Source organism: Lygodium microphyllum, chromosome 19, assembly GCF_053477565.2.
Source record: "Lygodium microphyllum isolate KBCC chromosome 19, Lygodium_microphyllum_v1.1.10, whole genome shotgun sequence".
In the NCBI taxonomy this organism is placed as follows: Eukaryota; Viridiplantae; Streptophyta; class Polypodiopsida; order Schizaeales; family Lygodiaceae; genus Lygodium; species Lygodium microphyllum.
Genome location: NC_141153.1, coordinates 5,637,937 through 5,710,025, shown reverse-complemented (window position 1 = coordinate 5,710,025; position 72,089 = coordinate 5,637,937). Strand labels below are relative to the sequence as shown.

At 40.5% G+C, this 72,089-nt stretch overlaps 1 protein-coding gene and 2 pseudogenes across 1 annotated transcript; 1 reads left to right on the top strand and 2 right to left on the bottom strand.

The window, feature by feature from the left end:
• The first annotated feature begins 14,150 nt into the window (after positions 1 to 14,150).
• On the top strand, positions 14,151 to 45,626 carry LOC148019518 (protein PHLOEM UNLOADING MODULATOR-like). The gene is made up of 4 exons (XM_087701012.1): positions 14,151 to 14,659; positions 44,033 to 44,427; positions 44,545 to 44,744; positions 44,891 to 45,626. The coding sequence occupies exons 1-4, from the start codon at positions 14,322 to 14,324 to the stop codon at positions 45,281 to 45,283; spliced, it is 1,326 nt and encodes a 441-aa protein (XP_087557138.1). The 5' UTR covers positions 14,151 to 14,321; the 3' UTR covers positions 45,284 to 45,626.
• Positions 40,022 to 41,703, bottom strand: LOC148019520 (uncharacterized; annotated as a pseudogene).
• LOC148019519 (uncharacterized) lies at positions 41,801 to 42,745 on the bottom strand (annotated as a pseudogene).
• Positions 45,627 to 72,089: the final 26,463 nt, after the last annotated feature.

Genomic DNA, 72,089 nt, shown 5'->3' with positions numbered 1-72,089 from the left:
CAAATTGTGCCTCCTAGACATAGCTTGAATGCCACAAACCAGCAAACCAGTCAAGGCATTTGGCCAAGAAGTGCAGAATTAGGAGACAAGAAAGCGGCTAGTAATCTCCTTACAACGCTAGTGACCATCCTCGTAACTTTGAGCCTAGGAGATCTGCTTAGGCAACATCCAACGTTATGGTAGGAGCTAAAGTAATGGGTGGAAGAATCGATGGGGCAAGCTATTGTTGACTTGCAAACACCATCTTTTGGATAAAAATTCTACAAGTGTCCATGGGAGTTACTTATATTGCATTACACTTGCTACTAATGCACGATACCCTTGCATGGAGACCTCCAACTTGTTGGGGATTAAAGGATCCTTGTGTCTAGCTACCTACATTCACTATGTACTTAGTGCCCTCACACATGTACCCTGTAGGTTGTAGCCACCCCTTACTATCACCTTATTCTTTATTCCTACTATAACATTAGAATAAGTTGTTAGACTTCAAGCTTATCTTTCTATCTTTGGTATGATTGTACCCGACCCTTGAGTTGTCCAACTGTATTACATGATGCAGACATTAAATAAGTCGGTGCTTAGGACTTAGTTGTTTGTTGTGAATGGTCCTTGAGACCTTAGGTTGTAAACAGTCATTTCAGTTATGTGTTAATGATAATGGAAGATATGAGTGAGAGCTCTCAACTCCTCACTGTGTTAGCTGCGACCCTTCTTTGACTTTAAACATGGTATCAGAGCGGGATTCCAAGTACAGGCTTTCCATCCAGGCATTTATGTTCAACCGATCAACTTTGAACACCCAACCGCTAGCATTGTCCACATCTCACCACATGGTCATGCGCCCGCTGGGTCAATAGTAGCAGCAATGGCAGCTTGTAGTACAACTGGCCAAGATTTCAATCTAGGCGCAGCTGTTGTTGCCCTCAATATCGAACCGAGAATGATAGTGGGCTCGGTAAATTATAGCAGAGATTTGGGAATGAGCGCAAGCGAGGCTCACTTCTTGTCTTTATACAGAGTGAGGCTTACGTTCCCCAATGTAGTACTTGTAGTGTTAAGGTTGAGAGAGGCACAACAGCTTCAAGCCGAGCAAGGGTTGATTCGGAGCTCCGTTAGCTTTGCAACCTATTCTGGAGGAGAAGCCCGACTGCAAATTAGCGCAGCAAATCACCAAGATGCTACAACTACCAATCTAGGAGACGCATCACTCATCAACATCAGAAGCGATAGAGTGCTGGCATGGCGCTCGCGAATTACGATCAAGGAGGAGTTGGGGCAGCCGCTACCACTTGCTCCTCCAAACTAGAAAGTGGCTCTTATTGATGCACCAAAGCTATATGACATGTACTTTGGCTACAACAATTGAAGCTTGGCCATACACTAGAAGTCATATGTATTGGTTTGAATGTCTTGGAGCTGAAGATTACTAATCAAATGCACTCAGATTTGAAGCATTTTACTTGGCTGAAAACTATCAAACCCTGGATAGCTCCAGGTACTTGATGACTTGAGTTTTGTCTGTCAAATGCATTGAGCAATGAGAAGGGAATTGATGCAAATGTCTGGAGCTGAAGCAAATGGTTTGACACGGTCTTGAATGTCAATGAACAGTGAATGAACAATAAATGCTTTGTATGCCACTGCATCTCGAAACACAAGACACTCTTGGATGCTGTCAGGTTCATGTATTGACTCCCATGTATGGTGGCATATGTATGTGACACTGTGAGGAGTTTTGTGGACTGAAATACATTGTGATTGGCTGGTCTTGGTTGACTGAAAGGCTGACTGAAATTTGTAGGTAGAATATTCTGCACTTGTACTTGCAGTACATGATGTACTCAATGTCAGATTGACATGTTTGGAACCCCATATGCAAATATAGATCTCTAAGCTACTGTAAGTGTTCTTGGGGCATGTACCCTCTGTGTTGAGCTCAAAGAGGAGCTACTGTTTACTGTTATTTTTTAGCCTACAGATTGCTTGTATGTACATGAATAGGTTGCCCAAATACATGCTAGTTTTGCATTGAATGCAATCCGTACATGCAAGCTGCAATACCTAGGTGATTGCCAAGTGTTAGAAGGTGTATGTACCATTGTTTTTCAGGCTGAAATATTGACTGTCTAAGCATATAGAGTGCTGAAAACTATCATAAACAGTTGCATGCTGAAACTGAATTGTCAGGGAGATTTTGGCTTGCAGGTAATCAGGCAGAGCATATGACATGGCAAATGCTGATAGGACATACAATATTACCCAGATTATGGGGGAGAAATTCGGCATCCATAATTATGCCATATGGAAGTTCTGCATGGAGAACTTCTTAATTGGGAAAGGATATCGGGAGTTGGTGACTGGAGTAGAAGCCGAACCTAAGTTAAAGAGTCCTACAGCTGATCAAAGACGACTACACTGAGCTTGGATAGAAAGAGCTCGCAAGGTGTTGCACTGGTTGCCTCTATGTATATCAGACGCCATGGTAATGCAGATAATGAACTGCAGCTCTCCTAAGGATGCTTGGGACATCTTGGTCAAGTACTATGGCACGACCACAAGTGCTAGAAAGATCCAGTTAAAGAAGAAATTTAACAACATGGAGAGAGAGCATATCTATACAGGATTATGTCATGGAGATCAAGACCATTGCAGATCAGTTGGCATCTGTTGGATCACAGGTTGAAGACGAAGACATGGTTGCTGTGACTTTGAATGGCTTGGGGCATGAGTATAAGTCTTTTGATACTTCTATGTTTGTGCGGGCTAAAATGCATGGTTTCAATGAGCTGGTTGCATTGCTTATCCATGAGGAGGTTAAACTTGGCTTGGCTACACAATCAAGTAGTTCAAAAAACAAGGATGCAGTCTCTTATTCTAATCAACACGACCATGGCAGCCGTGGTAGAGGCTATGGTTCTAGTAGAGGAGGCCAGCAAAATGCATCCTATGGCAATAACAACCAGCAGGTATCGAATGCAAGAGGTGGTGGAAACTTTAGAGGCGGGGGAGATCTAACCCTAGAGGCAGAGGCTCCTAGCAGCAGTAGCGTCCATCTGACAATCCGAATAAGGATAAGGATTTTCATTACTGCTGGAAGTATGGTCATATTGCCAAGGACTGCTGGAAGAAGCAGGGCAATCAGAAGGGTAAACATCATGGACATTTCGCTACATCCAGTCAGGCAGATGATGCTTCAGGAGATAGATTGTTTGCCATGCAGTATGTGAAAGATAGGGTTGCTGAAAAATCCACTAATGATGCAGTATGATACATTGATTCAGGGGCATCGAACCACATGACCCCTCACGGTGATTGGTTCACTGACATGGTAGCTGAAATACATGGCTATGTATGCACAGGTGATGACACACAGCGTAGCATTGAGCATAAAGGCAAAGTGCCTCTTGTGGTTCATGATGGCAGAAAGAAAAATTTGCATGATATACTACATGTCCCATCGATAACGAAGAACTTGTTGTTTGTCCGTTAGATGACGAAGCAGAACTTGCACGTTAGGTTCAATAAGCATGGATGCTTTATTGAAGAGTTTGGAAATGGATGCAAGTTGATTGCTCGCGGTCACAGGAATGGCAGAATGTTTACTCTTGATGCCACTTTGCCAAAGCTGAATTCAACTATGTTTGCCCATGGTTCTGGTACTGTCAGAGATTTGGAAATTTGGCATACGAGAGTGGGACATGTGAATTTGTAGAGGCTGCAAATTATGCAGAAAAAATAGCTTGTTACAGGTTTACCCAAGTTCCAATACACAGACATTGGTCATGTATGCAATGCTTGCCAGTTTGGTAAGCAGTCGAGGTTGCCATTTGTCAGGCATGTAAGGCTAGAGTACATGTCCATTGCAGGTAGTGCACTCTGATGTCTGGGGGACAGCCCATAATGCATCTATGGGAGGCTTGAAGTACTATGTGACATTCATTGATGATTACAATCGCTATACTTGTGTGTATATTCTGCAGACAAAGGATGAGGTGTTTGCTATTTTTTAGCAGTTTAAAAAGTAGGTTGAAAAGGAATTTGACTGTTATATCTCTTACTTGAGATTAGACAGCAGTGAGGAGTATGTGTCAAATGAGTTTGACAATTTTTTGGCCGAAAATGGCATACGTAGGTAGCTTACCTATAGCTATACTCCACAGCAGAATGGAGTGGCTGAACATAAGAACAGGGTACTGATGGAAGCTGCTCGTGCCATGATGAACGAGAAGAAGATGATGCTCTATTATTGGGCCAAGGCTATTATGACAGCCATGTATATCTTGAATCGGACTCCCACTGTAGGTATTCATGAGATGACACCGTTTGAGAAGCTCTATGGCTATAAGCTAGATGTAAGTCACATGAAAGTCTTTGCATGTCTTGCTTATGTGCACATCCCAGATGAGAAAAGAAAAAAGCTAGATCCAAAAGTGCATAAGTGTGTTTTCATTGGATATTCGTAGGAGAAGAAGGCATACAAATGCTATGATCCCTCTACCACTGAGACTTTGATGAGCAAGGATGTTATCTTTGATGAGATGGCCTCTTGGTATGTATCACCGGCTGTAGTGCCATCGGATATGCCTTCTACTCATGTATCTATAGCTAATTCGCAACAGACTACTACTATGATAGGTCCTAGTGGTTAGACAATATCTCCTTGGATAGGTAGATTGAGGAGCTCTGGCTCACTATCCACTGACACCGATATGTTAATGAGGGGGAGATATGATATATTGGACAACAAAGGAAAAGAGAAAGCTATTGAGGATGCATCTAGTATGATGACACCTGGTAGGATGACTTCTGGATATGAGTCTGCTGACACTTTAGACAATGAGCTTGGTATTCTGATTGTCTATACGCCTGGCATAAGGCAGAGTAGGTACATTTCGCCTCATGAGAGAGGGGAATTGAATAGTGCATCATAGCCTAGACGCTCGCAGAGGGTCAGATATCCTGTTGATAGGTTGACATACGGTGGCTACTCTGCAAAGCACTATGCTTATATGACAAAAGTGATGGAGATCAAAGAACCAAGTACATATGCTGAAGTAGTAAAAGATGAGAACTGGTGTGCAGCTATGGATGAAGAAATGAATGCCTTGGCAAAAAATTAAACATGAGATCTTGTGCCATTGCCTGAAGGGAAAAAGACCATTGGCTGCAAATGGGTCTACAAAATCAAATGTAAGTCGGATGGCAGTATGGAAAGGTACAAAGCCATGCTGGTTGCTAAGGGGTATGCCCAACAGTATGGACTTGATTATGAGAAAACATTCAACCATGTTGCCAAGATGGCTACCATATGCACTCTGATTGCTTTGACTATTGCTAGAGGCTAGAAATTGCAGCAGATGGATGTGAAGAATGCATTTCTCAATGGTGACTTGGGAGAGGATGTCTATATGGATCAGCCGAAAGGGTATGTACACCCTGATTTTTAGCACTATGTACGCATGCTGAAAAAAGTATTGTACGGGCTGAAGTAGTCTCCGAGAGCTTGGCATGCAAGGATCAATAACTACTTGCAGAGCTTGGGATTTGCTATTGGCAGGGCTGGTCACGAAAAAGATTGACAGTGGCTTAGTAGTGCTGGTCATATATGTTGATGATTTGATAATCACTGGCGATGATGACTTGAGCATACAACATGTAATGAAGATGCTGAAAACTAAATTTGACATGAAATACTTAGGTGATTTGAAGTATTTCTTGGGCATTGAGGTGGTTACAGCTGAAAATGGTTTATGGTTGATGCAGAAGCACTATGCCATGGAAATGCTGAAGAAGTATTGCATGGCTGAATGCAAACCACTAGATATACCTCTTGATCAGAATGTAAAGCTAGACATGAGCACTGGGGATAAAGTTGAGGATGTGACTATGTATGGGCAGATGGTTGACAGTCTAATTTACTTGACCATCACTAGGCCTAACTTGAGCTATGTTGTAGGGCTGATAAGCCAATTTATGCAGAAGCCCAGAAAGTCACATTTGGATGCAATTAGACTCATTATGAGATATGTTAAGTCCATTGTAGATTATGGGATGTTCTATGTGAGAGATAAGCCCTTGAAACTGGTTGGATATACGGATGCAGATTGGGCAAGATGCTCATATGATCGTAGATCTACGAGTGGCTATGCTTTCAGGTTTGGAAGTGGAATGATCAGTTGGAGCAGCAAGAAGTAGCCTACGGTTACTTTATCGAGTACTAAGGCAGAGTACATGGGTGTTCCATTTGCAGCATGTGAGATTGCATGGCTGCTCAAGCATATGGCTATTTTGGACATACATGTAGATGCTCCAGTGACTCTACTATGTGACAATCTTAGTAGTGTACTCCTGGCCATGAATCTAGTATACCATGCCAGGACAAAACACATTGAGGTACACTACCACTTCATCAGAGAAATGGTTCTTGCAGGGAGAGTTGATCTCATGCATGTGAAGATTGATGAACAGGTTGCGGATATCTTTCCCAAGTCTTTGGGTAAATATAAGTTCAGTGTTTTCAAACAACTGCTTGGTGTACATATGCCGTCTTGAGCTTGAGGGGGAGTGTTAGACTTCAAGCTCATCTTTCTGTCTTTGGTATGACTGTGCCCGACCCTTGAGTTGTCCAACTGTACTACATGATGCGAACATTAAATAAGTCGATGCTTAGGACTTAGTTGTTTGGTGTGAATGGTCATTGAGACCTTAGGTTGTAAATAGTCATTTCAGTTATGTGTTAATGATAATCAAAGATCTGAGTGAGAGCTCTCAACTCCTCACTGTGTTAGCTCCAACCCTTCTCTGACTTTAAACATAAGTGAAGGTAGGTCACACATTGTGACTGTTGGAGTTCCCACATACTCTCTCTCTCTCTCTCTCTCTCTCTCTCTCTCTCTCTCTCTCTCTCTCTCTCTCTCTCTCTCTCTCTCTCTCTCTCTCTCTCTCTCTCTCTCTCTCTCTCTCCAACCACCATAGCTCTTGATTACTTCCACTTGTGCTCAACCCTTCCATCTTTCAACTAGTATCAAAGTGGCATTCAAGGAGATTCACCAATCTTCACTTCAACTTGAGAATAGAGCTTCATTCTCAACTTTCATGGCAACCACTCATGGAGATATGTATCAATTATATCTCTCATTGGATCAACTCCACACCTTCCAGTATTGATCAAGGCCTTCCCTAGTTATCATTGACATTATTAGTAGTCAAGAGAGGCATAAGGAAATAGCTTGCATTTTTCAATGCATTTTTAGGGCCATTCCTGTCATATCCCATGTGAGCTAGTTGGGTCTTGTTGCCCTTGCTGATCATTGCCCTTGATTTGGGGGTCTTTTGGCTTTCTTTACCTCCATCTTCAACATCATTTAAGGAGATTTGGATCAGCCATTGCTCCACAGTTTATGGAAAAATGCTATTCACTGTTTAGGGAAGCAAGTATTTGATTTTTTAATGATCTAGTGATGCTTATGGGGAAATTTTTGATGCATGGATGATGTATTAATGCTTGGGGAAGCTTTTTGGATCGACTAGTGCTTGCTTAGCTCAATATTTGGAAGGTTCTTTACTATAATACATTGTGGGCAGCAAGCATTCACAGTGGATGCTTGTGTTTGATGTATTTGATGCTTACATGTGACCTACAGGTGCTATATGGACTCGTGGATGCTTTCCACTAATGTACATGCTCGGATATGCTCTCATTGAGCTTTGAACTTTGACCTTGAGCTTGGATATTCACATATTGCAGCAGCTACTTGCTTTGGAGCTTTATCGGTTATGAGCTTGGTCACTTATGTTATGCTTATGCACTCGGATGTACATTTGATGCCTTTTGGGTTCTTGAATGCTATGACACTTATTTTACATTTGGTTTGTACACTCAACACTTCCTCATGGTAGATAAGTTTATCAAATTTGGATGCATGCTTTGGCATATGCACTAAATTCATTGTTGTAGATTTGTAGATCTTTTGTTGCTTTTCAAGACATCTTATGAATAGCTTGCTTATGTACATGCTACTCCTTTGTTTGGGAGTGCATCTATGTATTTAACATATTTGGGTCTCTGATAGCATTTGGTACAATAGTGATTTCTGCTATTTCTTACATTGCTAGTTGCATTGTATATCCCACTTGCTACCTGGATATCCCTAGTAGTGGGAGCTTTGTATTTCAATCTTTTGTCTACAATGATACACTTATTTACCGTAGTTATATGGATAGCCATACTAAAATTCAATTCAGTAGTTTCTTTGAGAGTAGACACTTGCTATAGGTACTCTAGTATATTTATTTTGTGGACAGCTATACATTGTTTTGCACCCACCTCTTGTATTCAATGTTGGACTAATTTTGGGGTTTGTTTACTATTATTAAAATAATCTATTCAATCTTTACTTTGCACTTATCATAGCATCTACTTTTGGGGATAAAGCCATTTTCAATATAGACAAGTGAGATGGCAACAACTTCAATTATCGAAATACCTAGATTTTGTAGCCTTTGATTCAAAAGAAGCAAATCCTGCCCTTGAAATGAAAAGGTATAAAGCCTAAGGACAAGCTTGAGCTAATTTTGATGAGTTATGCAAGTCCACCATTATCTTATCTTTGTAAAAGTATGTTCATTTCAATGTTAGAGGGTGGTGCTTGAAAGCTATGGGAGAAGATATGTGATCTTTATGATAACCAAGGCCATGCTTCGCAATTATATTGACTTAAGAAACTCATGGACCTTTGTATGAAGGAAGATAGTGCTAAGAATGAATTTTAGTTCGTTTCTAGCCAACTTACTTAATAGGGATTACCTTTGAGGAAAATATCAAGGCCATGTTCTTGCTTGTTACTCTCCATGAGTCTTGGGATACCTTTCGTCTTGCCATAAGTACTAATTCTCTTGAAGATGGGTTTAAGCTCAATGATGTAGAGGGTACCTTTCTTAATTAGAAAGTAAACAATAAGAATATTGATGTAGCATGTGCCTCTCATGCATTTACTGTTAGAAGCTATAATGATAGAAAATATGGTACTGACCATCATGGTAGAGATGCATAGTATGGCAGGTCAAAGTCTAGACCTCATGGGCAGGGTCACAATAAATCTCATGGCCCAAATCATCTCTTACATATCATTATTGTGGACACCAAGGTTGGATTCAGCCACGTTGCTGTAAAATGTGCTAAGATAGGCGACATAAAGGCAAGAGAAAAGCACGTGATAATGCTAAGACTTCAGATGGTTGTAGCATCATAAAGTATATTGTGAAGATTGAGGAGATAAATGCATTGCAATATAGTTTTGATGAGTACATTTTGGCAGGTTCTTCTTCTTATGGTTAGTTGAGTGACACTTTATCATCTTTCTCCTAGTGTTGGTTCCTTGATTTGAGGGCTTCCTTTCATGTGGCCCCAAATCGTGTTTGTTTTATACCTATCATCCTATGACAAGTTTTTGTGAGATTGGGAGATGATCATGTCTATGCTATTATTAGAATTGGGGAAGTTCGCTTGTAATTTGCTACTAGTAATTCATTTGTTTTGCACGGTATATGGCATGTGCCAGCTTTGGCTAAAAACCTTATCTCTGTAGGACGATTAGATGATACTGGGTAACGTGTTTCCTTTGGTGATTTTGTATGGAAAATTAATTGTGGGAATCTCATTTTGGCTGGAGGTGCTAAGATCGATAGTCTTTATTCCTTACTCAATCATGTTTTGGCCGTAGCTAATCTTCCACATGTATCTCTTTGGCATTGCTGTCTCGAGAATATGTCCATAAAAGAAATGAAATTCTCGACTTGTTTGTAGTATCTCTTGCCCTTGGATTTTTCATGTTTTGATTTATCTAATCATTATTTATATGGCATACAGACGCATAATATGTATAAAAAGTTTGGCACTAAACACATGGGTAAGCTTTTGGCTCTAGTTCATTTGGATGTTTATGGTCCCATACCCTGTCAATCATCGGGTGGTGCCAAGTATTTTGTTACATTCATTGATGATTATTCACGTAAGATCTAGGCCTATCCTGCAAAGTAGAAGTCAAAAGTTTTGCCTACTTTTTAGCACTTTCTTGCTATGGTTGAGAACCAGTCTAGGTACAAAATGAAATGCCTAAAGTCTGATAATGGGGCTGAATATGTCTTTAAGATATTTTTGTAGTTTTGTGATGAGAGGGGTATTAAGCATCAATTGACTACTCTTTCAAGATGGTGCTACAGAGCGTATGAATAGGACTATTCACAAAATAGTTCGCATTATGCTTAACTAAGTAAGCCTACCACATACATTTTGGGTTGCGACACTTATTACTATCATTCGCTTGATTAATATATCCTTGTGCATTGCTCTTGACATTAGAGTTGTAGTGGAGGTATAGTCTGAAAAACCTCCCTCATATGCCCATTTTCCAGTCTTTAGATGTGAGGTATTTTGTCATATTCCCAAAGATAAATACAACAAGCTAAATCCAAAGTCCCTGAAATGACTCTTTCTTGGTTATGGTGATGCATATAAGATGAACTATCACCTTTGGGATCTACATGCTTGAAAGGTTATGTACATCCATGATGTTATCTTTCATGCAAGCAAGATACATTAACAACCAAAGCTAGCAATTGAGGTGCATAGAGTGATCTTTCAAGAGGAGCTTCTCTTACAATACAACTAGCTCCAGTTAGACATCTTATAGTTACTGATGATGATGTAGTGGCCCAGGATCCACTGCCTGTTGTACATAATCATTATGCTAAATAGAGAGGATGGGATGTATAGGCCCCCGCTCCCCCTCGCTAGTTTTGAGATGCTCTATTAGAGCCTCACATCCTCTTGATCGTTATGAGCTCTCTATGCATTATATCATGGTGATAGATTTTAGTGAGCCCCTTACTTATGAGGAGGCGATATGCGTAGGTGACAATTACTCTAAGGAGAGGGCCATGGAGTTTGAGTTTGATTCACTACATGAGAATCGTATGTGGGATTTAGATCCATTTTTCGTTTAAAACATGCACTGCCATGCAAAGTGGGTGTATAAGTTGAAGAACACCCCTGGTCGCCCTAAGTTAGCATACAAGGCATGTTTCGTTGCTAAGGGTATATAAGTTAAAGAGCACCCGTGGTCACCCTAAGTCAACATACAAGGCAGGTTTTGTTGCTAAGGGTTTTAAACAGTAAAAGAGAGTTGACTTTGATGGGATGTTTTCCCATGGGGTCAAGATGACAACCCTTCTCTTGGCTTTAGCCTTTGTTACACACATGGATCTAGATTTGTACTAGACGGATGTTAAGATGAATTTCTCACAAGGGAATGTGCATCAGGACATCTATATATGTGGCAACCTAAGCGCTTGAGGGCATCTATATGTACTAGCCTAAGGGCTTTGAGGAAAAGGGTAGAGAACACCTAGTGTGCAAAGTTGAGGATAAGTCTTTATGAACTTAAGCAGACACCTAGGGAATTATGTCATAAGTTTGATGCCCTTATGTATTCATAGGGTTATTCTTGCAATGATATGTATCCATATCTTTACACAAAGAAGACTTATGATGGTAGCCTTATCATTTTCGAGTTATATATTGATTGTTAGGAGTGCTCATATAGAGCTGGATGCTTTGAAGACTCCGCCCAAAAAGAGCTTTAAGATGAAGAACATGGGGCATGTATCTCACATACTTGACATACTCATTACACGTAATCGCTCTAAGAGATTCCTCTACTTGTCATATAAGGAGTACATTCACAAAAGTACTTGCATGGTTCCATATGTAGGGTGGTAAGCCGATTGGCACCCCATTACTTTCTCATGTAAAGGCTAGTCAAGTAGATTGTCCCTAGTTAGAGATGATGAGAAGGCTGAGATGGCCAAGATTTTGTATGCATCTGTGATGGGCAACTTTATGTATACCATGATAGCCACTAGACCTAACATAGCATTTGTAATGGAAGTTGTGGCTCATTATATGGTGACAAGTGGGTGGCAACACTGGGATGTCATGAAGGGTATCATGTGATACCTTACGAACACTACAGATTTGTGCCTTTGCTATGGTAACCAGGACATTGGAGTCATGGGTGACACATACTTTGATTATGTAGGACATGCAAATAGTAGGAAGTCCATCTCTGGCTATGTCTTACCTTTGTTGGAGGTCTTATTTCTTAGATGTCTAGGGTGTCGAAATGCACTCATTGCCTTATCTACTACCCATGCATGGTATACTGTAGCCATTGAGGTTTCAAGGAGACCCTATAGTTAGGCCGCTTGGTTGCAAACCTTGGTATCACACATATGAATTCCACATTACATTTGTTTTTATATGTGCCATCTAGTTGACATGTGATTTGGTCTTTCATGCAAAGACTAAGCATATTGAGGTAATTACCACTTTATAAGAGATGTGGTTGAGGATAAGCAGATAGAGTTTGTTAAGATTGCTACCGATGAGAATCCTGCAAAATTGCTTACTAAAAGTCTCCCAATGGAATGTTATGCATTACTTTGGAAGATCATGGGAGTAGAATGAGATGATATTTATTTCTCATCTTGTAGTACTTATATGTACACTTTGTACTTTGTTACATTTTTCTTATTTTCTTCACACTCAAGCACATTCACTTTTAAGTGGGAGATTGTTGGGGGTTAAAGGCCGCCTATACCACTATGTACTTAGTGCTTGCACACTTGTACTCTGAAGGTGGTGTGTCACTATTATTTATTCTTACTACACCCTTATAATAAGTGAAGGCAGGTCACACATTGTGACAATTGGAGTTCCCACATTCTCTCTCTCTCTCTCTCTCTCTCTCTCTCTCTCTCTCTCTCTCTCTCTCTCTATCCAATCACTATAGCTCTTATTTCCGCTCATGCTCTCACTCTTGCTCAACCCTTCCAACTTTCACAACTTGGTTGCATGTCCATGAGTGCATGATGTACATGCATGACCCCTCTACTTGTTCCTCATTGTTGTTGTGCTTGGGTTTCCTTTTTAATGTTTTGAGTGATCGATCTAAATCCAAATTATTGGTATAATGTTACACGAGCAATGCCTTGAGAGTGAGTAGAAATGGAAGTCATGCACAAGTCTCAATGCTCTTAGCTTCATTCCCCTTCATTTCTTTTGTCAACCCATAACTACCATTTAAGGATTATGTGCCCCCTTGTCCTTTCATGATAGTCCATGTCAAAACCTTGGCCCACCATCTCCAAATTGTTTTATGACCTGCTACCCTAGCTTTACTAAAAGTTGTAAATCCAAGCTACTTTTCATGTGGTCAATAGTAAAGATCACATTTCCAACACTTGGGTATAAAAGATACAATATTGTCTTTTGAAGAGGAAATCTAAACCTACTTTTTATTGATATTAATATGAGAAGGGGACCTTGGAAAATGTTAGAAATGGAAATGTTCTTTTGAAGAATAAAGTTTTTCATCTCTTTTTGTGGGATGAATTGTGAAATATCTTGAGAAAGGTTCTACAATCTTTGAAATCAAGGCCTGTTGTGCCATTTGCCTTAGTAGCTACTTCGAGGTTGTCAATCCCATGAAAGGGTTTCATTAAATTGAATTGAATCTCTTACTTTTATTAACAAAAGGCTGGGGGGGGGGGGGGGACATGCCACATGGCGAGCACAGAGACGTGCCACGTGGCACACACAAAGTGCCACCACCAAACGTGGGGAGGCGCTCATTGAGCCCTAGCGACCCGTGCTTGGACCTCGCACCACCCACATGCATGAGAGAGAGAGAGAGAGAGAGAGAGAGAGAGAGAGAGAGAGTTATGTTTTATGAAAATAAAGAGTTACGAACATAGACATACACATATTTATGAAAAAGAGAGAGTACATTAAGATGAGAAAGGAGAGAGAAAAACTGAAAAGGAAGGAGAGGGATAACATGGAAAAGATGACAAAGGAGAGAGAAAACACAAAAAAGATAAGAAAGGAGTGATAAAAAGAAAAAGGAAGGAGAGAGAGAGAAGAAGAAGAAATATATTATATATCATGTTAACAATATTAACATATATTTTATGTGTCAATATTAACATATACCAATACATTATATTATTATTAAACGTAGTATATATATGTGTGGACATAGGGAAGAGAGAGAGAGAGAGAATATGAGCGCCTAGTTACAAATTATAAGGTGAGAAGATGGGGGTGGAAGGTAGCCGCGAGGCACGGAATAAGCTATGAAACTTTGGTACTTTGTGTTATCAAAATACGATCACCATGTTCGGAGCAGAAGAGCATTGTCAAAACCCAGGCAAGAAGAGCGAGCTCGCTTCTTCTGAAAGGGGGAGAGAGAGAGGGCATGACGCTGCGGCGACGGCGGGGCGATGATGATGGGGAAGAGCAAGGGAGGAAGCAGAGCAGCAGGAGGCACCTGCTGGGTGTGTTAGCGGTTGGCTACGTGGCGTTGGACTATCTGCGCGTGGATTGGGCAGATCTCCATGGCAAGGCACAGCCGTGGCTGTGGGGTTCCCTAGCGCTGCTCGTCGCCCTGCGGGCCCCTTTCTACCGCCATTGGTCCAAGGAACTGCGCGCTGCCCCTGCTTTTGCAGCCTGCCTCGTATTCATGCTTTCTGCTTTCTGCATCGAGGCCATCGCGGTGCAGTTCGTCACCAGTGTCCTCGGCCTCTCTTGGCACTGGTAATAATAATAACTCTTCCTCATTCTATTTTCTTCCTTTTTCTAGAATGTAGACCTTCCAGACCCGGACGCCCAATGTACACGTTGCGGAATAGACTTAGATTTGGCGGTCTGCTTTGATTTCTTTGTATGTTGGCCGGGAAATAAATCAATCTGAAATTGCAGAAACGTTTCTGGTGACGCCTTGTGTTTTTTCAGTTGACGTGAGACATCGCACAAACTGTCCCAATGACAATTGGAAATAATTCTTTATGTACACAGCTCCTTTCGCTAGCCTTTTGCCCTTTGCACGGTTGATCTAGCCAACAAAACCACATTCTGCTGTTTTGGAACAGGACCTTATTGCTTGTTTAATCTTCCACAATTGAATGCTGTCAGTTATTGGTGTTGATAACATCATGACCAACGATCTTCTCACATTGCTGTCTTTAACAATATGCATACGGATGATGTACAATGCAGGTTGAGACTTTCACCTTAAAAGTATAATCGATTCATGACTCAAATACAAACCTGGTATCCCTAGATCGTCTCAATCTATCCATACCCTACCAAGCGAGCAGACTTATTTGAAGGTCAAGTACACAGTCACTCTAGGTCCAAGAATTGAAAGGGTGCCCCAGTTTCCATTTTGCAGAAAATGGTCCTTTTAAAATTTCATGACATCCCGAAACATCCACAAAGATAATATAACACATGCATTAATATCTTAACATTTTAGTGCATGGATGGCAACGACTCCACATGTATTTTGTGGGGAATCTCAATCTCTGTATAGTTCCTCTTACTGGGCCTAAAAAAGACATCTTCATTCACTCCTTCATTGTCATGTATTCTTCTTGTATGGGTGCTCACTTTGACTGGGCTTTTACCTTGATATCTTTCAGCCTCATTGGAAACTAACTCTTGTATCATCCTACCATTATAGAGTTACTTTGCTGTTGTCCTTAATGATAGTGACTCCTCATTTCTCTTGTATAAGTTTGCCATTGAGATTGCCATCATTGTTATGCTATTCGTTTGTCATGCTTTTAAAATTTAGACATGAGATTTCTCCTTTGCCTTTGTTTTTGATCTTGAGAATATCTTGTTTTGACTCCTTGGATCTTAAATTTGAATATTCATTAGGCTCATGCTTTGGGCTCCCAAATTCTAATCTTGCATGCGCTAAGTGTCATTTATAACAAAATATAATTCTTGATCAAAGATGAAAATAGATCAAGGGCTTGAAATGACTTAACTTGCAACTCATATAGGCTTTGTAGTAAATTTAAAGTCTTGAATCAATGTCAAGTTGCTTGGATTCATGATTAACTGAAAGGGCCCATCCCATGAAGACTATCCAAGGTTGGTGCTTTTGTAGTTGCCTTCATGAGTGGATTGAATGCTTATAATTTAGGAAGCAGTTTTAACCAAGAGTTGCTCAAAATTTTTAACTTTTGGGAGATTTTCACCAGTGGTTAAAAAAAAATAAAATTAGTCTTATATAAGACTTAAGCAAATATATATGGAAAGCATTGCTTATTTTTTAATGAGTAGAAATCTCGAGTCGATAAGAAACTTTATTTATTTTGTCAAGTACTTTGAAAAGATCAAAGTATTTATCGGAGAGCTTTAAAAAATATATATTTTGATTAAAGTCTTGTTTTATCTTACTTTGATTAAATTTCAATAATATATATTAATCAATTTCAAAAGCCAAATGTCTTTTTTGTTTGTTTGCTTGCTTCTTTTGTCGCTCTTGGATAGCTTTGATAGTGGTTTAAACTCAATCCATTGTTTTTTAAAATTTTGAAGTAAACTTATTAGTAGACTACAGTAAGAATCTTTAGTAGTATAAATGATTAAAAGAGGAATCACTTTACCCTGTATTATCTCATTTGGAGCTTTTCTTGTGAATGAGTATTGTATTATTGTAAGCAAACACTAACAATGGAAGATATTTTTTCCATTGTAAGTTATGCTTACTAATATAAGCTTTCAATATATCCAAAAAAGCAAGGTTCATTATCTTCATTTGATTATCAGTTTAAGGATGAAAAGATGATGAGAACTTTAAAGTAGGTTATTAAATTTTGAAATGAAGTATGTCAAAAACTACTTGTAAATTTAAAATCTCTATCTGAGATGATTTTTTAGGCATGTCATGTAATTTAAAAATATGTTAAATAAAAAGTCTTATAGCTTATGATGATTTTAATGTCTTATGATATGAAATAAAATGTGATTGCTTGCTAAATCTATCAATTATGATTTAAGTTATATCATGACCTTGAGATGTTCACGGAGTATCTGAGACAAAATCATAGATTCCTATGGAGGATTAGTGCTTAAAAGAGGTTGTAATAATCTTGGGGTATTTTTTTGTAATACTTGGATTTTTGAGATGCTACATAAACCTCAATGAAGTTGTGCTTATCACTTTGTAGTATTGACCAATGAAAAAAACGTTCAATTGCACTTAAAGTTGTTTTTATTTTTGTGACTTGTGTAAGGAGGTTCATGACTTTCTTTAAATACCTATTGTCAAACAAAAAGAGAGCAATACAAAGATGATTATTTATAAAAAGGTAAATGCCTCTAATGAAAAAATTTGGATGAGAATCTTGTTGTCATAAATTGTCCTAAATTATTTTTAAATCAGTATCTTGGCCATAAGTATTTCTCATTGCTTGAAAATCTTCATGATGAGCCATTATAATAGTTGTAGTGTGAGACATTTTAGAAAGTATATTAGTGATTACATTATATTTTTAAGGGGTATACATAAATTGAAAGTAAATAATATATAAATAACTTTTTTATATTGCACGTTTATCTTATAAATGCTTTCGAGTTGTGAAATACTTTAAGCTCTGGTGATCAATTTTTAAAAGGAATTCATTGCTTAAAAGATAAGGCTTTCATATCTTCAAAGCCTAAGTTATAGCTAAGTACTCTATTTTATAAATGTTATATATTTTCTTCACTTAGATGATAGTTTTAAAAGGCTACGAGATGGTTTTTTATTTAAGAATTATGCTAATACAATTAGATAAGCATTCACTTTCATTATAAATGATTTTATAAAATCTGAAATGATAAAAATAGGTCTAAATGTAAGGATTCTTTTCAGCTTTGTGAAATTAGTGTTTTTATTCGTCTTTCATTGGAAAGAGCTTTTCTTCTTCGTAAGTTTGTAAAGAGAGGAGAAGTCATAAATGCTTGATGAAGGAATGGTAATAGATGTATAAAAGAAGAAAAATCACATCTCATGCACATTACGAATATTAGGTTGCTCGTGGTTTATCTTGATCTTTTCAGAATTCATTTGAGTCTCTTTAGAAGAGATGATATGCAAGATAATTTATATAAAAAATTCACTATTTCTACTATGTATCAAGGCTTTGTTTTGTCGAAGTAGTTATAGAACAATCTCTAGGTAGATAATATTCATATAGTGGTCTTTTAGTCTTTCTTGGGAAGGTGGATGAGGAAGATTTTTTGAAAAACAATCTTATACTTTTTCAAGAGCTTGGATTGCTCTCAGTTTTCAGCATTGATATTATCTTCCATATCATTGATATAAAGTAAACAATATTAAACACAATTCTTAATTGCTTTGGAGACTTACATATGGCTTACCATAGATTTGGTGTCACTAGATACTTTAGCTTGGATTTCATACTTTTTGCCTTTATTGGTGAGTTTTACTTTATTTTTTTGAAAGAAGATGACTGAGTCTACCCTATGATTCCAAGGCATTTCAAGAATTACGTTACTATTATTAAGATTTGTGATACAAAAGATATCTTAGTCGCTGTAGTCTTGGATTTGAAATTTGAGCTTGTCAATGTAAGATATTACGGTCTTCATTGTATGACCTTCATCGGCATTGAAAACTTAGTGACTTTTTGTTGGAGTCTCTATTTCTTCATTTTTTAATCCAAGCTATTTAGCTAATTACAAGAAAATGAAGTTTCCATCGCTTCAAAGTCTATTAGAAATAGTGCTTGCGTATCTTTTAGTTATTCCTAAGCTTTTAATAGTTTGTGCATCTTTGGATTGTGGTTTGTATTTTCAACTGCATTATTGATAGCATTGATTATCATCAATGACTTGAGCTTGTTATCAGAGGCCTTACTTTGTCCTTTGTTTGGACATTGCTTTGCTATGTAGCTTGTTTGTTCACATTAAAAACTTTGTCTTTATTTAATAAAGTGCTATTTTTCTTCTTCAGAAAGTCTTCAAAAGTAGCTCCTAAAACCTTTTTGTATAGTCATCAAATGACTTGTCTTTTCTTTCCTAGAGTCGATCCCATTTAGTTTTTCTCTCTCTTTTAAAATGAATAGAAAGAAATTAGTCTTGTATTATGTAAACGGAGGATTGCCATGATTTTGGGGCAGAATGATCATATTTCAACCATGTCAACCATGTGTGGGCTAGATTGGCCAAATGTAGCACTACAAACTCAATTATTTCTGTTTTTAAAATACTTATCATGACCATATAAAATTTGAGATTGATGATTGGATTTAAAAAAAAGATTAGGATTTCATAAACCATCATATATATTAAATTTGACATTTGAGATAATGGCTTAGTTTTCTTTTTCTTATGCATTTATCCATGCTTGGATCTTGAAGTTGAAGACGATGAAGTGGTTGATGGGGATGAAGATGAAGATGAGAGTGAAAAATGTTGATATCTTCGCTAATTATGAGGTCTTTCATATGAGGAATGACTCTTTGTCACTTGATGAGGATCCATTAGAAAGGACATAGGATGACTTTGAAAAAGAGGATGAGCTTTGATGTGATTTCGTTCTCTGTCTTAAAGTAGAATAAGACCTTTTATTTGTTCCTCTATGCCTTCTGGAAGTAGTTGGGCTTCTTGATCAAATACTTGCATGGTTTCTCCTTGAAGCAACGAGTAGTTATTGAGAAGTGGTTACTATTGACTCGGCTTTGAGGTAGATTTTTGCGGTGATTATGGATAATTCTCACTATCTGATACAATGGACCTATGTGGTGTTTAGTCAGCATCTTAAGCTTGTCTTCTTCAGAAAATAGATGAAAACCGTGCTCTAAGGTCAATGAATCCATTCTTTAGTAGAATAAGACAAATATATCTAATGACTTAAAAGAAAAGAGGGAGTTAGAGCGCTACTATAGAAATACTTAAGTACAATGACATAACGTTGGTCAAACAACTTTGTGCCTCTTTGAAGTTTTTCTTTACTTCTTTGTGCCATGAATTTAATATACATGAAAATATTGTTAGTTGGTATTTTATGACCCACTAGTAATCCAAGATCCAAGAATGAATACTTTGAGATTGAATGTGATAATTATTTAGAAAATTGCAGTAATAAACACTTAGTTAAAATTGATTGGAGAGTGAATAGTAGTTCACACTCTCACAAGATCATATGTAAGATATATATGTACATACATCCTTAGTACGCAATAAAAACAACTAATTTCTTTATAAGATGAGAGTAGAAAGAGTCCATGCATTTCTTGATTACAATTTTACTTAAGGTTATAGCAAATTGGTAATGAAAAAGACAGATACAACGAAAGCCCTTGCACGTGTTGCTGTATAGGGATAGTGAGAGTGCTTGGCTAGTAGGTGGGAGGTCAAAGATAGAAAAAAGTTGTGGAGAGGACCAATGTGATGGTTGCCCTATTGATAGACTGCTCATAAATATGCACATGATGTCAAAAGATGGCGTACTAGCGAGACAGTAGGGTTTGCAGAGAGGAACACGGAGTGAACTCGGCAAACATGGAGAAGAGAAGAGAAGAGAGGAGAGAAGAAACTCTGATGAATGGAATGATGAAGCTCCGAATCATGGGGTGAATGTGATTCAAGGGAACAAGGGTGTCGTAGCACAAGGAAGATGATGAAGACAGCCATGAACTACGAACCGCAATGTCCTCCTGAAGGGGTGTGAGGGTAGTGGAGAGGTTGGAGAGAAGAGGTGACGGATTGAATGAATCAGCCGTGAGGAATGAATGAGAGAGTGGCCTATAAATAGGTACAATCAGTCTAGGATGGCGCCTCTTTTTGGGGCTGCAAACCCTAAACACAAATCCTAAACGCAAAACGTAGGTGAAGGGTTTCTCAACACCCTCTCTCAGGCCCAAAAAGGGGAACAAGAGGAGTGAGGTGGAGATGGAATGCTATAGGCTGAAAAATGCTCATGCAACAGGTGCCATTTGGATAGTGTCCCTCGTGGAGAAATTGTTCACTTGCCTAAGCGCCCTAGTACAAAGATGATGAAAACATGCAATGTATAGGAGGTAGAGTATCCCTAAGATCCAAGATTTCCATCGGAAAGGGAACCTGCAGCAAAGAACAGTAGACAGAGTGAAGTGGAGAACCCGAAACTCAATGTCGGGAGAGAAGCCACTAGCTTTGTGCATCCATGCTGGAAGGAATATGAAGGCCTCGTCACCAAGTCGCGGCTGAACCTCAGAGGTCCCGATCTAGGTGGTACCTGAAGATCTTGGGTATCAGTAGAAGAGATGACTGGTCGAAGATAGCCACCCCAAGAAAGTAGAGAATGGGTGAACAACTTCATGTGGAGTAGGTTCCCCCTTTGAGGTGGAAGGTGGAGGGGCCCCTGCTGAAGTCGACGATGTAGATGTCCCCTTTGAGGACAAAGAAATGATCTTGATGATAGCAATTGAAGCATGATATGCATTTGCGGGAATGGATTCTTTACTTGCCCATTTATTTGAGGATGGAGAGTTGTGCCAAACAGAATAAGGCCTAATGATCTTGACAATAGTATCATGAAGCATAATAGTTATGGTCTGGTTTGAATTCTTTATATGCCCATCTATTTGAGGATGGACAATCGTGCAAAATAATAGTTGTGCCAAGGCGATAAACAATACCTTTCAAAACCATTGGTGAACTTAGACTCCTTATTGAGGATGATTCTCTTTGGCAAACCATGCTCCATTAAGATCTCCTCGATGAAGGGCTTTGCAACTGTTGTTGCATCCATGTTCGACTTGCATGATGTGAAGCTTGCTCGCTTATTGAACCTATCCACGGAAGTGTGAATAGCATTGTTTGAAACTTTCGCTCTTTGGAATGTGAAATCTAGAAATATAATTTCCCAAGGCAAGTATATAATAGACAATGATTGTAGCTTCTTGATACTATCTAGTCGTTTGATTTTGAGATCTAGCATGCTTGGTATCCCGTCACATACTAGTGAACATCTTGCTTCATCCAAAGCCAAAACATATGCTGAGATACCTTCTTGAGCATAGGATCTTCTTTGTGATGCCTCGCAATTGGTGCATTATGTGTCTTTTAAATTGCAGCAGTCCTAAAAGATACTACACAACAAGATAAGTCTATTATGAAAATGCACCCACCCATTTTGAAGCATAAATCAGAATGTTGGCACTTGTGCATCTTTGGGACTAGTCTCATGGAATGCCATTAGAGCACTGAAGAAATCCAATATCTTTGAGGCAATTATCAGCTTGCCTATTTTAGTCATGTTAGTTTGTCATCTCCTGGTTGTGAGCTCCTATCAAAGTTTGGTAGAGACATGGGCTTTGGCATTTTTAGGTGCATTTCCTTTAGTTGTTGGCTTCCTATGTGATGGAGGAGACCAACAGGATGACGGACAGTAGCTCTGCTTGAGAGAACATATAAGTAGAGAGAGAGTGTGTGGTACTTGCTCCACACTTGATTGATTGAAAAGTGAGATATCAAAGTAGAAAGTATAACCCTTAGACTTTAGGATTGTATAAGGGACTTAAAGTGCATTCATAGATAGATGTGTGTTATATGTGGTAAGTGATGAAATTGTGTAACATAAATACATTGATGAAGAATAATGTGATTGGGGAAAAAAAACCTCTCGTAAGGAGAGTAAAAAGTGTTGGAGTGTCCTACGTGCGGATCACTAATACTTTTATGTGAGTGTAGGCGTGAGTAAAAACCAACTACCCTCCCTAGAGTGATTAGTGATCAGCATACAAGGATCATCCACCAAAGGAGATCAAATTTAAAGCACTGTGAAATGCTTTGAATTTCTCCCAAGGAAGAGCTTTGGTGAAGATGTTTGTCACATTGTTGTTGGTAGGACAGTAGAGAAGGCTCATATCCCTTGCATGTAGCCTCTCTATGACACAGTAATAATGTATCTCAATGTGTTTCGGTGTGTGTGAAACATTGGGTTCTGTATCATTGCAATGACACTCTGATTGTCAGTAACAAAGGAGTAGGCTCCATGATAGAAACATCAAGATCAGCCAACAAACGTCTTAGCTACACACATTCAATTGTAGTAGTGAAAGGTGTTTTGTATTTAGCTTCACAAGATGATGTGGCAATAGCGGATTGTTTCTTGCTAGGCCAAGAAATGCAAGAAGAGCCAAGAAAGAAACAATTTCCACTTGTAGAGTGATGAGAACTAAAATCTCCAGCCCAATCAGAATAATTGTAAGCATGTAGCTGCAGTGGCCTCCCCTTGGCATAAAGCAATCCAAGGGTCCTAGTGTCCTATAAGTAACGGAAAACACGCTTCACAGCTTGTCATTGTGATCTGTGTGGGCTAATGCATATATCTACTCAAGGCTTAAACCGCAAACTGAATATTTGGCCTTGTGTTGCATAAATAAATAAGGCATCCGATTGCTGGAGGATATTTATGAATGCCAAACATATCACTGTCATTATGCAAAGACAGCTTAAGTCGAGTCTCCATCAGAGTGCTTATTGACTTTTAATCTTGGAAGCCAAATCTCTCAAGGAGTTTACCAATATATCTGGACTGTGACAATCCAATGCCTTTAGTATCATGAATAAACTGAATGCCCAAATAGTAATGCAAAGGCTCTAAATCTGACATATCAAAAGTTTGCTGCAAATATTTCTTAAATACTGAAATTTGACTAGCATGTGGCCCTGTGAGCAGGAGATCATCCATATAAGACAAATGATCAGCAAGGAACCCTCTTTGCATATGTAAAGAGTGTGAGAGTGCGCTGCGGAAGAGGAAATACGAACACGGAGGGAGAGAGAGAGAGAAAGCAGAAAATAAGGAAGAGAAATCTGCACCAACTGAAATGAATGCTGAATACACTGAAATGGACTGATCAGTCCCTGCACGCAGCCCGAAGCGTCAGTGAGGACACCAGATCAGGCTGATGATGATGGCAGCACCACCACGGAGGAGAAGGAGTGTCGGAATCTGCAAGAAGACAAGTGACCAAGTGGGGAGGGGGGCTGCCAATAAATAGGCAAAAGGACAAACCCTAACCCTAACCCTAAAATGGGCGCAAACCCTAAAATGGGCGCAAACCCTAAAAGTGCCCTAAAATGGGCGCCCCACAACAGTGACCAAAAAGTGGCCGGGCAGCCAGTGGCTGCCCACTAAAAGAGGCCAAAAAGAAATACACAACCTAAGACAGCCAGTCGAGAGTGACTAGCCTCCCCCATCATAACACATGACAGACATGTCAGAGCTCCTAATGTCCTCGTTTGACTCAGACTGAGGCTCACAGGCAGGAGATGACAAGGCATGACAAACATGACTGCTAACACCCCCTCTCAGATCCTGGATGTGGCTGAAGGCCAAGGGAGAAACGATCCTGGGGTGGCAAGAAGAATGCCAAGGTCGATGAAGTCCGTCGATGTAGACTGCCGCTGAAGGAGCTCCTCACGATCCTGGGAATCCCCCTCTAAAACACTAGGAGCCAGGGAATCCACAGCCGCATCACCGAGATCGTCCCCCTCTGAAAGGGATGGGGAATACGAGGGAACCACCGGAGGAGAGGGTGGGGGATGGGAAGGAACTTGTGGAATAGAAGGTGCACAAGCGGGAACGGGTGTAGCAATAGTCTGCCGCGGAGGACCCTGCATCAAAGAAGGGGAATGGAGCCTGTAAAGCCCGCTCTCCTGCCAACCTGTAGATAAGACAGCTCCTGTAAGAGAATCCTCAATAACAACGGCATGCTCGGTGAAGATCACTCGTGTGCCAAGCCTCGTAAGACCAGAAACTGAGAGGAGGGGAAGGCCCAAATCCGGAACATGTAGGGCCTGTGAAAAGGAGCTCGAAGGTCGGTCGGTAAACAAAGGCAATGTGCCAATACCACTAATAGGCACTGATAAAATGTCACCAACAGTGACTGAACCCGCTGATGGACGGAGATCCTGTAACAAATCACCTCGGGGAGTCATATGACTCGAAGCACCACTGTCCACTAACCAAGGCTGCGCAGAAGACACTGCAGCCACGGAAGAAGAATCCTCCTCCAAAGCATGGATATGAAGGAACACTGACTCATGGGTAACAGCTGGTGTAGAGGTAGAAGAAGGCTCCGATGTAGATCCACCCTTCGCTCCCGGACGAAGGTGAGGGTACTTCTTCCAGCATTTCTCCTCGGGATGTGTCCCTTTCCCACAGTGTGGGCACTTCGGTCTCTCTGAATCTGAGTCAGAGCCTGAAGAACTGTCCTTCTTCTTAGCCTTTGACTTCGTCTTCTTCTGCTTCTGTCCTCCCGAACCTGCAACAAAGGCTCTAGTGGAGTCGGATCCACTAGCACTGACCTCTCTGAGTCGCTCGTCATGCGCCACTTGACAAGCGGGGATAGCTCCTCCCATAGAAGCTTCTCACGGGTCCTCGATGTAAGAAGGCTGGTGTAGAAGACATCAAACCGAGGCGATGGCAGTTGAGTCAAAAGAATCATAGCCATATCTTCAGAAGATATCGTCCGACCGAGGGATGCAAGCTCATCCCTCATATCCTGTAATCTGTTGATGTGGTCCTTCATGGAAGGACTATCATCAATAGCGAGCATCCGCAACTTCTTTTCAAGAGATATCCGGTGGGCAAACGTCTTCTGTTGATAGAGAGACGCGAGCTTTCTCCACACGTCTGCTGCAATCTTCAACCTGTGAACATGAACAAGGATAGAATCCTGCAAACTCAAAAAGAGGAAAGATCTGGCTCTAGAATTGAGCCGATCCCATAAGGCTGCACGATCCATAGATGTCCCATTTGCGGGATCCACCTGAGACCGGGGAATAGGAACAGAAACAAGCTCCCAAAGATCAAAGGAGTCCAAGATACACTCCACCTTGCAGGACCACAGAGAAAAGTTGGAGCCATCCAACCGGTCCTCTTTGGGCAGCTGAGGAAGTACGGGTATCTGTACAGGGGGTACCAAAGGCTGCATCTTCGGCCCACTGGAAGGGGCTCGCCGAGATACATGAATAGAAGGGGGACGGGAAAGAGGAATAGACTCCGGACGACGGTCCTCGTGATAGAAATCACGCCTCCGTTCAGATGAGTGTCGAGACAAAAGCTCGTCATCTGAGTCATCAAAGCCCGTAAATTGATGAGAAGACATCTTCCAATCTGCAAACACCAAAACACAACAAGGGAAGGTTGCCGGTGCCGAAACACAAACACCAAAGGCTCCTGAGCTGGCCGCCTTGCACAGAACGCAAGGATGATGTCAAACGCAAATGCTAACGATGCAGTCACCACAGAAAAACAGCCTCCTGCCTCAAAACGCAGCCTGGGAATAGGTCGGCAGCAGGAAAAGAGCCGCCTGAAGATGGAACAACGGCCAGAACAGCAAGGCGCAGGCTGGAGGAGTGTCGCCCAGCTGGAGGAGGGCTGCGCAGGCTGAAAATGCAAGCAGGAAGAGGTTGGTGATGACGTGGCAGCCACTGGAGAAGGCGCCAGCAGCAAACGCAAATATGTGACACCAAAACAGGCCGCCTTGATCAAGGAGATGGTGCAGAAGGTGACGCCTCAGCTGTTGGAGACGTCTTGACCAGCAAACGCAAAGTTGTGGGTGTTCTCCCGCGTAAAACTCAGCTCCGTGTACTCTCCTTCGGCTTTGATACCATGTGAGAGTGCGCTGCTGAAGAGGAAATACGAACACGGAGGGAGAGAGAGAGAGAAAGCAGAAAATAAGGAAGAGAAATCTGCACTGACTGAAATGAATGCTGAATACACTGAAATGGACTGATCAGTCCCTGCACGCAGCCCGAAGCGTCAGTGAGGACACCAGATCAGGCTGATGATGATGGCAGCACCACCACAGAGAAGGAGTGTCGGAATCTGCAAGAAGACAAGTGACCAAGTGGGGAGGGGTGCTGCCAATAAATAGGCAAAAGGACAAACCCTAACCCTAACCCTAAAATGGGCGCAAACCCTAAAAGTGCCCTAAAATGGGCGCCCCACAACAGTGACCAAAAAGTGGCCGGGCAGCCAGTGGTTGCCCACTAAAAGAGGCCAAAAAGAAATACACAACCTAAGACAGCCAGTCGAGAGTGACTAGCCTCCCCCATCATAACACATGACAGACATGTCAGAGCTCCTAATGTCCTCGTTTGACTCAGACTGAGGCTCACAGGCAGGAGATGACAAGGCATGACAAACATGACTGCTAACAAAGAGTACACTCTGATGGGCTGTTAATGAACCCTTGGTTGAGTAGAAAGGCATCAATTTTGGCATACCAAGCGTGTGGAGCTTGTTTCAAACCATACAAAGCCTTTTTTAGCTTGTATACCAATTGTTCGGATTCTTTAATTGCAAAACCAATGGGGTGCTATACATATACTTTTGAAGTTTACCATGTAAAATGCAGTTTTAATGTTAAGCTGGTGCACAATCCAACCATAATCGGCAGCCAATGCAACCATACATACGATAGTGGTCATATGGGATGCAAGAGCAAATGTCTCCTCATAATCAATGCCCTTTTTTTGTGCATAGCCTTTTGCTACAAGCTTGGCCTTGTACTTATCAATGGATCCAGTTGCTTTTCGTTTTAGTTTATAGACCCATTTAGTACCAATTGCTTTCTTTTCAACAAGCAATGTAACTAAATCCCATGTTTGATTCTTCATGATAGAATCATATTCAGCTTGCATTGCTTCCATCCAGTGTACATTCTATTGTGCATCCTCAAAAGAATCAGGCTCATCATCATCAAGTGTGTTTGCTGCCATAATAAACTCCATAGCATTAGCATGATTATGCAAACGTGTTTGTCTTTGAGTATGACCAGCAAGAGGAGCATTCAAATGGTTGTCTTGTAGAGTCTGCAAGTACCATCTAGGTGTATGTCTAGTCTCTTGATTATGTATGTGCTCTTGATGAACCTCATGTTCAACATCTTACTAAATATTTAGATCAGCAATAGGTTGAATTTCTGCATTATTTAATGGAGTAGTTGGCTGAACATTTTTTTTATTTAGTGAAGCTCCAGCTGTATCATCAAAAGAAATAGGCAACAACCATTCAAACACGTCTTTTGCAGCCTGATATATATTATAACCAGCTAGAGATAATTCAGATTTTTCATTAAAAATCACATCTCTATTGCCAAAAACTTTCTTGGAAACAGGATTGTACAATTTGTACCCTTTGCTTTCACTACTGTACCCCACAAATATGCAGTTGACAGCCTTATTGTCCAACTTTTTTCTCAATACTTTGGGAATATGAGTATATGCAAGACACCAAAAAGTACGAAAGTGATTAATTGAAGGTTTACCGTTGTTCCAAGCCTCAAAAGGCGTTACATTTTTCAATGTCTTAGTAGGGCACCTTTTCAAAACGTGACAAGCACACATAACTGCTTCCATCCGAAATCCATGTAGCAATTTTTTAGCTTTCAGCATACATCTAGCCATCTCCATGAGTGATTGATTCTTCCTTTTTGCAACCCCATACTATTGTGGAGTATATGCAGCTCGGCTAGTTTTTGGCATTCTTGGCTATTTATGTTGAAGTGCAACGAATGAAGAAGCGTATAGACAAGATTGAAAGAAAAGTGAACACGAGAGAAGGGGAGAGAGAAAAGAGATAGAAGAACATAGAAATTTGCAGCCAATGAATGCTGAAATGAAGAGTACAGATATATAGGGGTTGTAGACGTATCTCCTCGAGTTGTACTTGCAGTGGCTAGTTGGTTTTCCACTTGATGGATTATAGATTGTATGGGTGCATATATGTCACTTAGACGGTTAGATACACACTAAGTAGTCAAGATGGATGCAAGGTGTGACGTGGGTCTATAAGACCATGTACCTTGCGGATGGTTCCTTGGACAAACACAAAGCTAGGCTTGTTGCCAAGGGTTTTGCTTAGGGGGCGGGTTTGGACTATTTTGAGACTTTTGCATCTATGGCTCGAATGCCTACTATTTGGGCTATCTTGGCTTTTGCAGCAGCCCACCACACTAGCCTATTTATCAAATGGACATCAAGTTTACTTCTTGAATGGTGTCCTTGAGAAGGAGATTTATGTTTCACATCCTCCAGGTTTTTTTGTGCAAGGGAAGGAGGACCATGCCTACAGATTGTGGAAGGCTCTCCATGCTTGAAGCAGGCTCCTAGAGCTTGGTACTAGAGGATTGATTGATTCTTTCCAGAGAGTGGTTTCTATCGATTAGCTCATGACCCTAACCTATACTACAAAGTTGAGGGTGATAGGTGTGTCTTGATCATATTGTATGTGGATGATCTTATCATCATAGGGAGCTATGCTCAGGAGATTGATTAGACTCTGGAGATTTTGCAACAAGAGTTTGACATGATAGATCTTGGGACACTTCTTCCTTGGATTGGAGATCTATCAGATGACAAAGGGCATTTTTATTTCCCTGCACAAGTATATCTTTGAGTTACTCTGGCTAGGTGTCAGCCTATTTCATGCCTCATGGACCTAGAGTCCAAGCTTTTGGCAGCAGGAGATCCCGTTACAGATGGTACCTACAAGTGTCTTGTCGGCTCCCTTATCTAACTTATTTACACTTGGCCAAATATTTTTTTTGTGGTGGCTTTGTTATCTTTCTCATAAAGACTCCCAGTCTAGTGTTAGCCTGCTCTATTTTCACTCTCAGTCTGTCATCTCCTGGTTGTGAGCTCCTGTCAGAGTCTGGCAGGAGATAGAGGAGCTCTGTCAGCTTTGTATCTGCTGTTTTTGTCTGCATTCCCTTTTCGGGTATCACACAGCCCAAAATGGGCCTTTTGGTGTGCAGTCGGCCCATATTTGGGCAGGTCGGCCAGATTTGGGCAGGTCGGCCAGTTTTGGCAGGTCGGCCAGTTTTTCTGGCCTGGGGCTATTTATAGCAGCCCCCAAGTCATTCTCAGCACATGCTTCTGCAGGTTCAGCACACTCTCCCTCCTCTCCCACTCCGGCATTGGTGCTGCCATTGCTTTCAGTCTGTTCTGGTGTCCTCACTGATGCTCCAGGCTGCGTGCAGGGACTGATCAGTCCACTTTGGTGTATTCAGCATTTCATTTCAGTCAGTGCAGATTTTCTTCCTTCATTCCCTGCTTTCTCTCTCTCCTCCTCTGTGTTCGTGTTCTTCTTCCGTTGCGCACTCTCACATGGTATCATCGCCTGACTGAGAGCACGGAGGACCTAACCTTGTGGAGAGATACCTCACCCCTCTTCTGCTGCGGCTGTCACCTCATCTCCAACTGCCCAGGCGGCCCCTCCAGGTGGCCATTCTTCTTGCGTTTGCTGCAGACGTCTCCGCTAGAGGCTGCCACGTCATCCATCGACCCCTCCTGCTTGCGTTTTCCATCAGGCGGCCCCTCCTTCAGCTGGGCGACACATCATCAGGCTGCGTTTTGCAGATCTGATGGTCGTTTCCACTCCTGGCGGCTCATCTCCTGCTGGCGACCCACTTGCAGGCTGCGTTTTGGTGCTGGCGGCTTCTGTTCTGGTGATTTTCATCAGCTACCTTTGCGTTTTGCAGATCCAGGTGTTTGTAGGCTATCACGGCCTGCGTCTTGGTGGTTGGTGACCATACTGCTGGTCATACTTCGGCTTCAGCACAGTTTTCTTTGGTGTTTGGTATTTTTCAGATTGGAAGATGTCTTACCAGTTTTCAGGCTTTGATGACTCAGAGGATGAGCTCCTTTCTCATCATTCCTCTGAGCGGAGGCGGGATTATCAGGAGTTTCGACGTCGGGAGGAGCCTCCTCGCACTCGTCCCTCTTCAGTCCATGCATCTCAGAGGGTTCCATCTACCGTGAAGGTGTCTTCCGTGAAGACTGCTTTAGCTGTGCGGATGCCTTCCTTGATTCCCTCTATTCAGGTGCCGATTCTCCCTTCCTTTCCGAAGGAAGATAAGTTGGATGATTCCAACTACTCCCTCTGGTCGTGCAAGGTGGAGTGCATCCTCGATACATTCGACCTATGGGAGCTTGTTTTTTCGCCCATTGACCGTCCCCCCGTGGATTGGGACTTTAGACATCTCTCATAGAGCTTCTAGAGCATATATCTTTTCTAATAAAGCCACTTATGGGTAATCCTCTTTTGGGCACACATCCACCCTCTATGAGCATTCATATTAAGCATCATTTGCTATTCTCAACAAAGGGCACATTAGTGATAACACATATAAGCAGCTTCCTTAATTAACTCATTAGTCACATGTTCCTTTACGTAATTTTATGCACTGATATGAAAATAGATCAGACAAATTTCTTGACCTCTATGGACCGTGCTTTGTATCAGCACAAGACGTTTGCCCACAAGATTTCCTTGGAGAAGAAGTTGCGGATGCTCAGTCTTGATGATTCTTCTTCCATGAAGGAGCACATCACGAAGATGGAGGACATGCGAGGCGAGCTAGCCTCTCTTGGTCGTATGATATCGTCCGAGGATATGGCGATGATTCTGTTGACTCAGCTGCAATCACCCCGCTATGATGTCTTCTACACCAGCCTCATCACCTCGAGGACCCGTGAGAAACTCCTATGGGAGGAACTTTCCCCGCTTGTCTTGGAGCATGACGAGCGACTCAAAGAGGTGGGTGCCAGTGGTTCCACCAAGGCTTTTACGGCAGGTACAGGTGGCGGCAAGAAGAAGAAACAACAGAAGGAGAAGGCCAAGGACAAGAAGGATGCGAAGGAGAAGAAGCCCAAATGTCCCCACTGTGGGAAGGGTACTCATCCCGAGGAGAAGTGTTGGCAGAAGTATCCCCATTTGAAGCCCAAGGAGAAGGACTCGAAGGCGGCCCCAGCCACGACAAAGTCTGCGTTTGTGCATGTCTTTGTTGAGGAGGATACAGCCCTCGCCTCTACCACTTAGGAGAAGCCTTGGCTCGTGGACAGTGGAGCATCTTTACATATGACCTTCCGACAAGATTGGCTTTAGGATCTTCGTTCCAGAGGGGGCACTGTCACCATTGGTGACAATTCTACAGTTCCTGTTCGAGGCGTGGGGACTCTACCTATGTTTTCTGACAAGCGGTCTTCTTCCGCCAAAGTTCTCTATGTACCTGATTTGGGCTTTAATCTATTGTCTGTGCATGGTCTTACTCAGCTAGGTACCCGAGTCATTTTTACACAGGATGCAGTCACAGTGGAGGATGCTTCTACAGGTGATGCTCTTTGGACGGGTACACAGGAGGGTGGGCTTTATACGCTCACAGCCTTGGCTGCGAGGACTTCCCATGAGCTTGGGCTGCTTTGGCATGCTCGGTATGGTCATTTGAACCTCGATTCTATTCGGCGGGCTTCTCGGAGGAAGATGGTGGAGGGACTTTCAGATTTCCCTCCTCTTCACACTTTGTGCCCTAGCTGCTTGAGGGGCAAGCAGCATAGGCAGCCTCACCCTCAGGTTGCCTCTAGGAGGGCTACTTCTCCGCTTGAGTTGGTTCACACCGACCTTTGCGGGCCTATGGGTACGGCCTCCCTTGGGAAGGCCAAGTATTTGATGCTGATTGTGGACGACTTTAGTCGTTATGTGTGGCCTTATTTCTTGGAGTACAAGAGCAAGGCGTACTCCCGTTTCTGCGAGTGGCAGGTGTTTGTGGAGACCCAAACAACTTCCAAAGTTCGTGGCGTTCGAGCTGATCACGGTGGTGAGTTCACTTCTCACCTTTTCTCTCAGTTTTGCAGGGATCATGGTATTCGGGTGGAGTATTCCCATCCGAGCACACCATCCGAGAATGGTGTGGTGGAGCGTACGAATCGGACCATGGTGGAGATGGCCCGATCTATGCTGGAGCATAGGAGTCTTCCTCATTTCCTTTGGGGTGAGGCGGTGGCTACAGCGGTGCATATTCGTAACCGCTCTCCGACTTCGGCTTTACAGGACATGACTCTTTATGAGGCTTTCTTTGGGAAGAAGCCTTCCGTGTCCCACTTTCGCATCTTTGGGTGCGATGCTTTTGTCCATTTGGACAAGAAGAAGAGGAAGACGAAGTTCGACTCTAAGTCGAGAAAGCTTATCTTCGTGGGCTATAGCACGATCACGAAGGGATATCGGCTCTACGACCCGACGACACGGAAGGTTGAGGTGAGCAGGGATGTGATCTTTGATGAGGCTTCGGCCTCTGAGGATCCGATTGATGGTTCTATTACAGGTGCTTCTTCGACATCGCCGGACCCCCCCCACCTTCTCTACCTTCTCTTCCTTCCAGGATACCCCTTAGCACCCCTCCCATTCCTCCTTCTACCACGGCTTCCCTTTCCCCTTTGGCGGATGTGACTCCTTCTACGAGTTCTTCCACCCCTTCAGACTCCCCTCAGGAGTCTTCTCGGGATACCCAGCCTTCTTCAGGTGAGGAGGATCTATCTTCATTTGGTGAGGGGGAGTCCCTCTCCGATATGGGTGCTTTGCAAGTTCCGGAGACTACTCGGTCTCCCTCGCAGCAGGAGGAGTCTCTTAAGATTCCCTTATGGTATCGCCTGCTCATGCAGGATTCAGGTATTACTCACTTTCCTGCTTCTTCTACAGGTCCACGCAGATCAGCCTGCTTACAGGCCCAACGGGATAGTTCGCTATGTGTGAACTATGCTCTTATGTCTCAGATTCTTTAGGATTCCGAGCCTTCCACTGTGGAGGAGGCTCTTGCACAGGATATTTGGAGACAGGCTATGCAGGCCGAGCTCGATTCCATCGAGCGAAACCATACTTGGGAGCTTGTACCGCGTCCCAAGAAACGGAAGGTGATAGGTGTGAAACGGGTCTTTAAGACCAAGTATCTTGCAGATGGCTCCTTGGACAAGCATAAGGCTAGGCTTGTTGCCAAGGGTTTTGCACAGCGCGCAGGATTGGACTACTTCGAGACTTTTGCTCCTACAGCTCGGATGTCTACCATTCGAGTTATTTTGGCTCTTGCAGCTCACCACCGTTGGCCGGTTTATCAGATGGACGTCAAGTCAGCCTTTCTGAATGGCGTCCTCGAGGAGGAGATTTATGTTTCACAGCCTCCTGGTTTTCTTGTGCAGGGGAAGGAGGATCATGTCTACAGGCTGCGGAAGGCTCTTTATGGCCTGAAGCAGGCTCCTCGTGCTTGGTACCAGAGGATTGACCGCTTCTTTCTACAGAGTGGCTTTCAGCGCTCCGCTCATGATCCCAACCTCTACTTACGGGTTGTGGATTCTCTTTGTGTTTTCCTTATTTTGTATGTCGATGATCTTGTCATTACAGGAAGCGACACTCAGCAGGTGGAGCACTCTCGGTCCATTCTTCAGCAGGAGTTTGACATGACGGATCTAGGGATCCTTCACTTCTTTTTAGGACTGGAGATCTATCAGATGGCACAGGGCATCTTTATCTCGCAGCACAGGTACATCTCCGAGCTTCTTTCGGAGTTTGGTATGGTCTCGTGTCGGCCTATTTCTTGCCCCATGGACCCTGAGTCCAAGCCTTTGGCAGATGGAGTTCCCCTTACAGATGCCACTCGTTACAGGTGCCTTGTAGCCTCTCTCATCTGGCTGCTTCACACTCGGCCGGATATCTCTTTTGTGGTGGCTTTGTTGTCTTCTTTTATGAAGACTCCTACACAGGATCACTGGAAGGCAGCCTTGCGTGTTCTTCGGTATTTACAGGGGACTCGATCCTACGGGATCATGTATGGAGATGGGATCACCCTTTCTGGTTGGAGTGATTCTGATTGGGCAGGTGATGTGGATTCGCGACGATCCACTATAGGTTATGCTTTCACCCTTGGATCCGGTGCTGTCTCTTGGAGCAGCAAGAAGCAGCCTACTGTGGCACTTTCTTCTACTGAGGCTGAGTATCGGGCCCTTTGTTCGACCGCTATGGAGGCAGTTTGGCTCCATCACTTGCTGGCGGAGATTGGCTTTTCCCAGACCGGACCTACGGAGCTGCGCGTGGACAACCAGAGTGCTCTTGCTCTGGCAAAGAACCCGGTGTTTCATGCTCGCACGAAGCACATTGAGGTTCAGTATCACTTTGTTCGAGAGCGGATCGTGGATTCGGAGCTGGTGGTGACCTATTGTCCCACGGCGGCCAATGCGGCTGATCTCTTCACGAAGCCTTTGCCTCAGGCTTCTTTGCTTCATCACATGCAGTTATTAGGTCTTCAGACCCTCCCAGGATCTGAGAGGGGGTGTTAGTCTGCTCTATTTTCACTCTCAGTCTGTCATCTCCTGGTTGTGAGCTCCTGTCAGAGTCTGGGAGGAGACAGAGGAGCTCTGTCAGCTTTGTATCTGCTGTTTTTGTCTGTATTCCCTTTTCGGGTGTCACACAGCCCAAAATGGGCCTTTTGGTGTGCAGTCGGCCCATATTTGGGCAGGTTGGCCAGATTTGGGCAGGTCAGCCAGTTTTGGCAGGTCGGCCAGTTTTTCTGGCCTGGGGCTATTTATAGCAGCCCCCCATTCATTCTCAGCACATGCTTCTGCAGGTTCAGCACACTCTCCCTCCTCTCCCACTCCGGCATTGGTGCTGCCATTGCTTTCAGTCTGTTCTGGTGCCCTCACTGACGCTCCGGGCTGCGTGCAGGGACTGATCAGTCCACTTTGGTGTATTCAGCATTTCATTTCAGTCAGTGCAGATTTTCTTCCTTCATTCCCTGCTTTCTCTCTCTCCTCCTCTGTGTTCGTGTTCTTCTTCCGTTGCGCACTCTCACATCTAGAGCATTGGAGAGTGGCTTTGCATGTTTTTCGTTATTTATAGGGGACTTGATTCTATGGGATCATGTATAAAGATGGGTTTATTCTTTTTGGTTGGAGTGACTTTGACTTCGTAGGTGATGTGGATTCGCGATGGTCCACTATAGGTTATGCCTTCTCCCTTGGATTAGGCGCTATCTCGTGGAGCAGTAAGAAGCAGCCTACTGTGGCCCTTTCTTCTACAAAGATAAGAGTATCATGCATTATGTTCTACAACTATTGAGGTGATTTGGCTTCGTTGTATGTTGGCAGAGATTGGCTTTTCCTAGCCTAGACCTACAGAGTTGTGTGTGTTAGCAGATTAGTGAGTTCATGGTTAAGTTTGTACATGTGGTACAACAAGCTGGGCACAAAGATATTTTAGGCATTTTATTTGCCAACATTTATTGTGTTTTGGCATTATTTGCAGCCAGTCGGCCAGTATTTAATGCTGGCCGACTAGTCATATTTTTGGCATTTATTTGGCCTATATATTCTGAGGCTCCCTCCTCCACATTTCATTCATCACCTGACAGTTCTTGGAGAGAAGGAGCATGTGCAAATGCCTCCATAGCCGGTGACTCACATTACTTCTGTATTGTCTCATGTCTTGGTATATGGATTTCATTTCCCTAGTAGACATCCGAGTTCTCATTTGTATTGTGTTCTTTCTTTCTCTTTCTCTTTTGTCTTGTGTTTCAGTAGTTTATTACAGCTTATGTTTATGCTTCCATTGCTGCAGCACTTCTGACATGGTATAAGATTTCAGGATTTGTGTTCCTGCTATGTTTTCTTGTTGATTTCAGGACTGCTTTCACCCTTGCTGATCAGGTGGTTGCTGCTCCAACCAGGTGGCTTGTTTTACGTGCTTTTTTTGCTAATGTTAGCATCCGTACAGTCTGCGTGTCCATTTCAGCATGCGTTTTGATGCCTCTATATCTCCTCTTGGCTGGGTGCTTGCATTATCAGGCCGTTTTTTGCTGTTTTTGGCAGTTTTTGACAGATTTCTTAACTTTTTACAGCAGGCTTTTTCTTATTCTGGTCAAATTTTGGGTTACAATGTATGTGAATTCTTGCTTTTTGCAGTCTATGCTCGTGTTTTGGCTGTGTTCCCTCTCCAAATATCTTATTTTCTCTACTACTTTTTTAAATCCTCTACAGATGGCTCCTCCATGCACATCCACTAATGATAAGCTCTATGGACCTAATTATTACACGTGGAGTATAGTGATGAAGGCCTGGTTTATCCAGAAGCGGTTATGGTACGTGGATGGCAGAGCTATTGCACGTCCTCAACAACCTTCTCTTATTCCATTTGATTTGATGAAGATAACCATGAGGAGGCAGTGCTTACATGGGATTCGGATGATGCCCGTGCTTATTCAGCCTTACTTCGGTGTATTTCCAAGGAAGTCCTATGAGCGGTCACCTTTTGCAGGATAGCTTCAGACGTATGGTCGAAGTTGCAGTTGATGTACGAGGCTCCTTCCACCATGAGGGCCGTTACTCTCTATTGCCAGCTCTAGCAACTGAAGTTTGAACCCAAAGATGCGATCCAATCATTCCTACTTCGAGTTACCCAACTCCAGGACTAGCTTCGCACTATGTAGTCTGCCCTATCAGAGGCACATCTTGTTGGTACGGTACTCTACAAGCTTCCTCAGGAGTTTGACGGAGTGGTGAATGCTTTACGGGAGCAGACATCTACGACTCCTGTCAGTTTTCTTCATATGTCCTCGATGTTGCTTGAGCATGAGGCGACTTTGCAACTATAAGGAGGCTTCCGTCACATTATGGAGGTTCAGGTGAGGCTTTTGCAGCTTTAGAGAGGGGTTCGAAGATGAAGAACTCGAAGGTCTAGTGTTACCACTGTAGCAAGGAGGGTCATTTACGGAAGGACTGCAAAGAGTTAGCGGCTTCCAGGAAGAAAAAGAAGCAGAAGACAGCGAGATGCAGACTCCTCTGACAAGTCATCATTTGCCTCAGATTCCGACTTGGCTCCTCTAGCCAAGGCAAAGTCCAAGGCGCGGAAAGGATCCTCTTCTTCAGATCGTGGGAAGGGCTTAGTGGCCCCGTTCTCAATTGCTTTCTAGTGGTGGTGATGAGGTCATCCCTCGCGACTCTCCAGTGCCAGAGGGGGAGTGTGAGAGGGTGGTGAGATGAGGCAGCTGTGCCTCATCTATATTTCTATACAAATGCACAGGATCCAGCGAGGGACGTCCGTGACGCTTCGACCGAAGTGTGGCAGGTTCAAATCGTGGAGCTAGGATTGACATCAAGGTTCATGATGGGTTGGCTATTTGACAGAGAGCGAGTGGCTTTCGTCTGGAGCTCACATGAGGGGACACTTTGGCGGTCTGGCCAAAGAAGGGGAATCCATGGTCATTTATGCGCTACGGCATTGGTGACAGGATGATCATGTGTGCTTCATTAGAGGCATCGTTGATGGACATGAGAGCTGCTATGATTCTTCTCTATTTTCAGGAGCTGGTATGATCGACATCGACATCAAGTTCTCTCTGAGGCACCTTGGTGGTGGCTTGCGCACCCACTACTAGGGTATCTATGGTTCTACTTTGGTGGACATTGTTGTATGTACTATGATGCGACATTATCATTGTATATTGTATAGTATTAGATCACCCATGATCTTAGAGAGGGTGTTAGCAGATTACTCAGTTCATGCATGTGGTATAGCAGGCTGGGCACAAATATATTTTAGGCATTTTATTTGCCAGTATTTATTGTGTTTTGGCATTATTTGCAGCCAGTCGGCCAACATTTAATGCTGGCCGACCAGTCATATGTTTGGCATTTATTTGCCCTATATATTCTCAGGTTCCCTCCTCCACATTTCATAACCTAACAGTTCTTGAGGAGAGGGAGCATGCCAGTGCCTCCAGAGCCGGTGACTCACATTGCTTCTGTATTGTCTCATGTCTTGGTATGTGGATTTCATTTTCCGATCATACATCTGAGTTCTCATCTGTATTGTGTTCTTTCTTTCCCTTTCTCTTTTGTCTTGTGTTTCAGCAATTTATTACAGCTTATGTTTACGCTTCCATTGCTGCACCACTTTTGACAGTGTGGACAACGAGTGCTCTACAATGAGTTTTAGTAATACAATATCATTATGTTTGAGAATGGATTGTGGATTTTGAATTAGCAGTGGCCTATTGACCCACAGTGAACAATACAACATATCTCTTCACGAAGCCTTTACCCCAAGCTTTTATGTTTCATCCATGAGGTTGTTGGGTCTTCAGACACTCCTGTTATGTGAGAGGGGGTGTTACCTTGCCTATTTTAGGCATGTCAGTCTATCATCTCCTAGTTGTGAGCTCTTGTCAGAGTCTGATGGAGACATAGAAGCTCTAGCAGTTTTAGGTGAATTCCCTTTAGTTATCGGCTTCTTGTGTGCATTTCTATGTCAGTTTCTGCTTTTCCTAGTCTGCCTCTATTTGCCGGACATTGTCCTTGCTAGCTGGGATTTTTCTATGGTCACTTGACATTTTCTAGCATTTTCTATCAAAGCGACCAGCATGTATGCTGATCTGCCAGCATTTATGGTACCTACAACTGCTGGTTGGCCAATTTTTGGCATTCTTGGCTATTTATAGCCAACTGCCCCCACTTGGCTAACACACATTCTCTTCAGTCTTCATTCCTTCATCTGCAAGTGCACACTATGACACTTTCTGCTTGGTGCTGCCATGGTCATCAGCCTGATCTGGTGCCCTCAGTAACGCTATGGGCTGCATGCAGGGACTGATCAGTCCATCCCCTTTGTATTAGCATTCTTCTTTAGTCAGTGTAGAGTATTCTTCCTTCATCTTCTGCTCTCTCTCTCTCATTCTCTTTTGTTGTGGACTCTCACAGCAATTACCATAAGCACATGTGGTGGCATGCTCAACCCGTCTGCCACTCCATTTTCTTTGGCATGCATATACTCAAGCTTGAAGTTGAATTGGGAAAAAATTGTCAATACTGTGATGTGGTGTCATATCCTGCTGCAATTGGAGCATGTAAGTAGTGCAAAGCTTGTTGGTTGTCGTTCTCCGGTAACAATTTGCCACCATTTCTTCAAAGCATGCATGATAGCTAATAGCGTAGTTGCCAGGTATGAAAAGTACGATACGGTACGGTACGATAAAATACGGTACTAAATGGTACCTTAAGATTTTATAAGGTACGGTATGATATTAGTACGAAAAAAAATAATAATAGAACACATGTTTAAAGTGAAACTAGCAGTGCCATTACAAAATATGTTGAATATATGAGGTAAAAAGCCCTCACAATCACATGTGAGCAGCAAACATGCGGGCAACGGTACAGTGTACTGGATACATCATACAATCATCAATGAGTGAAACTGGATACAATCATCAGTGATAGTACTAAGTAGATACAAAAAGGTGAGACTCGAGAGAGCTGAGGCCTAGAGGCTAGGATGACTCATGAAGCATCACTATCATCAGCATCATCATCATCATCATCATCATCATTATCTGAGTGCTCATCAAGAGAGTTTGAAGATGACTCCTCGTCATCAAATGATGAGGCACTCTCATACTCATCCTCACTGATAAGGTTATCATCATCATCAAATGATGGCTCCCTAGGCAATGACGGTCTAACTGTAGGCAAGGGGGGAATGTCATCATCAGGAACTGGACGAGAGCTACCAGAGCCCCGCCTCATATATGTCTGCAAACCACCTGAACCACCCCTCGTCGATCTCGGAGGGCGTCGAATGACCATGCCCTTGTTGGCAACTCAAACTCCTCGCCCACGAGCACGCTGACTACGAGTGTCACGGGTGTCTGTTGCTATGAGCTCTCTATAGAGCTCTGCAAAGATCTGCTCCTCCTTCTCATCGACCTCTTGATGTATACTCGCAAGAGTGTCGCCCGTTAACTTGAATGTATCAACATTCACCTACACAATGCACATAAGATAATAGATTATAAATACTAAATTGTTGAGTATAATACTATAAAGTAACAAGTTGAAACCAACAAATTTAAAAATTAAACTTGACTTATCATTTATGGTTAGGTGTTTACCTACTTTGGACTACCCATACTCATCATGGCCTTCATCATGCACAAGTTAGTGCGGCAATAGACTAGCCGCTCTAACTGTCGTGTGCTAAGACGATTGCGAATCTTCGTGTGAATGAGAGAATAGGCACTCCAGTTTCTCTTATATGCACCCGAAGAGCAATCCTACGCAAGGACTCTCATGGCCAAGGGCTGAAGAGTCTCTAGCGCATATCCAAAATTTTGCCACCAAAATAGAGGCTTTACAAGTGACTCCCTTCTCCAACAAGTGGGAGAAGAAAATGCCACATGTCCTCTCTGATCTGCATAGCATCCAAGCTCCTTTAGGACTGTGTTGTGGTCATCTATGGGGACCACACGAGTCAAATATGCAAGCTGATTTGACTGGAGCTCTCTGTCATCCATGATCGCCGGCGACTTGTAGGCCGGATGCACCAATGCTGCAAAACCATGGACGGGCCTATGCATCCATGCCCATCTCCTCTTTGCTATCTCTATGATGTATGCACGCTAAGAATCTATGATCATCGTGCAAGCCCGTACCTCCACCAATGCCTCTCTGAAGAAGTGAACGAGAAGGCCCATGGTGGACCCCTTGCAATCAGTCATGCGCAACACCCTATAAAAGGGAGTCACGGCAATCACAATGACACGGACTTTCTGCCAAAACTGCTCATCAAGGCACAGCCGCTGCATGGCTTTCGCCTCCTCTGTCTCATGCTCATCCCACTCATTCCATAGAGTGGACACCACTGTTTGGCGTAGGGTGGACCGCTCCTCATAAAGCCGCTCCAACAATAACCACATATAAGCAAATCGAGTTGAAGAAGGCTTCTTCAACTCAAGTTTGCTATGCTCGCGATACATCGCAAGCACCTTCACCTTGACCGTGAAGAAGGTGACAACAGATGTAGCCTTGTGTACCACCCACTTCACCCATTTTAGCTTCTCGATGTCCTCCATGATCAAGTCCAAACAATGACTTGCACATGGAGTCCACACAATCGAAGGAAACTCGGCCTCAAGCAAACGGCCCATGCGCCGACAATTGGATGCATTGTCGGTCACAACTTGCACCACATTCAATGGGCCCACCTACAAGCACATCATACGTGGCACAAATTATAAAAGCTTCGGGGAGAGATGAATCATGAATCATGACTTGAAAATTCTAATTATGATTTATGAATAATGAAAGCAACTTTAAAAAGACAATGTGTACTTCAATGATAGCTTGCCGAATGTGGCGGTAGATGAATGGGCCGGTTGTTTTTCTTCCCCTCTTGCCGGTGTCTACGGCCCGCAAAAAATATATGCCAAGTGGACATGAAACGAGTATGTTGATGATACCCCGTTTCTTACGGTCACTCCATCCATCGGTGAGAATGGAGCAACCATATTTTGTCCATGCGGCCCGAATAGGATCAAGGGCTTTATCAATCCTCTCCTTCTCTTGATCAATCTTCTTCGTCCTCATATCATTGTATGAGATGCCGCTCCATCCTTCACATGGGCCCACATTGGCGATAGTTCTCACCATCTTCTTCCATTGCTCATGCTTTAGGATATTGAATGCAAGATTGCACTCCATCACCGTGCGTGCAATCTCAACATCGGCTTGTCGTTGCCTTTCTCTAAGAAAGGCAACCGATCCACGTGTATGAACGGGAGCTTGAGAGAGAGAGGATTGCCTCTCCGGTACCGCATGAGCCTCTAACCTTTGCCTTTTGCCAATGCCGGAGCTCGAAGCAGACGGGAGTCGGCACCATCAATGGTGTGGGCCTCACCTGCATCGGTCGAAGATAGGCCTACATTTGAGGCTTCCTCATGAGTAGGCATAGGTGTAGATGCCCGTGCCGCCGATCAGCCACCTCCTCCTCTAGTGGATCCCCCTCTCATCTTGGTGAGAATCTCATCCGCAATGTGTTGAGGGATCGACTTGCACGGAGCGACTTGCCCCCCCTGTCTTGGAAAGATGTTGGAGAAGCCGGGTTGCACCACTTGTGTAGCTCTTCTTGCAATACTTGCATATCCAATTGTGGGAGTTGGACTTCTTTGTGTCTCTCTCCACATGGATGGCATGCAAGTTTACGGCCTCATGCTTCTCGTGTGTCATGGTGCTGAGGCGAGGCCGGAGGCCCGATGAAGAGGAGAGAGTTGAGACTTGTCACTCCGATCGGCGGTGATGCTTGAAGAGGGAGGGGATGGGGGGAAGAGGAGAGAGTGAGATGATTCTTGAGCCTTGAAGAGGGAGGGGATCGGAGAAACTTGGAAAGTTGGAAGAAGAACGAACTTTGAAAAGGGAGAGGATGGGAGGAAGACTCAAGAGAAGAGGGGAAGAGGAGAGAGGAAGAGGGAGCTTGGAGGGGATGGGAGCTTGATGCAGCCTTGGAGTCTTGGAGACAAGAGGGAGGGCTGAGGAGACAGTCGAGACTTGCAAGAGTGTGTGACGTGTCACGTGTGTGTGTCGCAAATGATCAATTGTGCCCAGTTTGCGCCTTTTTCCCCAGCCCGTTTTGCGCGGAAACTCCCTGGATAGCTCCCCTTGTCCCGCAGGATACGTGGCCAAAACATGCTTAAAATCTCGTACGAAACAGTATGGATATGTACCGTACGGTTCGTATGGTATGAACCTGTCCGTTCGACGTATGAGTGCAACCCTGGCTAATAGTTTCTTGTCATATGTTGGTGTAACTCAACCTCTACACCTTGAGATTTTGATTTGTAGTGGTCTTAGCACTCTTATGCTTCATGCCCTAGTGGATTGGTGCCTCAGAGTGCCTTGTGAACAGTGCCTTATTATGTTATCAAATGCTTTGCATTATCTGCATATCCACAATGTATGTGTACTTGTAGATGCAGCTTTTCACAAACTTTTGTAGCCTAGTGTTGGGATTATGTGGCAAGCCTATACATTTATCACTTTCAAGTATTTTATAGATAAGGCACGTTTTCAATTTTTGATAGCTTGAAGGGACACTCCCCCAGATCCTTATCTATTTTTGTACTTCATCCAAATTCAATAGTTCAACTGCATTATGCAGCACCCTCTTGTTGGTTCTCTTGTTCTTACCATGTGTTATCCTCTTGCTTGTGTGCTCGAGCACATTCTGCAAATCCATGTGGACATTCAGATGGCAATGTCCATAGCATGGTCACTCATGTTATGCCTAAGCATTATTCATTGTTTTTTTGGTGGATGCCATAGAACCAAAAGAGACTAGGAGTGTCCCTTAATTTTTGGATTTGCAGAATATTTTTAAAAATCTTAAGCTTCTTTGCAGCTGGGTTTAAGGTCACCCACACTATTTTGTGCTAAATGATCAAAACACAGTTATTTTTTAAAATAAAAAAGGTTATATCTGAAAATAATGAGTGTTTGACATGTGATACTAAAATGCAGGTCCATGCCACCTCTTCCAGACACTGGCCAATGGTTTCTACTTGCTCTAAATGAGAAGCTTCCTCCAGTGGCAGTTAATTTTTTGCGTGCACATTTTATTGTACTGCATCATTACCTCATGCTTTTCCTGATGCTTGCATTTTCAGTTGTTTTTGATTTTGTGAAAGCTCCTGGGTTGGGATTGGGAGCTCGATACATGTTTACAATGGGTTTTGGAAGACTTTTGAGGGTTATGACATTTGCAGCCACCATTCTTCCCTCTGCACGTCCTTGGTGTGCACAAGCCAGGTTCCAAGTCCCAGACCATCCACACCCATGGGTGCAGAAGTACTACATGCCTTATGTGTATGATCCAAACAAGATCAAGGTTCTTCTTGACAAAGACATGAGTTATGGCAAGTATTTGGTATTATGCTTGCTTTCATTGGTAGGCTGGTATAATCTTAATTTTGATACATTGTCTGGCTTTATTATTTTCATAAAAGTTCACTCAATTTTTCTTTCCTGTACAGCGGAAACTGCTCATTATCCTCCAGAATATGTTCCAAGTTGGGGCTTAATGCAGTTCCTTGTGAATTTCTTGAGACCTAAAGAACCAGATGGCCGAGAAGAATCTTGGTTTAATACTCTGAAGAGAGCTGGCGGAGGATGTAATGATCTTATTTTCAGTGGTCATATTTTGGTTTCTGTGCTAACAGCTATGGCATGGACGGTAAGGAGTACAGACTCCTAGCACTTAATCAGCAGCCTTTGCTAAATGCCATGTATAGCTTGCAGTCCTTGTGAGTATGTGCATTGACATTGCTGTTTGGACCTTTTATCCTTGATGTTCTGATGTCTTGAACCATTTCCATGCAGGAGGCTAATCCTGGATGGAGTGCATGGCTTGTGTGGAGTTTTGTTTTACATTCTGCCCAGCGCGAGATCAGAGAGCGCCACCATTACAGTGTGGATGTGGTTGCTGGAATCTACATGGGAATTTTACTGTGGAGAACCACAGGATTTATATGGTCAGCCAAGGATACAGTAGGTGAACTCAAATCAAAGTGCTTTCACAAAGTGGAAAGCAAGCTGCGACAAGCTGCAAAGGATGCTGATATAGACAAAATACGCTTGTTGCTAGATGAAGTTGGAAGAGTAGAAAGTGAAAAGTCACCTTCAAAGCTTGCATTGCTGATATTTGGAAGTTTGGTAACTCTGATCTCTTTGAGTATTGGCCTTCTGGCTTTTGTCTGGACAGCAGATGGATGATGCCGTTTACTCTAAGCATGTGTTGAGTGGTAGGTTCGTACTAAGTATGGCTCATTTTAGAGAAAGTTTTTTGCTGGGTAATTTGATTATGCTCATGCTGTTGAAAAAGCAGTCTGAAGATTGCATCCATAACTCAATTCCCAGTGATAAGGTACAAGCTGTTCACAAGATATCTTGACAACTGCAAAATTTTCAAGCAAGCAATACAAAAGTAATTGCAGGCAAAACCCTAGCCATTGTTATCAAAATGTCACTAACTGCATTTATGTTCCCTTCTTGCCATGCCCTAGAGGCTTTGGTTTCTCGTATCTCCATCTTTGCCGTCCTTAAACGTTCTTCATCAGCAGTTTGGAGTCATGTGTGGTAAAAGTGTGTTCAGCAGGAACTTGTGTGAAGCATGTTGGCTTGAGTGAGCTACGATCCAACGTGATGATAACCAGCAGCTGTGATTTTTATCATTTGTATACAGTTCATGTGGAGTTTCTTTACAAGAGAAAGAAAGAAAGAAAGAAAGAAAAGGGTCTTACAAGTTGATTATATTTTACTGTCTTTTTTAAAAGAAAGAAAAGGGTCTTACAAGTTTGATTATACTTTACTGTCTTTTTTTCATGTAATTGTTTTTATTTGCACTCCTTCCAAGATGGCACTGGTTTCCCAGTTCTATATTTATGTATGTATGCATGCATGCTCCAGAGCTCTAGCTATTTGTATGTGATTGTTTCTTACTCATTCTCCAAATTTGAGTAGTTTGTACTTGTTGATGCCTTTTCTCTCATCTTTGTGTGGGTGTTGTATAAGCTTTGTCCATCTTTTGTTGTAACTTTTTGTTAAGCGTATGCATTTTAGTGTTTCTTTTGCATGTTTGATAAGGGATATGCTTGATTGTTTGTAGTGAAGGCATAAACATTTTGTGTTGTAAAGCTGCATCATCGTGATGTGGCTGATGCAGGTCTTATATACACACGTTCTTTTTTGTTGAGCATGTCTTTCCATGATGGTGTTTCAAAGGCTTTGTAGCTTGGAAATCTTGTAATGTGTGTGAGGATGTTGGTCCATTATGTTTAGAATTGTGATTTGTCATGAGCTTGAGTATTAATATTGCTTCCTCTTGCTGTTTTTTTTCTTGCTTGGATTACATCGACCTTAAGAAAGGCCAAGAGTTTTTCAATCAAAATGGAATCGTTTCTTGAATTTTTCAATCTCTTAATCTAATTGAATTTTGATTCCGTGGTTTTTAGTACATGTAGATGGTTTTTGTTTATTTTGACATTTTTTGGATTATCCTTATGATTGTGTTGTTTTGGGAGGCTTGCTTTGCCCTTCATTTTTTCAAGTGTTTAGATAAAAAGTAAGCCCATTTATTAATGATAGTGAAAGGAGGTGGTTTAAACATAGAAATAATATAAATTTGTTTGATATGTTATGACTTTTGAAGCATTTCAAGAGCTTATTTGTGGAGGATTTAGGGAATCTAACTTGTAGCATTACCTACATTATTCAAATTGATGAAAAATCACGTTCATAGTTTCTTTTCTTTGTGGCCTTTTGTTGGGCACATGATGCATGATTTTTATAGTTTGTTTCGTTGATGTATTTGGTAGAAGTAGTCAAACCTAAGATCTTTAGATTTTGTTTGTTTGTTTGTTTTTTATCCTTGTAAAGATTGGGTTTTTATACTTTTTTGCATGACGCCGTCATGCCACTACGCAGACAATGTAAAAAACTTTGGAGTGCATCATCATTCGACTTTCTTATTGATTTAGAGAGTCAATGTAATCTGTGTCATTAGTGTTAGTGTAAATAACCTGAATGGTCTAAAAATACTAGGTTTTTTGATAATTTAGTTTATTTTTTATATTATTTATTATAAAAATCCTAAGAAGTTAGGAAAGCTTTTAAATTATGTAAAAAGCAAGTTGTTTTTTCAATCAATTTTGGATTGTTTATAAAAAAGAAAGATGGGCGAAATTGCACGCATCGCGATTGTAGTTGACAATTTGAAAATGGCACCTTGAACTAGAAGAAGGAGAAGAGAATTGGGAGATTTTGGACCAGGTGTTTGAGTTTTATTTTCCTTTTGAAGCCAACGGAGCCATTAGATTTGGATTTCGAGCAACAGAGAGGAAGTTGTTGTTTGATTCATGCTTTTTGTCTGCGAGGGAGTTCTAAGAGATCTAATGCTTAGAGATTGCTTTCGAGTAGTGCTAGACAAGGGATTTTAAGTTTTGTCAATATATATTGATTTGATTCATTGTGCTTTGTTTTTATCGTATTTATTTCTTGTTTATTTTTTTTCTTCTCTTTCATCTCAATCTCTATTTCATTCTATCTCTGATCCTTGGTGGATATGATCTTTCGACCAAAGCCCCTTTGACATTGGTGAACTCGATGTGAAAGGTCGTTAGAAGAAAAGACAAGATGGGAAAATCTTCGAGCATAATTTTCAGTGATATTTTGCAACAGTTAATGTAGAATATAAATATGTTTATACAGGTATAATAGGTGATGCAAGCTTTTGTTCAAACAGAAAGTGTTGTGATGAATCCTTTGCAAGCAGTTGAGCATGAGATGTTCAATGGCAGGAATGTATCTGCATATATATATATATACCTATGCTCAAAAGATGAAATTCTTTGGAGTGGCTCAACTTGTATGGACTCAATATTTTGTTCGGATCACTGTACATGAACTAAAAGCGCGAATTATTGAATTGTACATGTAGGATGTTGATTGGGTAGCTTTCAAGAAGACACTCAGTGATGAATTTTGCATTGAAGATATCGGTTTGATTACGCGCAAGGCTTTTCAGGAGTGGGTTTTACAATTCAATGGTCTTGTGGCTACATAATTGTTAAGAGAAATTGAAAGTCAATTTGAGCAGTTAGATCTTGTAGAATAGCAAGCTCTTGCAAGTTAGAAAATTAAATTGTTTCTACAAGCAATAGATCTTGAGCTTCAAGAAAAACTTGATGATTTGCTAGAGGATTAGACTATAGAGATATATCTTAAAACAGATTGGAGGCATGTCAAGAAAGTTGTTACTACACTTGTGAAAAAGCATAGAAGAAGAGAAATATTGCACGTCTCTAGCTTGTCCATTAGTACGAGCAAAACAGTTGATGTATCTAATAAGCCATTCACTTTTATGGCTAAACCTATGGCCGTACATGCTATTGTTCCCACTATTAGGGAATATGTATTATATGAATTGGTCAAAGACATCCGAGATCTTCAATTGAAGGTTGCAAAATTGGATGAAAAAGGATGAGAAAAGGAGACGGCAGTAGCCTCTAAGCTAGGAAAAAGATGTATGTGATGTGATAATTTGCAGCATGAGAGAAAGGATTGTGCTACTTGTCAAGAGGCCTTGGCATGACAACTCATTTTTTGGAAAGATGAAAAGATCCATGTATAAGAAATGAGATTGCCTCTTGCTTTAAATTTTGAAAAGGGAGGTGTGCAGAAGTTGTTGAAAGACTTGGCTGTTTGAAATGCTTATGCGGCTGTACATGCTTTTACTTTTGGTCTACAGTTGGATAGAATGCATGGCCAAGTGATGGTTGGTCCAAAGGCTGAAATATGGACACATGCTTTACATGCAACTAAAAAGAGAAAAGTTATTGATAGTGAAATGTCTCATGCAAGGCAAGACATTCATGACATAACTGGTTGGGAACCACCAGTAGATACATATTTAGTGTATGCATATTTAGCAAAGGTACAAAACACGAATGTACTTGTGGAAGAGAAACGAAAGAGAGATTAAGATAATGCATAGACATCTAAAAGAGTGATAAGAAGAAGTGTGGATTAGTCTAAATCTACAAATCAGCCATCTCCCGAGCATGTTATGAAAGAGGTTAGTCAAGAGCAAAAATAGAATAGCAAACAAGAGGGCAAAAAAAAGGGCAAGTAGCCAAGATATAAGTTGCACTCTGACATTGAGATAGCCACAGATCTTAAGAAGGTTCTTGAAGAACAGATCCTAAATAGTCGAGTGGAATTCACCTTGGAAAAGGTGCTTGGCATCGCCAAGCGAGAATTTCATGATGAGATTATTGACATAATTAAGAGGAAGCGTCAATTGCTTGGTGATACTACTAGTGCGTTGCTACAATTTGAAGAGGAATCTGGTTTGTTGTGTATTCGGGCTGAATATGAGCATGAAGTAAGTATTGGATTATCCATGCAGGATGCTACTAATTAGTAGATAGCTTGCGGAAAAGAGAAGAAAGTGGCAAAAAATGCATTGTCTTGTAGCAATATGCATGGTGGAGTAAGGCAGATGCAACAATATGGGGAAGAGATTCTAGGATTTATTCCTCGAAGTCATTACACAAGAAATCATTGGGCCAGGGCTACCACTGAAACGGTAATGAAAATAGGGGAACGTGAAACTCCTTGTGTTGCTTTGGTTGACCATGGGTCTGAGATTAATGTCATCGAGCATGGATTGTATAAGAATGGTGCATGGATTGTGGACATTGATCATGGTTGGCATATGAGAGATGTAAATAATTCTCTGGGAGAGCTCTATGTAGCATGTCCTAATGTAAAAGTGATGATTGATGATGTACAAGAAGAGCAACACTTCTTTGTGCAAGATAATTCCTCATATGCAGTGATTTTGGAATAGCCCAATATTACAGGAGTGCGCATAGAAACAAAGGTGCTTGATAATGGGTTTGCTTATGTAAGAGTCAGAAGCAAGGATGGGAGGAAAGCAATCCAATTTCTTACTGTTTCTGTTAATCATCCTAGAAATTGGGATACGCTTCGAGAGTCTCCTTTGCCTCCAAATGCAAAGGAATTCAAAGACCTGGATTTTCATTAAGCACTACTGTAATGCGGGGCTACAATAGTGCTGTTCAAAGGATGTACTCACCTCTTGATGGAATGAAGCATGTATTTACTATTGGTTATTCTCAGTTTACAGCAAACAGTTCATGTTGTCTTAAGCTTATGGAAGCTATGTGCAAGGCTGAACTCATATCTGTGAAATGGGCTACTAAGGAACTGAGAGCATTGGAATTGTTAGCTGAAAATGAATGCATTTTACGCATCTTTTATGGGTTGAATATTAATGACACTATGGGTGAAATTTCAGTAACTATACGTGCAGGAAATGAGATTGAAAATAGAGTGTTGTTAGTATGCTCTTTGGACATGTATGATGTTATAGCATTGTTTGCTCAACATGAAGGATTACAATGGGCTGAAGTACTTGTGGAGACAAAGTATAAGACAGTTGACAAAAAGGTGATACCAATTGCTTTGTAGCTTCCACCAGAAAGTGCGAGTATGTATGAAAAAGTGTCAAGGCAGCCAAGCTTACGTGATCCTAAAGATATATGTTATCAATTTACATATGAAACATTACAGGAATTGAAAGTTGGTGTAGAAGGGTTTCTTTTGCCTGCTAAAAGAGATTGTTTTATGCAAATGTTAGCTAGGCGTGGAAAGGAATTTGCATTTCAGCCAATTGAAATAGGTTGTGTGGATCCAAATGTTGTCTCTCCTATGGTAATATTTACTATGCCACATGTACCATGGAACTTGAGGCCTATTCTAGTGCCTAAAGCTTACTTGCCAAAGCTAATGGATTTGCTAAATGAAAAGATTCACATGAAGATCTTGGAGCCTTCTTCAGCCTCGTACTCAAATCGTTGGTTTAGTGTACCCAAAAAGAATGGGGCTTTGAGATTTATTCAAGACATGCAACTGGTCAATAAAGTGACCATAAGAAATGTGGGTGCAGATCATGTGGTTGATGAACTTGTAGAGCCTTTTGCAGGTAGAGCAATCTATTCTTTGGGTAACCTTTTCTCCGGGTATGATCAATTTAGCTTGCAATTGAGAGCAAGGATATCACAACCATGAAGACTCCCTTGGGGTTAGTATGAATGTATACTCTCCCGTAGGATGCAACAAACTTAGTGACACACATGACAAATGCTATGAATAGGGTACTTAGGGATTTTATACCACAATTGACAATGCCCTTCTTGGATGATGTTCCAATCAAAGGGTGTGTAGTGGATGAAAAGAATGAAGAGATGGATGTGCATGGGTGTAGACCATTTTGTGGATTGTGAGAGGATTTTGACGCGTCTAGAAGAGATGCATTTAACTCTTTCTGGACAAAAGTATGTCTTTGGAGTTGAAGAGGTTTTGATTGTTGGGTGTATGTGTGGGCCCCATGGGCGAAGACCATCACTAGCAAAAATAGATGGGATTGATAGAATGCAAGATGTATGCACGAATGTATCAGAGTTGCGTAGATTCTTGGGTGCATGTGTGTTCTATTTGATATGGATTCCTCACTTTGCACATGTAGCTGATGCTCTATATCAGCTTCTAAGGAAAGATCAAAGATTTTATTGGAAAAATGAAGCATCAGAAAGTAATGAAGAAATCGAAGCAGCTCTTAAAATCTACTCCTACATTGAGAAAGATTGGAATGAAAGATGTATGCACGAATGTATGAGAGGTGCGTATATTCTTGGGTGCATGTGTGTTCTATTTGATATGGATTCCTCACTTTGCACATGTAGCTAATGCTCTATATCAGCTTCTAAGGAAAGGTCAAAGATTAGAGGTGTTTGGGATACTTTTGCAAAGATCAAAGAAAGATATTGGTGGCATGGTATGTATAAGGATATTGCTCACTTTGTGGAAACATGTAGGACATGTCAAATGTATTCATCTGTGAGATATCGAGATGGATTGCAGTCCACGTATCCATTGTCTCTTCATTTTAAGTGGGTGGTGGATTTAGTCACGATGTTTACAAGTCTTTGGCAAATGAGATATCTTGTACTTGCCCATGAAGACTTGACTAATCAACTGGAAGGGAGAGCTCTACGTACTAAGACAACAAATACCGTATGTACTTTTCTCTTAGAAGAGATCTTTTGTCGGTATGGATGTATGTGAAAAATTACTGCAGATAGGGGCGAACTGGATGCGGATGAAGCTTGTGACTTCTTTGCACGGTTGGGCATAAAGCTTGCTTTAACTTCAGCTTATAACCCTGAAGGAAATGGCAAAAGTGAAAGAGGCCATCCACCTATTGTGAAGGCATTGGCAAAAGCATGTGGAGAGAAGGTAAAAGAGTGGCCAGGATTGCTCCCTTATGCTTTATGGGCTGACAGAACAACACATAGTGCTCTTACAGGATATATGACTGCTGATTTGATGTATGGTCAAAAACCTATTATGCCAATAGAAGAGATGTCAGTCACATGGAGTATGCTACCTTGGGAAGAGGAGTTGAATCGAGAGGAGTTGTTGGCCTTACACATTAGACAATTGGAAAGAAAGTCAGAAGACATAGAGGCAGCAATTGCAAAGTTAAGGGCAACAAGGATATAGAACAAGAGACGGTTTGACAAAAGACATAGATTGAGGCCAAGAACCATACAAGAAGGGGATTGGGTATCTGTTTATGATAGCAGTTTAGACAATCAGTATAGTGCCATGCATAAAGTTTCCAAAGGATGGTTTGGACCCTATGTGGTAAGACAAGTGTTTGATAATGCTACTTATGCTTTTAATGAGCTGGATGGGACATCCATAAAACTTTCGATAGCAGGAAAAAGAATCAAATTATTCAAGAGGCGGGAATCTACTGCCTATGAGTTGCTAGAATTGGAAGAAAATAGTGGCCATGATACAAGGGATAGCTAGGAAGATATGGAAGATGAAGAAGCAAAGGATATGGTTGTAGAGGATAGGACTCAGAATCTTGTGACAACTAGGATTTTGGCACATACTAGAGGATGTGCAAGTTCAAAGGGGGTGGATGTCGTGCCACTATGCAGACAGTGTGAAAAACTCTGGAGTGCATCACATCCGACTTTCTTATTAATCTAGAGAGTCAATGTGATCCGAGTCATTAGTGACAGTGTGACTAGCATGAACGGTCTAAAAATATTAGATTTTCAAATAATTTTAGCCTATTTTTGATATTATTTATTGTAAAAATCCTAAAAAGTTAGGAAAGCTTCTAGATTAGGATGACATGCAAAAAGCAAGTTGTTTTTCCAACCAATTTTGATTTTTCCATAAAAAAGAAAGATGAGTGAAATTGCATGCGTCGCGATCGTAGTTGTGACAGTTTGAAAACAACACCTTGAATTGGAAGAAGAAGGAGAGAACTGGGAGGTTCTGGATCAAGTGTCCTGGGGGTTTTACCCCCCTTTCAAAGCCAACGGAGCCATCAGATTTGGGTTTCAAGCAGTAGAGAGGAAGTTGTTGTTTGATCCACGTTTTTGGTCTATGAGGGAGCTCCAAGAGATCTAATGCTTGGAGATTGCTTCTGAGTAGTGCCAGATAAGGGATTTCAAGTTCTGTCAATACATATTGATTTGATTCATTGTGCTTTGTCTTTATCGTGTTTACTTCTTGTCTATTCTTTTTCTTCTCTTTTATCTCCTAACTCTATTTCCTTCCATCTTTGATCCCCAGTGGATATGATCTTTCGACAAAAACCCCTCCAACATTAAAAACCCCTCTGACAACGTTGCACTTTGGACGTTGTGATTTGTGATAGTCTATGTGAGTATGAGGGAAGGTGAATGCTTGGTATAAACTACTATTGATCAATATTCTTTGATGTTTTGTTGGGTAAAGTGTTCCTATTTTGCATGTTGCTTATGTAACAACATGGATTGATGCCACTTTGTGTGTTGCACATAATATTTGTTGGAATGTGTAAGTGATGCCATTTGTATATACTATTTTGTGAGCATGTGTAGCGTTCAGATGCCAATGATGGGACCTCAGACACACCCTTATTGGTTCAAGGGTTTGACTTGTGAAATCATAATTATCTCTTACCTACCCTTCTCGCACACACATGATACACATCGAACTAACCTACCAATGATGGATCAAATTGAGGCGATTGTAGTGAGTATGCTTACTAATACTTACCACATTGTAGCGGCAATTTCTTGACAAGTGTTGCTTCACAATCCACACATACATTTGCTTGCTCACCTTTTCACTTGCATCATTGTCACACTTGCATGAACCACCAAGGATAGCTCAAGGAGGAGAAGAAAAATAGAGGAAGCTTCACTTGCTACATTTCTCTCCATCACTCTCTTTCCCTTGCAAGCTCTCATTATCACTTAAGTTTCTCTAAGAGAATAGATTAAGAATAAGATAAATATACTAAAGCTTCTCATTTAATGTCCCTCACTCTCTCCCTCAAGCTCACTCTCCCCCTTGCAAGAAAAGATATCACAAGCATGAAAACCACAAATTTGCACATGAGTAGCCTTTTTCATGATCTCTTATTCCTTTTATATAAAAGTTTTAGGGTTTCCTACCCTTTTGGGCATCCAATCCACACTTATGGCCTTTTGGCCACCCACACTTGCATGCACTAGGTGTTCACATGAAGTTCACTTGTTATCTCAAATTAATAACTATAATTTGCACAGTAGAGAGTTCGAGCCTTATTTTCCATTAATAAATATTTTTAACAAGTAGTTCCTACATGCTTATAATCAGAATTTGTTGCTTGCTCCATTGCAAGGTGAGGGTTAACATTACCCCCTCTTAAATGAGTGCCAATCCCATGGCATGTCGTGGTATAGAGCTTAGTATCATGGATGGTTGTGGTGGCATGATTCTTTTGAAAGGCCGTAGTCATCAATGAGGGTGGTGTAGGTTTCATTGCAGCTCTACCGATGGTGCTCAAGGGGATATAAGCAACCTTATGGATGCAATGGATGACTGGCCATTGATGTCATAGGATCTTCAATGGATTCTACAACCTGTAATAAAAGTGCTCACCTTGGGGGGTATGCCTATCTTACTGTGTAGTGCTTGTGCTTGTGTATGTGTGACGACTGGGAGATGCATTGAGCTCCAAGCGCATTGTCCCACACTTGAGGACCAAGTTAGTGTATGGTTTTATTATGCGGTGAAGTCTTAGGGTGATAGGTTGTGCGAGAAAGCCCAAGGTTTCTACCTTTGATATGCCTTGAGGTTGTGTTGTGGGGAATGGGCTAGGAGGTTGGAAGTGGAGCTGGACAACTAAGGAAATGCATTGGACACATCTAACTTGAGAACCCCTATGTGTAGTGGGGAATGGGCTAGGAGGTTAGAAGTGGAGCTGGACGACTAAGGAAATGCATTGGACACATCTAGCTTGAGAACCCCTATGTGTAGTGTTTGTGTTGTGTACCTATTTAGATTAGTGATTTGGCTCTATTTTATTTGTTTTTTTTCCCCTTCTAGAGCAAGTATGCAAAAGAAGTGAGCTCATGGATGACTATGACCTTCTAGAAGAGAGAGAGGTTGAGGGAAAGAGTGGGTGTGAGAGTGAGGAACATTGATCGAGAAGCTTTAGCACATTTGCTTCTTCTTAGTCTATTCTCTTGGAGCAAGTAAGTGTACATATGTAGCATGGAGCGATGCTTGTTAGCATGTTGTGGCTACAATGTGATAAGTTTTGATAAGCACTCTCACTACAATTGCCTCAATTTGATCTATCGTTGGTAGGTTAGTTTCATAGTGTGTACCATGCATATGTGAGTAGGCTAGGTGAGAGAGCCATGACTTCACAAGTCAAACCCTTGAAACAATAAGGGTGTGTCCATAGTCCTATCATTGGTGTATGAACACTACATCATGTAGCTAGCCTTGATCATGATTGTTGCAATTTTGTGGAATTTTCAATATTCTATCAATTTCTATAAGTGACATGCTTTGTAAAGATGCTTTAATATTCACTACTATGATTGGTTGGTGTGCATGTAGCTTGTTTAATGTGACATTGTTGTATTGTTACATGTGGTCCCTTTGTATGCAAATGGTTGTTGTGGCTATACTAAGCCTTCATCCTCCACACATCTTACTAGTGTTTTATGTTTGTTAGCTTCAGTGGTTTGGTTTGTCAAATTATTGCTAAGATTGAAGTATTTGTGGGTCATTCATATGCCAATGGAGAATGCATGTAATACATTGTTACCCCTTCCTAGGTGAAGATCTCATGGTTGTAAATTAAAGACAGTCACACAATGTCACCGATTAGCAATAGTTTATCTTTTTAAATGGGTTGAGCAACATGCCATTGGTTATCTTCATGACCTAGCACACATTTAGGTCAAAGGGCCATTCTTGTTCTGATGAATATCTCAATAATGGTGATGCATGCATGCATGTATGTGTCGTTTGTCTTGTGGACCACATAATTATTGCTAGTTTCTGGTTATTAGCATGATATTCTTATTGCGCTCCTCAACTAGTTGTGTCTTAGATACTTGCATTAGGGGAGGTTTGAGGTGTTGAAAATGCCTTGTAAGAGATCCTAGAGAGATAAAATATTTTAGGAAAAAAATTATTATTTGGTTTTTCAAAAAATTAAAATTTGATAAATAAACATATCTAAGATAATTAAGAAGTCATTATCATAATATTTTCATGGCTTGCATCAAAACTAGAAATGATTGGCTTAATGAAGATTTTATATTCTCTTGATAAAAGTGAAAGTGAATATATATACAGAATTTTTTTGACATTTGATTACCTCCCTACATCATCATTCTCTTTTTTCTTTCTTCTCTTCCTTACTAGTTACTTCCTCATTCTTCTTCTTTTTCGAATTACATAGTTTTTTCACTCAAAGCTACAAATCACATCATTAGCTATGGAATAATCATCCAATGATCTTTGTAGCATTAGGAAAAGAGCTCTCTACTGTCTTCAAATCAAGCTAGAACATGAGTAACACTATTTTAGACTCCATAAAACATGTGCTTATATTTGAAGAAAAGAAAAAACTTAGTCTTTGGTTAAAGATCCCATAAAAACTAATGCTACTCCTTTTTATAACATCTATTCACTGATGAGGTTTATTAGTGATGGTTAGAATGGATTTTGAGGCTATATACTTAATCTTGTTACAGAGAACAATGTTTTGAGAATGGAGAATCACTTCCTAACAAAACATAGAGATGACTTGTTGCAAAAGCTATAAGAATGTCAAGAGAAGATCCGCTCACTGGGGAAATATATCAGAGCATACTAACAAAAACAAAACTATTTAGACCTTCGAAGCCAACAAACGACTCTCAAGAATATTAAGGATCTCAAATGAGGAGTTGAGTGGAGTAGAAGAATCCTAGTAGCGAGGCACACCTTTTACTTAAGAAAGATTGAATATGACTTTGTTCATAATTATATTTGATTTGTGATATTGATCTTGTTTAGGTCTATTCTTCTACCAAATGCAAGTGAGAGAGATGCTTAAAAGGCATCTCAGTTTTATTATCACCTTTTGCCTTCTGCTTGTGGGACAAGGATCAGAAAAAGTCAAGTGGATGTGAGTTGTAAGGAACATGGATATAAGAAGATGACCTCCCCTGTGTTTGAAAGACACCATAGGGTCATATCAAACAAAGAAGGTTGCTATAGACTTGATCACACACTCAAGCTCTCTCTCAAATACATCTAAAAGGGATAAGAGAAACTAGGAACCTATCTTGTGAAGCTCCTCCCCCAAAAAGAAAGTGTTGATGCAACCTTGAGCACGTGCTGAAGCTTTGTCTCAAAGACATGTCCAAAATTCACATAACAAAGATAGTGTTGATACAATCTTGAGCACATGCTCAAGCTCTCTCTCATAGACATCTTAATGAGATGGGAGAAACTACCATGTTGCACTCAGAGCTAGAGGTTCTCCCGCATAAAGATATAGTTGATACAAATGAGATGATATCTATTCCTCATTCTGTTGTAATTACACACACACACACACACACACACACACACACACACACACACACACACACACACACACACACACACACACACACACACACACACACACACACACACACACACACACACACACACACACACACACACACACACACACACACACACACACACACACACACACACACACACACACACACACACACACACACACACACACACACACACACACACACACACACACACACACACAGAGCTAAACAAAGAAGGCAATGAAAGAGTTGAAGGAGAGGCCGACATTACCTTCAAGGAATTTTTCCCCTCATCTCCATCCTAGCCACAATATCCAAGTGGTGGATCATCAAGTCTGATATAGGCTAGGAGCATCATGCAAAGGACCTATCTCACGATGGCCCCAAAGAGAAGAAGCTCATGAGCTGTAAGTGATGGAGTTGTGAGTGTGGACAATAGCCGAACAACAAATATTCAATCACAAGTTCCTGTCCATTTAATTAAAATCTTGAAAGAATGAAGGACTTAGGTTAGATCAATATTAAAATTGATAGAATTTATAGTCTAAGCACAAGTTAAAGTATGTAAGATTTCCTTAGGTAACAAAATGATAGTAAATCTCAAATCTTGGGCTATTTTGTCTAAGAGAGAACTTCTAAGACAATGATCATCATTAGATTAAGAAAAGATAAAATCTCCTAGATGTATTTTAAAGATAGGAATAAATAGACCCTTTTGGAAAGTTAATTCAGATTGCTTTCATTGAAATCTAATTTGTATTGGGCCAAGTTAAAGTAAACTCATATGTCTAAAGTAACTAGCATGACACTTAAAGCTTATATAAAAATTGTCCTTCTTTTAAAGGTTAAGATAACTACTTGGATTTTTCTTTGAGATTCAACCAATGCCTCGTACTAAATTTAAAAAATTGGATTCCTTTGTAAGAATATTTAAAGCACTTAGCATGTTCTTTTAGCCTAAAAGTTTGTCATAGGGTCAAATTTAGATAGGTTATATGTAATGATGGTAAAATCCTATGATCATTGCCATGATGAACCCAATGGGAGGATCCATCAATCTTCCCTTCAAAACTCTATGGAGTTGGCTAGAAAATATTTAAAGGATATGATAACCATGTGAATATTTGAGAATCCAAGAGTTGATGTAGTTGGACGACCTATGCATTAAGAAGATCTTCAAGTCTTAGAAAGTCTCTGTCATAATACCAAGGCATTTATTAAAACATAAAACCAAGCTTGACTTTAAAACCCATGATAGATGGATTACTTATTCTAGATTGGTCAACCTAAACAGAGGTTGAGTTGAAATCGAAACCCTAATAGTTGAAAGGAATTGATCACCATGTGAATATTTGAGAATCCAAGGATCAGAAAAAGTCAAGTGGATGTGAGTTGTAAGGAACATGGATATAAGAAGATGACCTCCCCTGTGTTTGAAAGACACCATAGGGTCATATCAAACAAAGAAGGTTGCTATAGACTTGATCACACACTCAAGCTCTCTCTCAAATACATCTAAAAGGGATAAGAGAAACTAGGAACCTATCTTGTGAAGCTCCTCCCCCAAAAAGAAAGTGTTGATGCAACCTTGAGCACGTGCTGAAGCTTTGTCTCAAAGACATGTCCAAAATTCACATAACAAAGATAGTGTTGATACAATCTTGAGCACATGCTCAAGCTCTCTCTCATAGACATCTTAATGAGATGGGAGAAACTACCATGTTGCACTCAGAGCTAGAGGTTCTCCCGCATAAAGATATAGTTGATACAAATGAGATGATATCTATTCCTCATTCTGTTGTAATTATATGCACACACACACACACACACACACACACACACACACACACACACACACACACACACACACACACACACACACACACACACACACACACACACACACACACACACACACACACACACACACACACACACACACACACACACACACACACACACACACACACACACACACACACACACACACACACACACACACACACACACACACACACACACACACACACACACAGAGCTAAACAAAGAAGGCAATGAAAGAGTTGAAGGAGAGGCCGACATTACCTTCAAGGAATTTTTCCCCTCATCATAGTCACATACTATCATTGCAAGAGATCTCTACACCTCTTTTTGAAGGTCTATCTTCTCTCTATCTTGTGGAAGCTATATCCTCTATATTGCAAAGTTCTATCATCTCCATCCTAGCCACAATATCCAAGTGGTGGATCATCAAGTCTGATATAGGCTAGGAGCATCATGCAAAGGACCTATCTCACGATGGCCCCAAAGAGAAGAAGCTCATGAGCTGTAAGTGATGGAGTTGTGAGTGTGGACAATAGCCGAACAACAAATATTCAATCACAAGTTCAAGTTCCTGTCCATTTAATTAAAATCTTGAAAGAATGAAGGACTTAGGTTAGATCAATATTAAAATTGATAGAATTTATAGTCTAAGCACAAGTTAAAGTATGTAAGATTTCCTTAGGTAACAAAATGATAGTAAATCTCAAATCTTGGGCTATTTTGTCTAAGAGAGAACTTCTAAGACAATGATCATCATTAGATTAAGAAAAGATAAAATCTCTTAGATGTATTTTAAAGATAGGAATAAATAGACCCTTTTGGAAAGTTAATTTAGATTGCTTTCATTGAAATCTAATTTGTATTGGGCCAAGTTAAAGTAAACTCATATGTCTAAAGTAACTAGCATGACACTTAAAGCTTATATAAAAATTGTCCTTCTTTTAAAGGTTAAGATAACTACTTGGATTTTTCTTTGAGATTCAACCAATGCCTCGTACTAAATTTAAAAAATTGGATTCCTTTGTAAGAATATTTAAAGCACTTAGCATGTTCTTTTAGCCTAAAAGTTTGTCATAGGGTCAAATTTAGATAGGTTATATGTAATGATGGTAAAATCCTATGATCATTGCCATGATGAACCCAATGGGAGGATCCATCAATCTTCCCTTCAAAACTCTATGGAGTTGGCTAGAAAATATTTAAAGGATATGATAACCATGTGAATATTTGAGAATCCAAGAGTTGATGTAGTTGGACGACCTATGCATTAAGAAGATCTTCAAGTCTTAGAAAGTCTCTGTCATAATACCAAGGCATTTATTAAAACATAAAACCAAGCTTGACTTTAAAACCCATGATAGATGGATTACTTATTCTAGATTGGTCAACCTAAACAGAGGTTGAGTTGAAATTGAAACCCTAATAGTTGAAAGGAATTGATCACCATGTGAATATTTGAGAATCCAAGGATCAGAAAAAGTCAAGTGGATGTGAGTTGTAAGGAACATGGATATAAGAAGATGACCTCCCCTGTGTTTGAAAGACACCATAGGGTCATATCAAACAAAGAAGGTTGCTATAGACTTGATCACACACTCAAGCTCTCTCTCAAATACATCTAAAAGGGATAAGAGAAACTAGGAACCTATCTTGTGAAGCTCCTCCCCCAAAAAGAAAGTGTTGATGCAACCTTGAGCACGTGCTGAAGCTTTGTCTCAAAGACATGTCCAAAATTCACATAACAAAGATAGTGTTGATACAAGCTTGAGCACATGCTCAAGCTCTCTCTCATAGACATCTTAATGAGATGGGAGAAACTACCATGTTGCACTCAGAGCTAGAGGTTCTCCCGCATAAAGATATAGTTGATACAAAGGAGATGATATCTATTCCTCATTCTGTTGTAATTATATGCACACACACACACACACACACACACACACACACACACACACACACACACACACACACACACACACACACACACACACACACACACACACACACACACACACACACACACACACACACACACACACACACACACACACACACACACACACACACACACACACACACACACACACACACACACACACACACACACACACACACACAGAGCTAAACAAAGAAGGCAATGAAAGAGTTGAAGGAGAGGCCGACATTAACTTCAAGGAATTTTTCCCCTCATCATAGTCACATACTATCATTGCAAGAGATCTCTACACCTCTTTTTGAAGGTCTATCTTCTCTCTATCTTGTGGAAGCTATATCCTCTATATTGCAAAGTTCTATCATCTCCATCCTAGCCACAATATCCAAGTGGTGGATCATCAAGTCTGATATAGGCTAGGAGCATCATGCAAAGGACCTATCTCACGATGGCCCCAAAGAGAAGAAGCTCATGAGCTGTAAGTGATGGAGTTGTGAGTGTGGACAATAGCCGAACAACAAATATTCAATCACAAGTTCATGTCCATTTAATTAAAATCTTGAAAGAATGAAGGACTTAGGTTAGATCAATATTAAAATTGATAGAATTTATAGTCTAAGCACAAGTTAAAGTATGTAAGATTTCCTTAGGTAACAAAATGATAGTAAATCTCAAATCTTGGGCTATTTTGTCTAAGAGAGAACTTCTAAGACAATGATCATCATTAGATTAAGAAAAGATAAAATCTCTTAGATGTATTTTAAAGATAGGAATAAATAGACCCTTTTGGAAAGTTAATTCAGATTGCTTTCATTGAAATCTAATTTGTATTGGGCCAAGTTAAAGTAAACTCATATGTCTAAAGTAACTAGCATGACACTTAAAGCTTATATAAAAATTGTCCTTCTTTTAAAGGTTAAGATAACTACTTGGATTTTTCTTTGAGATTCAACCAATGCCTCGTACTAAATTTAAAAAATTGGATTCCTTTGTAAGAATATTTAAAGCACTTAGCATGTTCTTTTAGCCTAAAAGTTTGTCATAGGGTCAAATTTAGATAGGTTATATGTAATGATGGTAAAATCCTATGATCATTGCCATGATGAACCCAATGGGAGGATCCATCAATCTTCCCTTCAAAACTCTATGGAGTTGGCTAGAAAATATTTAAAGGATATGATAACCATGTGAATATTTGAGAATCCAAGAGTTGATGTAGTTGGACGACCTATGCATTAAGAAGATCTTCAAGTCTTAGAAAGTCTCTGTCATAATACCAAGGCATTTATTAAAACATAAAACCAAGCTTGACTTTAAAACCCATGATAGATGGATTACTTATTCTAGATTGGTCAACCTAAACAGAGGTTGAGTTGAAATCGAAACCCTAATAGTTGAAAGGAATTGATCACCATGTGAATATTTGAGAATCCAAGGATCAGAAAAAGTCAAGTGGATGTGAGTTGTAAGGAACATGGATATAAGAAGATGACCTCCCCTGTGTTTGAAAGACACCATAGGGTCATATCAAACAAAGAAGGTTGCTATAGACTTGATCACACACTCAAGCTCTCTCTCAAATACATCTAAAAGGGATAAGAGAAACTAGGAACCTATCTTGTGAAGCTCCTCCCCCAAAAAGAAAGTGTTGATGCAACCTTGAGCACGTGCTGAAGCTTTGTCTCAAAGACATGTCCAAAATTCACATAACAAAGATAGTGTTGATACAAGCTTGAGCACATGCTCAAGCTCTCTCTCATAGACATCTTAATGAGATGGGAGAAACTACCATGTTGCACTCAGAGCTAGAGGTTCTCCCGCATAAAGATATAGTTGATACAAATGAGATGATATCTATTCCTCATTCTGTTGTAATCACACACACACACACACACACACACACACACACACACACACACACACACACACACACACACACACACACACACACACACACACACACACACACACACACACACACACACACACACACACACACACACACACACACACACACACACACACACACACACACACACACACACACACACACACACACACACACACACACACACACACACACACACACACACACACACACACACACACACACAGAGAGCTAAACAAAGAAGGCAATGAAAGAGTTGAAGGAGAGGCCGACATTACCTTCAAGGAATTTTTCCCCTCATCATAGTCACATACTATCATTGCAAGAGATCTCTACACCTCTTTTTGAAGGTCTATCTTCTCTCTATCTTGTGGAAGCTATATCCTCTATATTGCAAAGTTCTATCATCTCCATCCTAGCCACAATATCCAAGTGGTGGATCATCAAGTCTGATATAGGCTAGGAGCATCATGCAAAGGACCTATCTCACGATGGCCCCAAAGAGAAGAAGCTCATGAGCTGTAAGTGATGGAGTTGTGAGTGTGGACAATAGCCGAACAACAAATATTCAATCACAAGTTCATGTCCATTTAATTAAAATCTTGAAAGAATGAAGGACTTAGGTTAGATCAATATTAAAATTGATAGAATTTATAGTCTAAGCACAAGTTAAAGTATGTAAGATTTCCTTAGGTAACAAAATGATAGTAAATCTCAAATCTTGGGCTATTTTGTCTAAGAGAGAACTTCTAAGACAATGATCATCATTAGATTAAGAAAAGATAAAATCTCTTAGATGTATTTTAAAGATAGGAATAAATAGATCCTTTTGGAAAGTTAATTCAGATTGCTTTCATTGAAATCTAATTTGTATTGGGCCAAGTTAAAGTAAACTCATATGTCTAAAGTAACTAGCATGACACTTAAAGCTTATATAAAAATTGTCCTTCTTTTAAAGGTTAAGATAACTACTTGGATTTTTCTTTGAGATTCAACCAATGCCTCGTACTAAATTTAAAAAATTGGATTCCTTTGTAAGAATATTTAAAGCACTTAGCATGTTCTTTTAGCCTAAAAGTTTGTCATAGGGTCAAATTTAGATAGGTTATATGTAATGATGGTAAAATCCTATGATCATTGCCATGATGAACCCAATGGGAGGATCCATCAATCTTCCCTTCAAAACTCTATGGAGTTGGCTAGAAAATATTTAAAGGATATGATAACCATGTGAATATTTGAGAATCCAAGAGTTGATGTAGTTGGACGACCTATGCATTAAGAAGATCTTCAAGTCTTAGAAAGTCTCTGTCATAATACCAAGGCATTTATTAAAACATAAAACCAAGCTTGACTTTAAAACCCATGATAGATGGATTACTTATTCTAGATTGGTCAACCTAAACAGAGGTTGAGTTGAAATCGAAACCCTAATAGTTGAAAGGAATTGATCACCATGTGAATATTTGAGAATCCAAGGATCAGAAAAAGTCAAGTGGATGTGAGTTGTAAGGAACATGGATATAAGAAGATGACCTCCCCTGTGTTTGAAAGACACCATAGGGTCATATCAAACAAAGAAGGTTGCTATAGACTTGATCACACACTCAAGCTCTCTCTCAAATACATCTAAAAGGGATAAGAGAAACTAGGAACCTATCTTGTGAAGCTCCTCCCCCAAAAAGAAAGTGTTGATGCAACCTTGAGCACGTGCTGAAGCTTTGTCTCAAAGACATGTCCAAAATTCACATAACAAAGATAGTGTTGATACAAGCTTGAGCACATGCTCAAGCTCTCTCTCATAGACATCTTAATGAGATGGGAGAAACTACCATGTTGCACTCAGAGCTAGAGGTTCTCCCGCATAAAGATATAGTTGATACAAATGAGATGATATCTATTCCTCATTCTGTTGTAATTATATGCACACACACACACACACACACACACACAGAGCTAAACAAAGAAGGCAATGAAAGAGTTGAAGGAGAGGCCGACATTACCTTCAAGGAATTTTTCCCCTCATCATAGTCACATACTATCATTGCAAGAGATCTCTACACCTCTTTTTGAAGGTCTATCTTCTCTCTATCTTGTGGAAGCTATATCCTCTATATTGCAAAGTTCTATCATCTCCATCCTAGCCACAATATCCAAGTGGTGGATCATCAAGTCTGATATAGGCTAGGAGCATCATGCAAAGGACCTATCTCACGATGGCCCCAAAGAGAAGAAGCTCATGAGCTGTAAGTGATGGAGTTGTGAGTGTGGACAATAGCCGAACAACAAATATTCAATCACAAGTTCCTATCCATTTAATTAAAATCTTGAAAGAATGAAGGACTTAGGTTAGATCAATATTAAAATTGATAGAATTTATAGTCTAAGCACAAGTTAAAGTATGTAAGATTTCCTTAGGTAACAAAATGATAGTAAATCTCAAATCTTGGGCTATTTTGTCTAAGAGAGAACTTTTAAGACAATGATCATCATTAGATTAAGAAAAGATAAAATCTCTTAGATGTATTTTAAAGATAGGAATAAATAGACCCTTTTGGAAAGTTAATTCAGATTGCTTTCATTGAAATCTAATTTGTATTGGGCCAAGTTAAAGTAAACTCATATGTCTAAAGTAACTAGCATGACACTTAAAGCTTATATAAAAATTGTCCTTCTTTTAAAGGTTAAGATAACTACTTGGATTTTTCTTTGAGATTCAACCAATGCCTCATACTAAATTTAAAAAATTGGATTCCTTTGTAAGAATATTTAAAGCACTTAGCATGTTCTTTTAGCCTAAAAGTTTGTCATAGGGTCAAATTTAGATAGGTTATATGTAATGATGGTAAAATCCTATGATCATTGCCATGATGAACCCAATGGGAGGATCCATCAATCTTCCCTTCAAAACTCTATGGAGTTGGCTAGAAAATATTTAAAGGATATGATAACCATGTGAATATTTGAGAATCCAAGAGTTGATGTAGTTGGACGACCTATGCATTAAGAAGATCTTCAAGTCTTAGAAAGTCTCTGTCATAATACCAAGGCATTTATTAAAACATAAAACCAAGCTTGACTTTAAAACCCATGATAGATGGATTACTTATTCTAGATTGGTCAACCTAAACAGAGGTTGAGTTGAAATCGAAACCCTAATAGTTGAAAGGAATTGATCACTTGCCTTCCAAGAAGATAAACAATAGATTGAAGGGAGAACCCTAGTTCTTTGAAAGGAAATGATGGAAGTTCACAACTTGAAACTCCAAGAAAATCCCAAGGGGGAGAGTAAACCCAATTATTGAATAATTGCCTACTAGGGTAAATTCTATTGTGATTTTGAATTATACATTAAAATGGATTGCTTGATGCACCTTGAAAGGAATATATATGTTTGTAAAGGTTTAGGATTTTGATTGAATATTAATACAAACATGTTAAAACAAAGGATCATATTAGACCTCCCTAAGGCTAGACACAAACCCTATACCAAGGGGGTTGGTTTTACCACTTAGAGAGCTTGGATCATCCCCAATTATGAGAGGTCGCTCCGTAGGGAGGACGTTTGGTAGGAGATGGTAAGGGTTCTAGGGGGGCTCTTGTTAGTAAATTCCTTATGCACTTAGGAACTACCTAGCCCCATGTGACTCAAGATGGACTTCTTGAGAGCCCTCTTAGTAGTTAAGGGCATAAATCTTGGTGGAAATTGAACATTCGGCTCATCACATTTTAATATGAGCAGAAGGAGAAATTGTAATAGGGAACCTTCAAGATAAATAAAGAATGGTTTAACAAATGGTTGTTTTATTCTATTTGAGTATTATGATGCAACTTACGAGAAAGAACCTAGTGTCCTAAAAGATTAATTAAGAAAGTTGTCTTTATGTGTTGAAACATAAGTGTGGTAGGTAATTAGACAACTAAAGCGAGAGGGTGAGAACCTCAACATGTTCATCCTAAGGCAAGGTGGTCTTGGTGAGCTGAGATCTCTCTACAGGTAACAATGAATGAGAAATCATTTGCTGAACACATTAGAAAGTTAAATAAGTCCATGAATCAGTGTCCTTTTAGGAAAGTGGAGCGTGATAATGCTTTATGGGCAAAGCGGTTGACTTTGTCTCATTTTAGAGGATCGAAGTGAGACTATGCCTTATGGGTAGAGAGCTTGACCTGTTACACTCCCCTTCATTTTAAGGGACTAGAGTGAGACTATGCCTTATGGGTAGAGGGGGTTGATGTGTTGCACTCTCCCTCATTTCTCACCCTCTTTAAACCAAGTGTGACATCGGTTGGCTTCAGTCTGGGTGATCTAGCATAAAGCAGATGCTCGAAGACCAATGCTAGTGAACCAATAGGTGATCTTAGTCTACTTGAAGAACTTGGATTTAGGTCAATCCTTATGGGTTATAGTTGGAACCTTTTGCTATGAAGTGGACTTAAGAGAACCTAGGTGACAAACCCTACGTTATTCTAAGGAATATTGGGCATCATCACACTTAGAAATATCTTTTGACAGACCATTAAAATCGTGTCACTAAGGGATTTTCAGTCGAGCATGTTACAATCTTGCATAAAGCAATAGCTATGATATTTTTCCTTCGTTTATATAAATTACTAAATTAGAGTATTTGACAATCATTAGTGCATTAAGAGAGCTCCAATATTTGTTATGAAGACTTTATTTCTTGATCACAAGACTTCACTTCATCAAGCATCATTGAAGATGTCATCAAGAAGCGAGGTTGGATATCCACTTACCAAGATTTACACATAGAACTTGATTTTAGGAAAAATCATAATTTTAGTCCCTTCTCTATTTTATTGAGGAAATAATCTTTATTGTGGAGCATTGAAGAATCAAGACTAAGTGGTTTATGGAGTATCAAGCCTATTGGATCAAGCTATGGAGACATTCTTGCATTCAAGCATCAAGTAGTCTCATTGTTTAGTGACATTCTCCATCAAATGCTTTTAAATCTCTTTGAAATCCTATTGTTAAGCCATTTTACATTTCTAAAGAAAGATTTAGAGTTAGCATCTATGCTCATTTCCATGAAACTTCATTATTAGAATCCATTAAGCATCTCGCAGAGCTTCAGTGCGATAACAAATCTCCGGATTTCAATTCCAATCCACCAAAATTTTCTCTCATTCATTGATGTCGTTATGGATTCAATCTTATATTGAACTGTAGTGTTTTTCTTTGATTGGTTGAAATAATAATGAAGGGGTAAGTGTATGAGTACCATCAATGAATTCATTGAAGTACATTGAGGTAACCTACTAGTTCCAATCCTATTTCAATTTATTCCAATTGGAAACAACTTTTTCTCTTCATTTCAATTTGTCTTCCATTATGAAAAGATCTTTCATTTTAGTGCATACATGTATTCTTAGCCTTAGCATTGTTGTATGCTCATCAAGGAAAAAGATGGATGTCGAAGGAGATAGTGTGATAAAAGAGAAATGACCCTCCCACAACTACTAAAGATCCCAAAGGGGTGCATAATCCAGCATGGGGAGGTAGTTTGCCCACCCCTTGGTGTTCTAGAACCCATTGTTTGCAAGTACATTTGATTGAGAATGAGTATGGATTAAAATTAGGAAAGGAAGGTTAAAAAAGGTGGTATTAGCCTCACAGTCAAACATGGAAAATCTAATTGTTCTCAATTTTGGGATAGCAAGATTGACTCTTTTATGCGTAAGAATTATGTTTCAAGGTCTTATCATGGTATCTTTCTAACAAGCCAACTTGAGCTTCATTTGGTTCTATATTGGGAGAGAAATTTAAGTTTTACTGACAATCCCTGCCATATATAGCACCCTAAAAATTTAAGTTACCCATATTAGGTTCAAGAGGTTATTAAAGATACATTTTTATTGTGTTTTTGCAACTATTCACTCTTTATTTGGTGAAAAATCAAGGGAGATATTTTCCTTTATCTAACTTATTGTCTATAAAACTATATCCATTCTCCTATGGCTAGAAACAAAAAGAAAGATCAACAGATAGAAAAAATGAATGAGGAGAGTTATAGGCATGCTATATTCAACTTAATCCTTTAATTAAAGCTCATGAATCATGGCCAAGAAGGTGGAGAGAAGAGTATATCAAATAAGGAAGAGATTCTTATATAGCACCCAATGTTCATGATCTTTTGGCTAACACTAATGTTTCTTAAGGGTTTGATGATTATCTCCAACTTTCACAAGATGTTAACAACATGAATGTGGGAATTATTTAGCAGCTCAACCAAATCATGGAGTCAAAATTGATCAAATGATAGCAACCCTTAATAATTTGAGTGGCAAGTTGTCAAGTGCTCATCTCATAAATGTTCCCTATTCCAATGAAACAATCAAATCAGCCTATGCCCTCCACATTTGGGGTTGGAGAACCATGAAGGGCTAAATATATATATCAACTAATATCTATACATTCAAGGTATGCTATGAAGAGTGGGCCACAACTCTCCCCAAATAACCCAAATCATTGTGAAGATATTTATTCCCTCCCTAATGAAGAAGAAACATATGGATCCAATCCCTTCTATAAATTATTGTCCTCAGCCCATGAATATAACCCATAGGGTGGACACACATAATCAACCCTGTGCATGAAGAGAAATCATTCTATGATGGTCATCATCCTTATGGACAACCATATTTTGGGTAGCATTCTTATGGAAGACATTTTATCATGGGCCAAATTTATATAAACACTTGCATAATGAGGTACAATAACCTTATTATGACAAGTAATATAAGGAAAAGATAATTTATTATGCTTCACTAACTAATTTTAAGGAGTGGATAATTAAGTTAGAGATATGCTTTACCCTCTACCCATGGACCAACAAAGCAAAATTTCCTACACCTAGAGGGTTATGCACACATGTGGTGGAGGTATACCAAGATTGGTAAAAAATATCCCACTTGGAATGCATTTTTAAAAAGCTATCGTTGAACTTTTTGTATTTTCTGTGGAGAAACAAGAATTAGAACTCAAATGGTACAGACTTCAACAAAGAGGTTCCTCCATAAGAGATTACTCCAATGTCTTTTTAAACCTATCCATGTATGCTGAGGGGATGCTTGACTCATCAAGCTTAATAAATATATTTTTGGTCTTGACCTAGTGTTGTAATCCAAAGTGGGAGCTATACAACCAACCACTACACATAAAGCTATGTAATTGGCCGAGAGATACGATTGTAAGTACAATAGGAACATGGATAATTCCTAGCTAACAACATGGGGTGTATCTTAAGCAAAATAATCCATTGAAACAAGAGATTACTTTGGCCGACATAGTGATGGCTAGATATAAGCATGATAGAAGTCCTACTTCTTTATTTAGCAAAAATCCTATTTATCCTACCATTTGTGCTTCAAAATAGGGCACTGATTTTAGGTCCAATGCTTAAGTAAAGAGTGATTATAAATGGGTTGATGACAAGGACAATGATATGGGCAAAGTTTCATGTAACGCTACTCAAAGCAAAGCTATGGGACAAGCATTCCAAAGGTTTATGCTACAAATGTGGTGAAAAGTGGACATCCCACCATAAAGACAAGTGTAAGTGATCTACCTAAAGATGTTCTAGCTCTATCCAATTAAGACATACATCAACCTATGGAAGAACATCATGAGAAGTATTATGGTGTCATGTATATGTTTCCATTTAACTCGAGTGGTTGGAATTGTATTAATGAGGAGATCGTTGATGCATACTATGACCTAATGGATGGATTCCCATTTGTTTAGATGGTAACAGAATGTTTTCCACAAGGAACAATCACCACATGAGAATTGACCTATCTACAATGAAATATATTTGTGGCTACATTCAAGTACATAGCCATTTTCATGAGGATATAAAATTCTTATTAAAAAATGCCGTTACATGGGTTATTTGCTCATGACAATTTGCTAGAATAAATTTTTGCAACAAATTAAATTGCTATAACTTCATCAAGAATTGACTTTTATGATATATATAGATGCCACATGGCATTTACTTTGTAAGTACATGTCCTTTGCACTAATCAAAGCTCTCCAACAAGATTTATGGCTCTTTTATTGAAGGAATCATGTTTATCCTACATGCAAGCCGTTTATAGATTTGGATCTTCACTTCTACTGCATTCATTGGAGAGTTACTCTCATCACATATGATCAGTAAAATGACTTTTGAAAACATGGGTTTCCATCCCTATGAGCTCCATTGTATCTTTTATTATGTTCCAAGTTTTGAACACAACTTCTTGGGCCGAGATGGGCTAGTAATGCAGCAAATCTTTAAGCATTAACATTTACATTGAACCTAGGTGATTAGGTTTAGTATAAATGGAGGACACTTAGCTTGGTGGCACATCTTTCCATATTTGGGC

Coding starts and splice junctions, on each gene's coding strand:
- LOC148019518 (XM_087701012.1), top strand. CDS start 14,322: ATGACGCTGCGGCGACGGCGGGGCGATGATGATGGGGAAGAGCAAGGG. Junction 14,660..44,032: donor CTCGGCCTCTCTTGGCACTG/GTAATAATAATA, acceptor ACTAAAATGCAG/GTCCATGCCACCTCTTCCAG. Junction 44,428..44,544: donor TGACAAAGACATGAGTTATG/GCAAGTATTTGG, acceptor TTTCCTGTACAG/CGGAAACTGCTCATTATCCT.